This window comes from Salvelinus alpinus, chromosome 8 (assembly GCF_045679555.1).
Source record: "Salvelinus alpinus chromosome 8, SLU_Salpinus.1, whole genome shotgun sequence".
Taxonomy (NCBI): Eukaryota; Metazoa; Chordata; class Actinopteri; order Salmoniformes; family Salmonidae; genus Salvelinus; species Salvelinus alpinus.
In genome coordinates, this window is record NC_092093.1 from 28,125,729 (window position 1) to 28,186,676 (window position 60,948).

Consider the following 60,948-nt stretch of genomic DNA (forward strand, 5'->3'; position numbering starts at 1 on the left):
AGCAAAGCACTTATGCAGATGCATGTGATGCAAGTCTTAAAAGCATTGTTTGCTGTTGATTAAGGCTGAGACATCACTGTGCAGGTGTTGTTTTGTATTGACTTCCTCCTGGTGACTCTGGTAATTGCTGGATCATGGTCTGACTAGCGAGAAGAGGCCCTTGTATCCAACCACAGCTCGTCTGATGTATTTAGATGGGAGGGAGCGCCGCTCATCCCTATAATACCCTAATCAGCATTCACACCTCGCCGGGATGATTCGAGACAATGGCTTTTTATTGTGGAAGTGATCTCATTGCAGAGTGGCAGAATCAGCCTTTTACAGCCCATCTCCTCCAGGCCTCATCCATCACTGGGTGTCCAGGAGACAGAGGTGGCGGACACACACTAACTCACTTAGAGAAAGTGACATATAGGGATGTCACTCACACACTAACTCACTTTGGGAAGGTGACATATTGGGATGTCACACGCCATTACTAACTCACTTAGACGCAGCCAATGTAGCTAATTTTTGGGGGGCTGCCCGACTCCCACGATGCCCCATTTCAGCTTGAATGACTGGTAAGTAAACTGATGGATGCTTTTCTGGGAGATGTCGGCTACACTCATTCTTTCATCCATCCGTCCATTCATCTTGAGTATGCTCTGTGCAATTAGTCTCACAGCTGACACTCTGACCTGGGCCATCCTCTCCTCCTCCCCTTTTCTCTTGTCTCATCCCCTCTTGTCCTCTCTACTCTCCTCTTGAAAATGTGTTTTCTTAACTTTTGTTATAATGAAGAGAGTACTTGACAATTACAATGCACAATTCTGTAGTCACCGTGTCTGAATCCTATTTGTAGATGTAATGAGCGCTCACTGCATTTGTAATAACCAGTAATGATATATTGATATTTAAAGCCATGCAACCGCAGCTAATGCTTCCATTATTGACTCTGAACACAATAGTTGAGCGTGTAATGCAATAGAAATGTTTGCTCCATCCTTCTGTACTCTGAAAATGAAAGACACAATGGTTCATCGTGATTTTAATTCTCCAATTACTTTTTTTCTGTAATGAACGTCTACACTAATCCTTTTGAGTGATGATTTGTAATTCATTTAGTTACATTGTGCTGGATGAAATCATTAACGCGTACTGAGAACGGTTTCACTTGGATTGAATTCGTTTTCCTTTGAAGGAATATAATGTAATAGTGTGACTTGCAACTCAGTCCTAGCATTACATGTAGGTGTCTATCGACAGACCCACGTTCCCATAGGGGTTATTTATAAAAATTCTAATTTATCTCCACCATATAGCAGATATACCCCTCTATACCCATGTTAATGGCAATCGTTCAATCTTATGTTTTGGTACTGAAGCAATTATAAACCAGGTTGATATTTCAATAATTATTTTCTTATTTGTGCCTAGTTTTCCCTGTTAGGTTTGTGCTGTAACATGCAGTCTGTGATTGTCTCTGTGACTGTGTCATAAAAAGCAATAATCCTGGCAGGCTGTCACAATCTTTGACTGAGAGGAAGTCAGGTGCCTGCGTTCATTCATTTGCCTCCTGAAAAACCTTGACACACTGTTCCCAGGGGTGGATTTTAGACTTCATTAAAACAATGTACTTAATTATGGATCCTCTATTATGGGACACTCCCCCTCCTCCCAGCCCAGACACTTCCTACTCACCTGTCCAATTGGCACGCCTCAATCCAACAATCATGGCCACCTTGGGACAGGAGGCGCTGCCATAGACAATGGTTCAAAGTGACAGCAGCCTGTTGTCTGACATAAGTCACTCCGGTAGCCTCTGGGTGTCTATAATTTATACTAAGGTCCCACAGAGTGCCTCCATCTTTCTCTACACCTCTTCTCTTCTCCTCACTGATCACCTCCATTTCTACCCCTCTCCATTCCTTCACTATATCCCTCTTCTCTTCCCTCCTTTCATTTCCCCTCTACTTTATCAGTAGCCCTGTTTATACCTGTTGCTAACATGGGTCCTTTGTCACGATCTTGTCTACATTCTGATTGTACCCATATTTCCAGAAATGTGTCTACACATGGTATTAAAATGTGTCTGTTATCCATCCAATGTGTCTGCATTTTGACCACATTTCCTGGTCGCTTCCTTTATGCAAATATTTCAAAGCTATTCTTTCAAAATATTTTTTATTTATTGTAAGACACATATTGATGTAATCAGTCAATGGTTTCTCTGTCCAGATCTGTCTATACTTGTAAGATGTCCAGACAATGCATGTCTGACTACCTCCAGAGGTGGGCAGGATGATCTGATCACAATCAGATCACAATGTGTCTTTTGATTGTCTACACCTGTCTAAAAATGTGGCACAATCAGAATGTGGACAAGATCAGGACAAAGGACGCAAGTTAGAACCAGGTTTAAACGAGGCTTGTGAGGATCTCCCATCTCCCAAGAGTCTGACAGGGAATTATGATTGTGTCATAAACCTAAAATAGGATGAAGACTCTTTCAAACTTGAAGCATCTTTATTGCCCTAGAATCCTGAGAATGGTAGTAGTAGTAGTGTACATCTCATCTGAACATGGGTTACATCTCTGTTGGCGCTGGACTTTATATAGGCCTACAGAATACATACATTTACATCCCGTCCACACAGTATTGCTGGATCACACTTTATAATATACTTTGTCACAAAAATATACAGATTATTCCATTACCAGTGCACAGATGGAGCAAATAATGGACTTCTGAGATAAATGCATGACAGTTGTCAGTAGTAACATTCCTACCAATTTAGTTTCCCTTCATTTGAACATTTATGATTTTCAGACATTTCTAGTTTCTGAAACAGAAACACACAGAGACACATTTGAAAAACCACCACCAGATTTTCATCATAAGAAAGAAAAGCAGTATTTTGCACAATTTTGTAATCTACAACTCAATGCAAAAAATACAATGTTTCAATGCACTGTACATTATTATATTGCCTTAGATGCTATGTTATAGTACAGGTATCAGTGCCATGAGTTTAGTTGTGAAGCTAGTACAAAATGTTTTATTTACTTATTAAAACAAAAGTACTTAAAAATCTTACGAAAAGGATCTATATTTGTTCCTCTTATTTTCCATTAATGCCACACTGGTAAATAAAAAACAAAACAACAAAATAATTAAGCCAACAATAAATACATCTTATTTTCAATTTCTCCCCTCACCTTCATAATCTGTGGGTCAAATGTACTTCATGTCTTTCCCTGAAAATATTTCAGTAAAATCAAGTGACCCTAACTTCTGCTAGTTAAGTGTCTTACGGGACACCATACTTTATTGTGACCATTTGCCGCATTGTTTAACTGTGTATCCCACACCATTCTTTGGCAAGACTGTCCACAGTTCTTTTTATTTTAAAAAGAAAAGTTATTAAAGCACTACAATGCAAGATGAACAGGCTTAGAGCTGGTTTCACACAAATAATAATCCTAGAGGATCTTCAAGTTTTGTGTCTTTCTTCCTTTTCACTAGCAATGTTTACGTACATATCAATAACTACCATCAAAATCCCTTGGAAGGTAGTTATCCCTGTCACTGAGGTGATGTCAGTCCTTCCTCCTCTCCTCTCCTTTCTTCTCTTCTCTTCTCCTCTCCTCTCCTCCTGAGTTTGTAATGTGAGCAGGGCTGTGTTAGCCTTGTCAAGTACCACTTCCTGCATTAATTTTGACCTTTATGACATCACTACCCTATCCTTCCTTTATGTGATCCTAGTCCCACATGGCTGGTCAGGCCTTGGCTTCCAGCAGTTCCAGGAACAGCTTGTGCATGGGCACACGGCCTTCTTGCTTGATGCTGCAGAAGTGCTGGACGGCCCTGGCAGCCGTCTGCCGGAGCAGGGGCAGGGTCATGATGATCTTGCCTGCCCGCCGAGGGTCCTCTGTATGCTGGGCACTCTCATAGTCCTGCAGGGCCCCATGGAGCACATCCTGGAGCCTCTGGACTGCCTCCACATCCTCTATCTGCATGGAGTCTGTGGAGAGAGGGGGAGAGGGAAGACAGATGGAAATGGAGAGGAAGGGAAACGTTGTAAGATGTTGTTGGCATATACTGTATGCAGAGATTGAACGCAAGAAAAGGCAAATAGTCATTGGAAAAGACATGCCTAACTCAACGTAAATTATACCAACATCAACAGTGAAGTTCCATACCTGAGTTAGCCAGCGCAATGGCCTTGACAATAACAAATTCCTCTTTTTCTATTCTCATGGCTTTGTATTTCTTCACCAGCTGCAGTATGGCATTGTTTAGGTCCAGTACACCTGCCAGTTTGGACTGCTCCTCATCCATGATGTAGTCCTCAGCATACACCAGCTTATCCTCCAAGGCCAGCGAGCGAAACACCACACGCAGGATCAGAATCTCCATCCAACCGCTCTGCAGTAGACTCATCTGGTCTGCCAGCGAGAGTGAGGGGAAACCTGTAGAAAGAGGGATGGAGAAAAGGGAGAAATTGAGAGGTTAGAGCTAGCTAGGTCAAAATAGGGATAAAGAGAGAAAGGGAAATGAAGACAAATCTTCAATGAAAAGATACAAATGAAGAATTTCAAAAACATCTGCACTCGAAAATGTAATTGTGATGGTTTCAGTCAGAATGGCTGGACCTATTGGAGATATTAGACCAAGGTCAACCGAAGGGTTACTGGCCGAGGGGTCAGTTGGGGTAGAGGGACAGAGGGACAGAGGCAGGAGGTGTAGAGCAGTTTAATAGTGAAAGTCTTAAGTTGTCCATCCAATAAAGACACCCCGTTTGAACGACAAATACACCCCCATGTGAGCATGATTAGATCCACACACTCTGTAGTCTCCTCACACAACCCACACAGCATAATTTAAAAAACAGATTGATTACTTGACAGAATGAAGGAGGGGGAGGCTTTCATTTTTGACACCATCAGTGATTCTTATCAGGGTCCGGGCACTTTTACAATCGCCACGGTGACGCCTGTGGCTCCCGCCCCTTTCTTATCTCTCCCAGATTGATTGGAACGCCATCTGTGGACTCTTTCATTGGTCGATAGGGATCTGCTTTCCAGTATGGAACGATTGATCAGTAGAGGAGAGAGAAGCATTGTATAAACCTTTGTCTTTGAGGACACCTCTATATGGTCACACACAATGGGACACACACTGTAAAGGAGCATCAGCAACTTCTTCTGTCCCACAGAGACAAGACAATGTGCCAAACAAAGAGGTCCCGCATTCTCAAAGCTGTAGTAATGGTTGCGAGTATGTGAAGATCTTGGGACAATGATATGCTCACAGGCTTCGATTTGAGAGGGTTATCTGGGCTTGAAGGGTTCAGCTGAGCCCCTACAGACACGCATACATACTTACCTCACAGCCAACTTACGGCAGGCTAAAAAAGGCCAAAGCGTGGAGTGAGAGAGGGTCTTAAGCCAGCTCATCTTCTCCCAGCCTGGCCCTCAGACAGAATCAATGTCAGTCTTCATGACAGGACCAGACAGGGGAGGGGGGGGACTCACCTCCCCCTGGGCAGTAGCAAATACAGCCTGGGCCCCTCTGCCAGGACACTGGTTCCTCCAGCCATGGGCTGTAGCCTGCCACTCACACAGAGCTGATGTGACACCACCATTACGGTGCTACAATTGGTGTAGAGCTGAGAGTACTTTCCCTCCTCTCTTTGTCCTTTTCTACTGTATCTCTCTCTCCCCCTCTCACAAGATCTATCTGACTATCTCTATCGCAATCTCTCTCTCTCTCAATCACTATCACCCCACTCTCTCATTCTCTCTCAGTTTCTCTTTCAGTCTCTCTCTTTCTCTGTCACCACCTGAGGTGGGTCCCTGGTGTGTCTGTGCTCTGGTTGTTTCTCATGACTGCTCCACTTCCCCAGACAGACAAACACTCCACTGGCAAACAAATACATACAAACATATGACTGACTGTGTTTGACTCCCACTCTGACAGTAAACACTGGTGACAAGCAGAGAAGAAGAGTTCCAAGGCAGCTAGTAGGGGAACGCTTTGTTGCTCTTCCTCCTTTCTTTGAGAACAATGAAAGTGCTGATCAGGAAAGTCTGCACACACACACCTGCTTAGGTAGCTTGTTGTGTAAGCATTACTGGACAAAAATCAACAAAAATACAGGTGTTTCCCTAGTGATGTTTTGGGTGTGAACAGGACATTAACTGCTGATAGAGGAGAGAGACGTTCATCTGAGTGAGAGAGAGAAAGCTTGGGGAAAGAGAGAGGTGAAAAAGATACTGGATATATGGTCATATCTACCTTCACTGCTATCTACTTGGCTGCCATCTTTTTGTGGAAAGCCATTAGATTTCTTAAGGTTTGTGTATCCTGACAAATTATGTAACATCACTTATGTAAGGAAATTCAACAGGAAATATAAAATACAGTTAAAGTTTATTAAACGAAATCTCACGTTGTTTGGTTAAACGAGGCAGGACAATTATACAGTTAGACAGATATCTAATCCTGTCTGTCACAATGGGTGAAGTTGTGGGAGGGACTAGTTTTCCCAGTTAGCCCAGATCAACACACTTCCCAGAGAGAGAGTGACTGAGAGACAGGGCTGTCACAAGCTCAACCATGTATCCACAACAGGTTGGAATGCAAACTCAACAGAGGGGGGCGAAGAAAGATGGCGTCTTCCTCTTTATCGCCACCATTAGCGTGTGTCCGATGATCCATATGTGTTGTCACTACACAACTAAACCCTGGCTTGCTTAAACAGGCTTAAACAGCTTATTTAGCCTCCTATGCCCTCCATCCAGGAGAGTACTAATTAGGAGGAGTTCTCCCTACACACTCCTCTTAGTAGCAGGGAGGAAGGAGGGAAACATTTAGACTACTAATACTTTCAGGTGGTACTAGGCTCTGGCACATGGTCAAGTGACCAATGGCGTAGAAAATACCCCCGCCTCAAAATAAAAACAATATTATTATATTGTCGGGCTCCCCAGATAGCATATGAACTCGTCATTACACTGAACAAAAATATAAATGCAACATGCAACAATTTCAAATATTTTACTGTGTTACAGTTCATATCAGTCCATTGAAATAAATGTATTAGGCCCTAATCTATGGATTCCACATGACTGGGAGTACAGATATGCATCTGTTTGTCACAGATACCTTGTATCAGACAACCAGTCAATATCTGGTGTGACCACCATTTGCCTCATGCAAGCACGACACATCTCCTTTATATAGAGTTGATCAGGCTGTTGATTGTGGCCTGTGGAATGTTGTCCCACTCCTCTTCAATGGCTATGCGAAGTTGCTGGATATTGGCGGGAACTGGAAGACGCTGTACACATCGATCCGGAGCATTCCAAACCATGCTCAATGGGTGACATGTCTGATGAGGCCATGGAAGAACTGGGACATTTTTTGCTTGTGTAGAGATCCTTGCGACATGGGGCCATACATTATCATGCTGAAACATGAGGTGATGGCAGTGGATGAATGGCATCTCTGTGCATGCAAATTGCCATCGATAAAATGCTATTGTGTTTGTGGTCCGTAGCTTATGCCTGCCCATACCATAACCTCACCATGGGACACTCTGTTCACAACGTTGACATCAGCAAACCGCTCGCCCACGCGACTGTACAGTTGAAACAGGGATTCATCCGTGAAAAGCACACTTCTCCAGCATGCCAGTGGCCATCGAAGGTGAGCATTTGCCCACTGAAGTTGGTTATGACACCAAACTGCAGTCAGGTGAAGACCCTGGTGAGGCCAACGAGCACGCAGATGAGCTGCCTTGAGAGGGTTTCTGACAGTTTGTGCAGAAAGTCTTCACCTGACCGGGTTTGGAGGTCCTGTGCTGGCATGTGAAGCCGGATGTGGAGATCCTGGGCTGGCATGGTTGCACATGGTCTGCGATTGTGAAATGACGTTGGAGGCGGCTTATGGTAGAGACATTGAATTCTCTGGCAACAGCTCTGGTTGACATTCCTGCAGTCAGCATGCCAATTGCAAGCTCCCTCAAAACTTGAGACATCTGTGGGATTGTGTTGTGAACCTTGTCCCCAGCACAAGGTGCACCTGTGTAATGAGCATGCTGTTTAAACAGCTTCTTGATATGCCACACCTGTCAGGTGGATGGATTATCTTGGCGAAGGAGAATTGCTCACTAACAGGGATGTAAACACATTTGTGCATAACATTTAAGGGAAATACGCTTTTTGTGCATATAGAACATTTCTGGGATCTTTTATTTCAATTTATGAGACATGGGACCAACACTTTATATGTTGTGTTATATTTTTGTTTCTCTCAGTCTAATGGCAAAATGTGTAGAATAGCAGGAAATTAGCTCAGGGATTATTTGAGATTAACATTTATATTTAGGGGAAATTTATAAGGGAAAGATTTATATTGTTAATTTCCATGTGAGCTCTATGCCTGGAAATGCCATTGTCCAGAGCAAAGGATGCCAACTTCAAACTCTCCAAAAAAGGGTTTACAATTTAACTGAATGTATGTAGTTTCTTTCTGTGACTTTAAATAATATTTATTTTAAAACTGTGATTCCTAAAATATGTGGTCAACTCCGTCAGATTTGTCTAAAATCCTAAATGAATCAGAAATGAGCAGGGTCAGCTATACCCTTAAGGACCCCTTATTCATGTCCTCATTACATGTAGTGCAACAGAACCACTCATGGTCTGTAAAGTTCTCTACTTTTGATAGATTTAAACAAACAATATTTGAATCACCATGGTCACAACTATAAACAGTCAACTCCATCTGCCTGAAAGATTAAAATAGAATAGGAATTTTGGTTCAAATATGTTCAATTTAATTAGGTTTTAGAGTCATAAAGCAACTGAGGAAAAACGCAATTGCTGCTGTATATACCATTTGAATGAAAAATAAAAATAATATTTTTGTCAACACCATAACACATGAACTCTGCCAGATTTTTGTCTAACATCAACTTCAGAGTGCTGAAAGTTCTGATAGAATGGTTATTTTTGCATTGGGGATTTTCAAATTCAAATCCCTTTAAGAGTGTGCTCCTAATCTCAGCTCGTTACCTGTATGAAAGACACCTGGGTGCCAGAAATCTTTCTGATTGAGAGGGGGTCAAATACTTATTTCCCTCATTAAAATGCAAATCAATTTATAACATTTGTGACATGTGTTTTTCTGGATTTTTTTGTTGATATTCTGTCTCTCACTGTTCAAATAAACCTACCATTAAAATTACAGACTGATAATTTCTTTGTCAGTGGGCAAACGTACAAAATCAGCAGGGGATCAAATACTTTTTTCCCTCACTGTACATACATATAGATTCACACTGTTTTCTGTGTCTGGACTAAAGTCTTAATCCAACTCAGGGGGCAACAATCTCCACTCTGAGCTGATAAGAGTTTTATTGACTATGATGTGTGTGACTATGATGTGTGTTTATGCCCCTGTGTGTGTGTGTGTCTGTGTGCATGTGTGTGTGTATGTGCAGTATACCCATGTATTCCTGTATCTGTATGTTTTCCTACCAGGGATGTGTTTGGCCCAGCCGATGTTGACCACCAGTTCGCGGTCGGCAAGGTCACACAGTATGGTCAGGGCTTTGATGTCACTGTCGGGGACGGTGGGGTCTGGCATGGCAAAGATACTCTCTGGTTCAGCCACCAGCAGGAGAGAGACCACCTTATTCTCTACCAGACCACCTAGAGGAACTGAGAGAGAGAGAGAGAATGAGAGAGAGAGAGAGAGAGAGAGAACGAGAGATGTTCATTTAAAATAACCTTTATTAATATCTAAATGCACAAATCTGAGCCTGTCGTGAGAGAGAGAAAAAAAGAAAAAGGGAGAGAGTTTTTTTGTATTCTTACATGTTCTCTTCTGTGGCAGGCCGTGTTGAGGGTTGAGGTAGGGGCTGTTCTCAGAGTCTATCCTTCTCTTGTACTTCTGTCTGCCCCCACGCACCCGGTCCAGACGCACACCTGGGGGACACACACACGCACTCAACTTTAGGTACATTAAACACTTGCATGTGTACACAAAAACACTGTGTTCCTGTTTAACACACTACCACAATTTCAAAACCAGGAGAGTGATGCACTCTTCAAGTTCATTTGATTGACATTTGTGACATCTTTAAGATTATAGGGAGCCTTAGAGATGTCACAACCCTGTAACACAGTAAGAAACAACACATAGGCACACGATGACAACTGCTCATCTTAACAAGCTCAGCGGTAACCATCAACATGGAGATAAGGAGCTAACAGCAAGATTAGGGGGGTAAAAAGGGGCACGTGGTGGGGGTAGAATTTGGGGTGATATTTCACAGCCACAGCACACAAACACACACGGACATGCGCGCACGCACATTGGCACACTCCACCATCCAGTGACACCCTATCCCCCTCCAAAGAGAATGCATCTGTCATACTAATGTGACCTAGAGAGCTTTTATTAGAGGTCAGAACAAAGGCTGCTGCCGAAACAAGTCCGTTTGTTCTGACCTCTGCTGCTAGAAAAAATACATGGCAACGTAAAGACAATTTCAGTGAGTGCAGTTTTTTTTCCTTTCTTCAAATATATGCCTTTTGAACCCAACACCCGAAGACCTTTCTTTCGTCACTACAAAATTTGAGCTGAGCATGCCAATTTCTCTTTATATGAGATGCTTAACTCCCTGATGACACATCACTAGTCCCTGAATAGTAAGATAAGAGCTGTGTAGACTCCTGTCACATGACTTTGACTCAAGTCTGACTGAAGTCACAAATTTAATGACTTGAGGCTCGATTTGATAGAAAATAAAATAGCTTGAGACTTGACTTGGACTTGTAACCTCAAGACTGGGGACTAGACTTTGACTTGAGACTGAAGCCTTGAAATGATCTGGGCAGGTTTTGTAAAGTTTTGTCACTCATTTTGTGGCACAGAGTCTCCATGGATTACACTGCACGCAGCCAGAGACAGTAGTCGCAGCAACGCACTTGCAAAAAAACGTGCAACAGATTGGCTAGTGAAACGCACAGTCGGCTCTCTGATTGGACCAGCAAACTGTCAATCAACGCAAGTCGGGTGAGCTAGCTAACAGATTGTTGATTTGCTGTACAGCTATAGGATCGGATGCAGCGCAAACTTCAAATTGTAGGAGAGGATTGCCATAAATAAATATGCAGCTCCAAAAATTGTTAGGTGACCAAGAATATGAACTGTTTACTTTGCAAGCTCACCAGCAAGGGAGCATCAAGCAACAATTACTAACACAGAGCTACTTGTCTTTTGGTATGTCAAAATGGCTTGAAATTTACTTATGAAGCTTGCATTTGGATTTAAATTTTTTAAATAATTATTACATAACCAAATGTGTTGCAGACAAAATAATCAAAAGGGCTGTCTGGTAGCCTCAATAAATAGACAAAGATTTGTATTTAAATAAGGAATTGCATGTTTTTTTTGTTTGTTTTTTACTTGACTTGAGACTCCACTCGATTTGACTTGGTCTTAGAATACACGACTTGGACTTGACTCGAGACTCTACCCGTTCTACTTGGTGCTCGACTTGAGACTTACTTTTGACTTGAATAATAGTGACTTGGTCCCCCCTCTGGCCGGAGGAGATGAGAGGGGTATTAATGAGTGAACAGGCGGGTAAGCTAAGACCCCTGGAGCTTTAGTGATGTTGGTCCTTCCACTGTGGTTGGAAACACGGTCTGGATTAGTCTAGCGGTTGGCAGGTGCTACAGTTTGACGTTTGGGACGGGTGATGATGAAGGATGAGGATGTGTGTACTGGGAGGGATTTCACTGTGTTGACACACACACTATTGCCCCTTTGCTTTCACATAATCCAGTGTATGTGTCAACACAGTGAAATCCCTCTCCCTACACACACATCCTCATCCCTCATCACCCGTCCCAAACCTCAAACTGTAGAAACTGCCAACTGCTAGACTAATCCAGACCATATTTCCGACCACAGTGGAAGGACTGACATTGTAGGTTGACGTTTATTATAATGAATTTTGCCCTGAGCGATTTCTGCTAGATGGGCCACCTGCAAAGTCAAAATTGGCTAGCTATTTTGTAAAAATTAATGAAAACAACAATTCGATTTTTGGTCTTAATTTAAGGCTAGGGTTAGGCATTCGGATTAGCAGTGTGGTTAAGGTTAGGGTTAGGTTCAAAATCAGATTTTATGACTTTGTGGCTGTGCCAGCTAGTAGTAACTGCAGTGCTGCATCCAGAACAAGATTCATTACGAAAAATGCTTACCTGCGTTAGAGGTGGTGAGGTTTGGTGTGAACATGTAATCTGATTACAAAAAAATTGTAACCATAATCAGTTACGTTACCAGCAAAGATATTGTAATCAGATTACAGATACTTTTGAAAAACCAGATTACTTATCAATTCAGAAATTACCTTTAAATGACTTTAATATGTAAATGTTTGTGAGAAAAAAAAATATTATGACACCTTTATGTTTTCTCAATGGCATTCAATTCAGCATTGAAAAAAGGCGCAAGTTTTAGTTCGTTCCACCTGAGCGAGTCTGACCACAAGTCAGAGACCACTATGATGACACACCAAATGCTTTGATGGATCATTTTTGTCTTCTAATGCCTCTTACGGGGAAAGTACTCAGAAAGTAACTGAAAGTAATCAGATTACGTTAATGAATTTGGGTAACCCAAAAGTTACGTTACTGATTTCAATTTTGGACAGGTAACTACTAGCCCAGTGGGTAGTAGTTACCTGCCCTCCAGGACACCTACACCACCCGATGTCACAGGAAGGCCAAAAAGATCATCAAGGACAACAACCACCCGAGCCACTGCCTGTTCACCCCGCTATCATCCAGAAGGCGAGGTCAGTACAGGTGCATCAAAGCTGGGACTGAGAGACTGAAAAACAGCTTGTATCTCAAGGCCATCAGACTGTTAAACAGCCATCACTAACATTGAGTGGCTTCTGCCAACATACAGACTCAAATCTATAGCCACTTTAATAATTAATAATTGGATGTAATAAATGTATCACTAGACACTTAAACAATGCCACTTTATGTAATGTTTACATAGCCTACATTACTCATCTCAAATGTATATACTGTACTCTATACCATCTACTACATCTTGCCTATGCCGTTCGGCCATCGCTCATCCATATATTTATATGTACATATTCTTAATCATTCCTTTACGCTTGTGTGTATATGGTAGTTGTTGTGAAATTGTTAGATTACTTGTTAGATATTACTGCACGGTCGGAACTAGAAGCACAAGCATTTCACTACATTAACATTAACATCTGCTAACCATGTGTATGCGACCAATAAAATTTGATATGATTTGATTTAGTAACTGTAATGGATTACATTTAAAAAGTAACATACCCAACCCTTTGTGTATGTGTTCTTGTGTGTGTGTGTGTGTGTGTGTGTGTTTGTTTGTCTGTGTGTGTATGTGTGTGTGTGTGTATGTGTATGTGTATGTGCCTCTGCGAGGCAATTAGCAATCAGTGCTGGAAGGTGTCTTTCACCTCTGCTAGGCAATTAGTACTTTGTACTTCAGTTTCCCCTGTTTCTTCAGTGGCAGCTGTAAGCAGTGGTATTATCAAGCGGCAGTATTGTCGCCGAAACAAAGACTATCTGCCGAGTTGTTTTGACGAAGGAAAGAGAGAAAGTCTCCACACCACTCTTTCACTTGAGTTATCTTACCTAGTTCTTTTCTAATGATCTAATTTTGTGCAACCCTTCTAATTTAGTTTACACTGCGCGCACAACACGTGAAATTCCTAGTCTCGGCAGCATTTGGAACTGCCGATCTGCGGTCAATAGATATTGCCCTTCAGTTCCTACATTTTAGGCCCTGACAGAGACATGGATTACCCCAAAGAACACTGCTTCTACAGCTGCTCTCTCATCATCTGAGTATGTGTTCTCTCATAGTCCGATAGCATCTGGTCGTCATGGTTGTGTGACAGGGCTACTCATTTCTCCTAAGTGGAGATTTTTACTTTTCCCCCTCTCTGACCTGTCTATCTCCTCATTTGAATTTCATGCAGTCACTGTCACTTGTCCACTCCAGCTTAACATTGTTGTCATCTAACACCAGCCAGGTGCCCTTGGAGATTTCCTCAATGAGCTTGACACCTTGATAAGCTCATTTCCTGACGATGGCTCACCACTCATTGTTTTGGGCGACTTTAACCTCCCGACGCCTGACTTTAATTCAATTCTTTGCTCTTCTTCCTTTCCACTTTTGACCTCACCCTTTCCCATTCACCTCCCATATTCACTAGAGGCTGTTTGCCTACTAATCTCACTGCAACCCCCCACCATGTTTCACTACTTTGTTTAATTTTCTCTCCATCTCTCCTCCAACCCTACCCCTCCAACCCTGCCTGGAAGCCTAGTGGTTAGAGTGTTGGGCCAGTAAACGAACGGTTGCTGGATCAAATCTCCGAGCTGACAAGGTAAAAATCTGTCGTTCTGCACCTGAGCAAGGCAGTTAACCCACTGTTCCCCGGGCGTCGAAGACGTGGATGTCGATTATGGCAGCCCCCCACAACTCTCTGATTCAGAGGGGTTGGGTTAAATGCGGAAGACACATTTCAGTTGAATGCATTCAGTTGTACAACTGACAAGGTATCCCCCTTTCCCTACCCAGATGGTCATGCATCGCAGCAATCTTCACTATCTCTCTCAAACTACTCTCTCCTCTTCTATTCTATCATCTCTCCCTTCTGCTAAATCCTTCTCCCTCCTAACTCTGCCTCTTCGACCCTACTCTCCTCCCTTTCTGCATCCTTTGACTCTCACTGTCTATCTTTCCTCCCGGATGGCTCGACCTTCCCCTTCCGCTCCGTGGCTGAGTGACTCACTGCGCACTGACAGAACAGAGCTGCGGGCAGCTGAGTGGAAATGGAGGAAAACTAAACTTCCAGAGGATCTATCATCCTTCCACTCCCTTCTCTATCTTCTCTTCCTCTGTATCCACTGCTAAAGCTGCTTTCTATCACTCTACATTTCAAGCTTCTGCCTTCAACCCTGGGAAACTCTTCTCCACTTTCTTAGTCCTTCCATAGTCCTCTACCTCCTCCCCCTCCCTCCTCCTACTCTGCAGACTACTTCGTCAACCACTTTGAAAAAAATGACATCCGCTCCTCATTCATTCAGCCGACTAAGCCCACTGATCCCACTTACACAGAATTGCCCTATGCCTTGACCTCTTTCTCCCCTCTCTCTCCAGATGAAATCCTGCGACTAGTGATGTCCGGCCGCCAACAACATGCTCACCTGACCCCATCCCCTTCTCCAGACCATCTCTGGAGACCTTCTCCCATTCCTCACTTCCCTCACCAACTCATCCCTGACCACTGGCTGCGTCCCCTCTGACTTCAAGATGGCCAGAGCTGCTCCCCTCCTAAAGAAACCAACACTCGACCCCTCTGACGTCAAAAACTACCAGGCAGTAACCCTTCTTTCATTTCTTTCCAAAACACTTGAGCTTGCTGTCTCTGACCAACTCTCTCGTTATCTCTCTCAGAATATTATTTTTTACCCTAACCAGTCAGGCTTCAAGGCAACTCACTCAGCTGAGACCACTGAGGAAGCTGACTCTCTCTCCTCTGTTCTCATCCTCCTAGATCTATCCGCTGCCTTCGACACAGTGAACCATCAGATCCTCCTCTCCACCCTCTCAAGATTGGCCATCTCAGGCACTTCATAATCGGCCTGCCCGCTCCAAGACCTCTCCATCACGGTTGAGAACTCCACAGATTCCCCCTCCAAGAGTGGTGTGACCATGGACAACACCCTGTCATTCTCTGCAAACAATAAAGCAGTGACTTGCTCCTGCAGGTTCATGCTCTACAACCCTCAAACTCAACTCTGGACCTCGAAGCCAGTTCCACTGCATTTTTTCCTTGTTCCCCTCTAATCAGGGACTGATTTAGACCTGTGACACCAGGCGTGTTCCAGTCATTATCAGGTAAAACAGAAAACCAGCAGGCTGCGGACCTTGTAGTGTAAGAGTTGAATACCCCGGCTCTACAACATCTGTAGAGTACGACCTTTCCTCACACAGGAAGTGGCGCAGGTCCTAATCCAGGCACTTGTCATATCCCATCTAGACTATTGCAACCCTCTGTTGGCTGGGCTCCCAGCTTGTGCCATCATATCCCTGCAAGTTATCCAGAATACCGCAACCCGCCTGGTGTTCAACCTTCCTAAGTTCTCCCATGTCACCCCGCTCCTCCATACACTCCACTGGCTTGCAGTCAAAGCTCGCATCATCTTCAAGATCCTGGTGCTTGCCTACAGAGCAGCAAGGGGAACCAGGGGCGGATTGGGCATCTGGCAATTTTGGCAAATGCCAGATGGGCTCGACCATTCTTTTATTGGGAGGGCTGGTCAAAATTGACACCCTCAAAAATGTATATAAAAATAAAACAATGAAAAAGGTGACATGGCCGGCATCCCATGGGTCTCTTAAGAATCTGAGCTGAGGTCACGCAAACTCACATTCAAACCCTGTCATCAGTTAGACACCCAACATCATGGATCATAAAAAAATGGAAAGGGTGCCTATAAACATAGAAAACGTACATTCTACATTGTCATCTCACTCAAAACTTCCTATTTTTGGGGAGGCTAAAACCATGATTTTTTCAAACAGTAAAGCGCATTATCTTCATGATTCCTGTAATGAATGGATAAAATGCCAGGGCCAAAATATTGTCCCAGTCCACCCCTGAGGGAAACTGACCCTCCTTACCTTCAGGCTATGCTCAAACCCTACATCCCAAGCCAAGCATTCGGTTCGCCACCTCTGGTCTCTTGGCCTTCCCTACCTCTTTGAAGAGTATCTTAAATAAGTCTCACGGTGCACCCACAAAACAAAAACAAAAACACCTGTCTTTTTTTACTAGCACTGAGTTTGCTGATAAATACTTTGTTGAGGGAAAATGTAATTAATACGATTGTGATGTGTTTTTGTCTCACCTAACTATCTTAAGATGAATGCACTAATTATAAGTCACTCTGGATAAAAGTGCCTGCTAAATGACTCAAATGTCAAATGTAATGTAAATGTGTGTGCGTGTGTACTCTGTTATCCTGATTATCCTCCACTGCTATTTTTGTCCCTTTCGTTGTCAGCACATTCCGCTCTGAAGAGTTACACTTAGCTCTGATGTGTATGAGTAACTCTCAGACCATGCTCTTAGACACACACACACGCACACACATTCTACACTGTTGGATTGATCTGAGGGGTCCGATAAGGAGGCAGTTGTTGAGTCACTGCCCCTCCCCTCTGCCCTCACCCCTGTTTGATGTCCCCCTGCACCCCTCGAAGGGGGTGGGATCAAGAGCACGATATCCACTGAGCAGGAAACGGACCAGGGCAACATTCTACATGGCATCATGCTGTGCAACCTGGAATTTTAATTCGGGAGCACCACTGCAATTTTTTTTTACAAATAAAACTTATTTTTGAGTGCCCTAGAGGAAAAAGTTAACCCATACTACAGAGAAAACGGCTTGTTTCTAGCCTAAACAGTTCAAAACGCAACGTTTTTCTTAAAGAGACATTGTACAATTTTCAATGCAATGCATCTCAAATGGTAAAATTGTTTTTATACAACCTAATATTCCACAAATTACTTTTTAATTTCAATGACAGGTATTTGTATAAACATTTAGCTTTTTATAATAAACTAAATGTATTTACAGGGTTACATATTAGTTTCTAGGGCACAACATGTTTAAGTTTGGAGCACCAATGAAACATTTGCAGTCAGCATGTACACTACCGGTCAAAAGTTTTAGAACACCTACTCATTCAAGTGTTATTCTTTATTTTTACTATTTTCTACATTGTAGAATAATAGCGAAGACATCAAAACTATGAAAAAAAGCACATGGAATCATGTAGTAACCCAAAAAAGTTTTCAAATAGCCACCCTTTGCCTTGATGACAGTTTTGCAAACTCTTGGCATTCTCTTAACCAGCTTCATGAGGTAGTCACCTGGAATGCATTTCAATTAACAGATGTGCCTTCTTAAAAAAGTTAACTTGTGGAATTTCTTTCCTTCTTAATGCATTTGGGCCAATCAGTTGTGACAAGGTAGGGGAGGTGGGTATACAGAAGATAGCCCTATTTGGTAAAAGACCAAGTCCATATTATGGCAAGAACAGCTCAAATAAGCAAAGAGAAATGACAGTCTGAGAAATGACAGTCCATCATTACTTTAAGACATGAAGGTCAGTCAATACGGAACATTTCAATACGGAAATTTCTTCAAGTGCAGTCGCAAAAACCATCAAGCGCTATGATGAAACTGGCTCTCATGAGGACGTCCACAGGAATGGAAGACCCAGAGTTACCTCTGCTGCAGAAGATAAGTTCATTAGAGTTACCAGCTTCAGAAATTACAGCCAAAATAAATTCTTCACAGGGTTCAAGTAACAGACACATCTCAACATCAACTGTTCAGAGGAAGTTGTGTGAATCAGGCCTTCATGGTTAAATTGCTGCAAAGAATCCACTACTAAAGGATGCCAATAAGAAGAAAAGACTTGCTTGGGCCAAGAAACACGAGCAATGGACATTAGACCGGTGAAAATGTGTCCTTTGATCTGGAGTCCAAATTCAAGATTTTTGGTTCCAACCGCAGTCTTTGTGAGACGCAGTGTGGGTGAACGGATGATCTCCACATGTGTATTGGAGGAAAAGCATGGAGGAAGAGGTGTTATGGTGTGAGGGTGCTTTGCTGGTGCCACTGTCTGTAATTTATTTAACCAGCATGGCTACCACAGCATTCTGCAGCGATACGCCATCCCATCTGATTTGGGCTTAGTGGAACTATCATTTGTTTTTCAACAGGACAATGACCCAACACATCTCCAGGATGTGTACGGGCTATTTTACCAAGAAGGGGAGCAATGGAGTGCTGCATCAGATGACCTGGCCTCCAGAATCCCCTGACCTCAACCAAAATGAGATGGTTTGGGATGAGTCGGACCGCAGAGTGAAGGAAAAGCAGCCAAGTTCTCAGCATATGTGGGAACTCCTTCAAGACTGTTGGAAAAGCATTCCAGGTGAAGCTGGTTGAGAGAATGCCAAGAGTGTGCAAAGCTGTCATCAAGGCAAAGGGTGGCTATTTGAAGAATCTCAAATAGAAAATATATTTTGATATGCTTAACACTTTTTTGGTTACTACATGATTCCATATGTGTTATTTCATAGTTTTGATGTCTTCACTATTATTCTGCAATGTAGAAAATAGTAAAAGTAAAGAAAAACCCTTGAATGAGTAGGTGTGCTAAAACTTTTGACCGGTAGTGTATGTGTAGCAGCAAAGCCACTGAGGGAGGAACTATGTAAAGCTGCCTGGATAATGATCTGATGTTAACGAATACCCTTCCTTATTAGCTTACTGCACATCTGTCAAACTAATTTCACGGAGGGCCGAGTGTGTGCAGGTTTTCGCTCCTCCCTTGTACTTGATTGATGAATTAAGGTCACCAATTAGTAAAGAATTCCCCTCACCTGGGTGTCTAGGTCTTAATAGAAAGGAAAAAACAAACATCCGCAGACACTAGGCCCTCCATGGAATGAGTCAGACACCCCTGGTCTACTGGAAGCTTGTTAGTCATGCACTGGGTCATGAAAGGATGTGAAAAACTCTGATTCTTTGAAGAGATAAACAAATTAAGGAATAAAGCTATTATTATGTATGTAATATGGCCAAGCCTTAGCCATATAATTCAAATTCTACTCATTCTATTTCAACTGTGTGCCCAGAATTTACATTTAAAAAGTATTCCATGTGATTAGACCTATGTGATATGATTTACTGTCATATACTCGACACACAAGGACAAACCTGATAGATAAACAATGATCAGGGGAGAGAGAATGCATAAAGCCCTTCTTCTGGTTTAACCCTATGAGGTAAGACCAGTGTTCCAAGTAGTGGAACAATTAGAATGTTTGTTAGTCCACTGCCCTACTGAATTCTAAAATCGAACAGTGGTTCCATGCTTAATCAATTTCTAATCAGGTCTCTATTCTAGACCGGGGATCTCTATCCTCTTGTGTTTACATGGACCTCTCTCGCCTGTTAAAAGGCACACCCCCGGTCTCTACCTTTACTGCTGCCCCCCAGAGGAAGAGGGGCATTACGTGGCACAATGGGGTGCATTACAAGGACCACTACCAGGGGGTTTACGATGGGAGTTACGAGGGGCGGTTCACATTTCATGGAGGTCCAGGAATCCCACAAGGCATCTGGAGGAATTTACGAGGGGGGGGGGGGGGCAAGGCTATAGGAACCAGAGCTGGGTGCGGGAGATGCCCTTCCCCTATTAAAAGGAGCTAATTAAAAAGGGAGACGCACACGCTCGCACACGCACATGCTCGCACACAAAACACACACACACAGGGTGACAGAAAACAGATGCTGAATCCTTCTCACCCTGGTTGACGGATGATTAAATCAAAGCTGATGAGCTGAAGGGGGAGGGAGCAGGTGGCAGTAAACTCTCTCTCTCTATTAACAGCTGTCGATTGCTCACATGCAGCCTTCAATAAGTGGCTCATACAGTGAAGCTTTGCCTTTTGGGTCACTTCTTTATCTAGCCAACAATATGTCACCAGTCACACACTCCAGTCCTGACCACAAGACCATGAGAGCGCTGGCCCAGACACTCACTGTAAAACTCTCCTGAGTGTTTGGGGGCCATGTAGAATGTACGATATGTGTGTTGTTCTGGATAATCTATTTCTATTCTGTGTGTGAAAGTAGTGAGTCAGAAGGAGATCCACTGTATGTGGCAGACAGCCATGGTCTATTTTGGAGGTACAGTAGCATCCTATGAAGATACACCATACATGAACACTGAGCAGTGAGCAGGCAAAGTAGCAAACACCAAGGGGCTGGACCTGTTTAACAGGCAAAGGAATTACATTTCACACTGAAATGAATACACATCTATTAGTTGAGAGGAAGTTTATATCCACAAAAATATCCAAGATCTTGATTTGTATTATTTTTTTCTATTCATTGTATTATAACACTGTTATACGACTTAATGGATAAAGTTATATTGGGATACAGAAAAGTATATATTGGCATATATGGAGGAGTATATATATTTCAAGGAAAATAGAGGAGTACATGTATTTGGCATTGAGGAGTAGAGAGGTTCCTTCCTCACCTTCTCTCATCATGCCGACATTGAGACACTTCATGAAGCGACAGGCTTGACACGACTTCCTCCTCCGCTTGGTGATCTCACACTCACTGGTGGCAGGGCAGCTATACTCGATGTTACCTGTGGGTTGGAGAGAAAGGAGAAGGGGTGTAGATAGAGAGAAAGATGGAAAGACAGAGAGGAGAGAGGGAGAGAGGGGAGAGGGGAGGACAGATGTAGAGACAAAAAGCCAGTCAAGAAAAGGAGGCAATTTTTTCGATCACTTACAAAACCTTTCATTCAACCACTTCAAAACAAACAACATGCTGAAAAGAGACAGGGAACTCTAAGAAACAATGACGAAGAACCAGGATAATGTTCTGGAAGTCAGTCAATCAGCAGCACTCTAAGCTGACACGTCCTATTACATCCAGGAAGCATCTGATCACCTGATCTACTGTAAGCATTTCATCTGACAGCCATCCAGGTATGAACCATGACCCTTGTCATGCCCATCTGTGTGCGGTGGTGGCTAAACTAGCCTAAAGCGGGTCTTAGCCTACGAGGGCCATGACCCATTCACAGACAATCACATTAAAACAACACCACAACATGCTGCAAACATATGGATGAGCCACACCCACAAACACACACAGGGCCAGCACATTCCCACACTTTCCTCTTGTGTAAACAGTCCTCAGCTTAAACAACAGATGCTGTGGGGCAGGTTAAAACACTGTTGGCAACACATGCTGTCGTGATCACCACCGTGTTAGCATATACACAGTGTACCATATGTGTACATACACATGCACTTTTACACTCATCATATGCTGCTGCTACTCTGTTCTTTATTTTACCCTTATTATTATCTATCCTGATACCTAGTCACTTTACTCTGCCTTCATGTACATATCTACCTCAAATACCTCGTACCTCTGCACATTGACCTGGTACTGGTACTCCCTGTATGTAGCTCCATTCTGTATATTTATTCCTCGTGTTACTATTTTTTTGATACTCTGCATCATTAGGAAGGGCACGTAAGCAAGCATTTCATGGTAAAGAAAACACCCGTTGTATTCAGCGCATTTGATTTGGATTTGATTTGAACACAACCACTAAGGCCTTTACTGTATAGGCGGAGAAGGCATGGGAACCTGTAAGCTTGCATCCTTAGAGTTGATCAGGTGTTGATACTAAAACAGGCTGTAGGAACACATCGGCCTACTGCAGGTTTATCTGTTTAAAGCCATACACCGCTGCCCTTTGACCATATACTTTTTACACACGTGGGCACTTCAGCTGAGCTCTTAACCTCAATGCTTATGTGAGTTGGCCTTACCCTGAATGGTCCTCTTGAAGAAGGCCTTGCAGGCCTCACAGGAGGCCACTCCGTAGTGGTACCCAGACCCCACGTCTCCACACACCAGACACAGCCTCTTAGCCACAGAACCCAGCATGAACTCACACTTCACTTGGCCATCCTCACCACACAACCGCCTGGAGAGAGAGAGCGGGAGAGAGGTTACACTCACATATATGGTACATGCACCCAAGCATAAACCCATACATACACAAATGGGTACATACACACAGAGACAGACAAAAAGACACACAAACACCCGCCTGTTGGCTGTGCCGTTGTTCCCCATGCCCGCTTTGTGTCCATAGAGCCCTGGTGAGTCCAAGCCGTTGGTGCGGTTGTGGCCCTTGCCCAGGGGGCCGTAGCTGGAGTTGTTGTCCGAGGAGGATCCCCCGGGACTGGGTTGGGCTGGGCTGTCCCCCTGGGAGCTGGGGCTGGAGGGCTCATGCTTTATGGAAGGGGGACAGGGGGGGTCCAAGCCCCTCACTGACATCCTGCCAAGGAGTCTGGGGGGGGAACAATAGGATACATTTATGGTAACATCTGGTAACATGGCATGATGGATTTAACATGCCCTTTCTGTCTAGATCTATCAGTCAGTTACAACACTTGACCTCAATGTAGACCTACACAAATACACCCACCCATGCATTCCCATACAACCTCATACCTGTCCTGACCACGTACACACTGACCAACCATCTTCCAGCACCCTTTTTCACTAAACTTCCTTTATCCTTTCCCTTACTCCATCTATCACAGGGACAGACAGAAAAAGGGTAGGAACCGTCTCCCCCTCTCTCCATTCCCTGTCACTCTCTTTCCCTATTCCTCTGTGCCTCGTACCCCTATCCCTCTCTCCTGATCCCTTTATCTCTCTCTGTCTATCTAGCCATCTCCACGCTCACCCACCCAGCCGTTTGCAATTTCCCACATATGCAAAGCTGAGGTCCATTACACACACAGGAGATTGCTTAACATATGGAAATCCAAACAAAGATCCTGGACCAGATAGTTTTTTTCTTCCAGACCTCTTGGGGAAGGTATGCCGTAGTCAGGGGCACAACTTTCACTGGGGATGGGGGGATTTGTCCCCCCCCCCCCCACATTCTGAAATTGCATTTTTGTCCACCCCAGTTTTATCTTTGGAATGTGATACAAAACGAGCCAATGGTGTGCTTTAGGACCAAGCGGATGCCTTCGGCTGTAGTAGATATTACCAATTGTGTTCAGTTACCTAAACAAAGTCTATAGATTTGATTTTTAACTCTGTCTAGTTGAGCGTTGTAGAGGTATTCATTTTGGGAATGTGTTGTGTTTCTATGCTAGTACAAACAGTGTGCTTTCACATTCTACTGTATGGAGGTATGTTCATCCCCCTAAAGTGGGCTACAATGCACATGACAGTATTCTAAAATAATGCTCACACACACACACAAGTACATGCTGATCCATGTGACCATAGGCTCCTACCACCTACACATACTGTACACACGTCACGCTTCATTCACACTTCATTCTCAGACATGCTTTCAAATGTGGTCATGTGTCATCGTAAACACTTGAACAAAAACACACACATGCTTGCATGCCATCGTGTGTCACCATACCCCCTCCCAGCTCATGGCAGGAACCCAAGCTCTGTTCCTGCCATGTAAATCCACACGGTCATGACCACCACTCATTTGACAGGCAAACTATCTGGCTGCCCTAAACACCACCAGAGTCAACCATGACCACGCTCTATCGCCCCTCGAAATCCACAGAGAGAGAGAGATTGAAAGAGCGAGAGAGGGGGGGGGGGGGGGGTAGAGACTCAGAGAGAGAGAGTCATTCAAACTTCAACCTCATTCTACTTCAGTTTTATATTAAAATAGATAAACTGATATATTGTTCACTCCGAAGTGGTCCAATAAAGCTGGCAGAGGACAAGGGAGTGTGAGGAGACCATTTTGTTCTCTCATCAGCTATCCATCACAAAGGTAGATATTGCTGTGTCAGCTCCACCTAGACCTGAATTGAGGCATTCTCCCATTACTTAGTGGCAGTAGATTTTTCTCTCATAATGCAATAGCATTAGAGTGGAATGGTAAGACGTGGTGTGATATCTAACCTGACAGATCTATAATCTACAGCTCTTCATAAAAGCTAATCAAAGCCCTGTCAGTGCAGTTCCCATAGACGCTGGGTGTAAATCACAGACTCAGAGGTACATTATCAAACAACAGTGTGTGTGTGTGTGTGTGTGTGTGTGTGTGTGTGTGTGTGTGTGTGTGTGTGTGTGTGTGTGTGTGTGTGTGTGTGTGTGTGTGTGTGTGTGTGTGTGTGTGTGTGTGTGTGTGTGTGTGTGTGTGTGTGTGTGTGTGTGTGTGTGTGTGTGTGTGTGTGTGTGTGTGTGTGTGTGTGTGTGTGTGTGTGTGTGTGTGTTTGTGTGTGTGTGTAACACTCTCTGTCTGCCCATATCCAAAACAACTCTAATTGACAGAGAGAGAGAGAGGGGGATAAACATGGAAGCTGAGAGAGAGAAAGGGGTCTATCGCTGGGCCATTAACCCGGGGTGTGTAGAAAGAAAGGAGAGGAGGCAACACTCACTCTCAAATGAGCAGTCACAATACAGCTAATGACCAACCAGACAAGAGCCGGATGCACACGCGCGCGCGCACACGCACACGCACACGCACACACACACACACACACACACACACACACACACACACACACACACACACACACACACACACACACACACACACCGCAAAGCAAAACGAGAGGTAGAGGGAGAGAGGGAATGTCTCAATAAATGGATTATTTGGGTTCATTTTGTTTTAGTCTAATAGTCAATTCTGAAAAAATATTTTACAAACATTACAAAATGTATCTAAGATGTTAGGTATAGGTTCATGTGGATGTAGGTTACTCTAGCTATGCACCCTTTTTTAGGCCCTATTCCCACTATGAGATACGATGGAGAGTCTGAGGAGCAGGATGATGAAAGACAATTCTACTTTTCAATTCACATTACAACCCTGCCTTACCTGTCGTTGTGGCTGGCAACTCGACATTCTTGGTCCGCACCTCAAATTGACCGTAAATATTACAGTAGCCACTAGCGAGTAAGAACAAACTATTCATCAATGACATAAACTTTTCTTTTAAAACATATTACACATATTACATTGAATAATAATGATTAACCCTCTCATGTGATAATAAAAGTACAGCAGGTCTACCGTACAACATGACAACAAACCAGGCTTCATTTTTATCAATATCATGCAAATCATGGTAAAAGCAAATTGCGATTGAAAATGTGGGTATAAGTGAATTCACCACAATGAGCTGTTTTATATGGAAACCCACCTATAAAAGAAAATGCCTCATGATTTGTCAACGAGCACAATTAGTCTGTGCTTCAGTTTGATCAACTATAGCCTACTGATAACAACCACAGCCGCAGGTAGCCTAGAGAAGCCTATGGGATCGCATCATGGCCTGGCCAGGGGAAATGTAACGTCTTGTTTTTATAGCCTAAAATAGGCCCATTTAATTGTGTTCTGAAAATGTTTAAATGGGATCAAATTTAGGCCTTTTTTAATCCAAAATGATTGACTGGAATTAATTAATCAATCAACACAATAGTGATGACATACTGTGTGAGTAACTTTTTAATTACAGATGCAAAGACCCAAATGATACAACCCTGCAGACAGCGAGCTCAGCCCTGTTACTTTTTGTCCAATCACAGTTATTTTCACTTTGTTGTCTCACCACACAATAATATATATATTTTTTTAAACATATCCTATTTGTATGATCTACATTTTACATGCTTTTGGTGGTGGGAATGGGCTCCCATCATTTTACGTGACTCGGTGCAGCAGGCAGCTACTGCGAAAATGAAAGAATGTAACAGGCTGTTACTGTAATTTCAGTTGAAAACTCAATAAAAGACGTAGCAAGTACGCAAGTTTACATTGGAGTAATATGTGTAGCCGATAATATTTTTACAAAACGTGTAGTAAGTGTGAAGAGGCTCTAAGAGACACATATTACTCAAATGTAAATTACTTCTTCAATTACCCCTAACCCCTATCCCTAATCCATAACCCCCTGGTCAGTGGTTTGGGTCAGAGGAGATTCGTGTACAGTGATTCCTAATGTGCCAATAGGAGATGAGGAGGTATCAGTCCTGAGCTGAAAAACCAGCACCACCGATAAGAGTCTTAATTTAAGTGTCTCAATGGGCTTGGGTCAAACCAGTTTGATAAGTCTCTCTTTATCTCTTTTGCTCTCTTGCTCTCACCCTATCTTTGTTTCCCTCACTTCCTGTCTCCCCTCTCTACTCCATCTTTCTCTATCCCTCTCCATTTCTTACTTGCTGTTAAATTCAATTCAATTTCGATTCAAAAAGCTTTATTGGCATAACAAAGCAATTCATTTAAAAAAAGTATCTGACGCTAATGTAATAACAGGTGACAATAATCGCTCTTCATATTTTTGCTACCAAACATGGTAAGACTTTTCTTATAACTGTATATTAACACTGTATATTAACACAACATACAGTTACACAAAAACATAAACACATGCTCTGTCTCCACATCCTCTACAGTCACTCTCCCTCTCTGTCTCCACATCCTCTACAGTCACTCTCCCTCTCTGTCTCCACATCCTCTACAGTCACTCTCCCTCTCTGTCTCCACATCCTCTACAGTCACTCTCCCTCTCTGTCTCCACATCCTCTACAGTCACTCTCCCTCTCTGTCTCCACATCCTCTACAGTCACTCTCCCTCTCTGTCTAATCTCCTGCTATCCTCTGGTTAGGGTCTTATCTGAGCTGTTGTCTAATATTATCACAGGGTTAAAACCTCTTAGATGTTAAGTCCCCTATTTACTTTGAGAGGTTCTGAAGCAGTTCCGACTGATATTTTGGTGTACAGAGCACTCTGTGAATGTCGCAGGGTCCAGTGCCTTATAGTGCCAGAAAACCTCATCTGTCTGTTTTTCTGATTCCACTCTGTGTCAGGTTTCACACCCTACATTTGAATAGGTAGTGACGTATCACATTTTCTGGCCTATCCAGACAAAGTATCGATTTCCTCTGCTGAAGTAACGAGACTGCAAACATTCTAATGGTGTCTCTGCATCACTCAGAGGACGCTTGGCTGAAAAGAATGTTGTCAGTTACATGAAATGGTGCCAATATTGTTCAATTTGTGTCCTCAAAAGTGAGTACACCTCAGCAATTAATATCGATTTTGACCAGAAAGGTGAGTTCCAGACCAATCTAGAACTATGCAGCATTACTAGTATTGTTAATGGCCATCTGATGTATTTTTAGGAGAAAATCTACATTTTTACATTGTGTTCAAGACAGGGTTTGCTTTGCAGAGGTGCAACAAATAGCTAAAAACACCAACAAATAGCTAATAACACCAGTGACATAGAGAAGCTCACCTCTCTCTAAAGTATAGTTTTTCTCTCTCACTCTTCCAACTCTACCTTTCATTCCCTCACATTATCACTCTCTCTTCCTCCCCTCCCTCACTTTCAGACCTACTCCCTTAGCTCTGCATACACAATGCAGGTATGGGTCTCATCCGTCAAAGTCCTCATCCTCTCATTCAGACACTCTCTTTTTCAGCAAAAATCCAAGAGGTACACTTGCTCCCACTACCTCTGTTTTACACAGAGGTGCTTATGCTGACATAGAAGCCGCCATCACACCAAATAGCAAATAAAAACTCCAAAACTATGATCTTAATTTGAGAACGAGACTGCAAACAGTAGTGCACTGCACATGTACATAGTTCAACGCTTACCATTGCCTAGATAACATTACTGTGCTATTACACTTTCTTTACACTCTACAGACAGATAATATACATACAGAAGATGGATCAGAATAGTGCATGTACTTACTCAGTGTCAGAGTGATAGGTGAAACACTCAGGGAGGTACAGCTCTACTAAATCCATGTGCTCTTTGCCACCATACTCTGAGGAGAAAACCTGCTCACTAGCAAAGATCCCTTTGAGCTTTCTCTCTCTCTTTCTTTAGTTGGTCTGTCTCCTTTTCTTTCTCAATCTCTGTTTTCCTCTCTGACACACTTTCACTGGAGCAACAGTGTCTCCCTCTCTCTCTAGCTCTCCCTGTCACTCTCTGTGTGTCTGTCTTTGTTTCTGTGTGTCTCGGTCTCTATCTGTGTGTCTCTCTCATGCTCTTGCTGACTTTCCCTCTAACAGCAGTGTTGAGACTCCAGCCAGTGAGGTCTTAACTGTTGTGGCTCAGTCTATGATAGAGCACTCAAAGCTACAGCTGGTCCTCATGAATATCCAGGAACCATTTTATATGCCCCTCCCTCTGGACCACAATGCCAGCATTTGACTGGCCACCGTCTACTCCAATGAGAGCCGGCCAATAACTGTGGGTACATAGAGACAGGACAGGTGGCAGTAGTGAGATGAAAAAAAGTAGAGGGAGAGAGTGATAGTATAAGAAAGAGAAGGATGAATGAACAAGAAAGAATGTGGTTGTGGGGCAAGGGGCAGTGCCGTTTCTAGACATAAGCGACATAAGCTTATAATTTTTAGGGGGAAGTCAGCCGGGGTCTCAACTATCTAGGATAGTAGAATACCCAACGTGCAATTTCGGAATTTGGTTCTGCATCAGCAGTTTTCCTCTTGTTGTCAGTCACTGAAAGTCACTTAATTAACCCATGTCAGCTAACATTATATAGATTGCTAGGTAAGTTAGTCTATCCAACTATTTTGTTAGTCATTCGCACTCAGATATCATATCAATATGGCATAAGTCATGGCAAAATGTGTAAAATTGCAGGAAATTAGCTTTAAAACTGCAACATATTATTTACACCCCATGTAAGGTGACCACATTTTTTTTTTTAAATGCCGGACAACAGGATGATTTTGCTGGACATTCGCGGGACAGTGCAAAATGTTGCCAGCATCACATGCCAATCATTTGATCTCAATCAGTTTCATGGGAATATAAATTTAGAATTTCTTCAATAACTTTTTTGGTAGCAAATTAGAGCAGGTGGTGTTCACAAACTATTAGCCTTCCTGTATTTTGTTTAAATCGAAGCAAATTCTGGCTAGTGGCGCGTGCTGTTGAGTTTTGTCCGCATGATAATTATTTTTGGACTATTCAGCTAACCATGCTAAAATCTCATAAGAAATGGCTAAGTGTTTTTGGTATAACAGTAACATTATACTATGCTATTATATTTAGTTATGTTATGTAGAATACCAATTAATCATGTGATCTTCCAAGACATTGATTCAGCTTTGATCTAACTTTACTAAAAGAGCACCATTGTGGGGAGCGAAAAATGGCGTACTGACGCTCTGGTGTGCTCTGGCAGCACTGCACCCCTGCTCCCACTTCACCAAACAAGCTAATTGAAGCAACTTATAGCCTATTCTTCTGCGTCATGCAAAATGTAGTGACCCATGAAACGAAAGACCACATGTGTGGCTGTTTTATGAAAATCTGGGAATATTTGGCCAAGGAAACATTTTCTGGTTGGTCTCAGGGAATGTAAAACAATCCAGTATTAAACAGGATTGAGTGAAGTTGCAGCAAATAAGTTGAATAAGCAACTAATGAGCATGGAGCGCCTCACAAGTGACAAAATCACATATCTTTTCAGTCTAATATGACTATTTACTTACTTTTGTAGCTCTTCATCAGAAGCAGCTTTTTAGAAGTAGTTACGCCTAACTGTCCTCTCCAATTGAGCTGGAATTCAGTCCGAAATATCAAAATATCAGATCACAACAAGGATTTGAGAAGTGTTTAACCAGTACAACATCCTTATGATGTATATATTTTCAGAAGCACAACGTGACTGCAAGAGACAGGTTGGAATGTCTGACTGAAATACGGGACAAATCAACCTTTTTTCTTTCGAAATTAGTGGTGTTTGAACTTGATGATAAAATCCAGGACATGATTGTTTGGTTGCAAAACAAAACGCCAAAATGCAGGACTGTCCAACACAATCCGGGACATTTGGTCACCCTAACCCAAAAATGTGTAGAATTGAAGGACAAGCTGCACTGTTTTGACCGCGAGTTGGGTGATATTGGGGCCGCCAACCAAATCTTGCTTAGGGCCCCCAAAACGCTAGAAACGGCCCTGGCAAGGGGCACAGGTTGACAGTGAAAGCAGTCACCTTTCTAAATCAGAGCATATTCATTCAAGTCTGACCTTTCTAGTAAGAATACCTCTCGTTGTCCTAATAAAAACATTCTCCACTAATAAATTGCAGCCAGGGAGGCTGACAATTTAAAGTAGTTGTTGCATTTGAATATAGTTGCTGTGTGGGTGTGGGTGTATTTACAGTTGAAGTCGGAAGTTTACATACACTTAGGTTGGAGTCATTAAAACTTGTTTTTCAACCACTCCGCAAATTTCTTGATAACAAACTATAGTTTTGGCAAGTCGGTTAGGACATCTACTTTGTGCATGACACAAGTAATTTTTCCAACAATTGTTTACAGACAGATTATTTCACTTATAATTCACTGTATCACAATTCCAGTGGGTCAGAAGTTTACATACACTAAGTTGACTGTGCCTTTAAACAGCTTGGAATATTCCAGAAAATGATGTCATGGCTTTAGAAGCTTCTGATAGGCTAATTGACATCATTTGAGTCAATTGGAGGTGTACCTGTGGATGTATTTCAAGGCCTACCTTCAAACTCAGTGCCTCTTTGCTTGACATCATGGGAAAATCAAAAGAAATCAGCCAAGACCTCAGAAAATAAATTGTAGACCTCCACAAGTCTGGTTCATCCTTGGGATCAATTTCCAAACGCCTGAAGGTACCATGTTCATCTGTACAAACAATAGTACGCAAGTATAAACACCATGGGACCACGCAGCAGACTCAGGAAGGACACATGTTCTGTCTCTTAGAGATGAACGTACTTTGGTGTAAAAAGTGCAAATCAATCTCAGAACAACAGCAAAGGACCTTGTGAAGATGCTGGAGGAAATGTGTACAAAATTCTCTATATCCACAGTAAAACGAGTCCTATAATGACAACCTGAAAGGCCCCTCCGCAAGGAAGAAGCCACTGCTCCAAAACCGCCATAAAAAAGCCAGACTATGGTTTGCAACTGCACATGGGGACAAAGATCGTACTTTTTGGAGAAATGTCATCTGGTCTGATGAAACAAAAATAGAACTGTTTGGCCATAATGACCATCGTTATGTTTGGAAGAAAAAGGGGGATGCTTGCAAGCCGAAGAACACCATCCCAACCCTGAAGCACGGGGGTGGCAGCCTCATGTTGTGGGGGTGCTTTACTGCAGAAGGGACTGGTGCACTTCACAAAATAGATGGCATCATGAGGCAGGAAAATTATGTGGAAATATTGAAGCAACATCTCAAGACATCAGTCAAGAAGCTTGCTCGCAAATGGGTCTTCCAAATGGACAATGACCCCAAGCATACTTCCAAAGTTGTGGCAAAATGGCTGAAGGACAACAAAGTCAAGATATTGGAGTGGCCATCACAAAGCCCTGACCTCAATCCTATAGACAATTTGTGGGCAGAACTGAAAAAGCGTGTGCGAGCAAGGAGGCCTACAAACCTGACTCAGTTACACCAGCTCTGTTAGGAGGAATGGGACAAAATTCACCCAACTTATTGTGGGAAGCTTGTGGAAGGCTACCTGAAATGTTTGACCCAAGTTAAACAATTTAAAGGCAATGCTACCAAATACTAATTGAGTGTATGTAAACTTCTGACCCACTGGGAATGTGATGAAAGAAATAAAAGCTGAAATAAATTATTCTGATATTTCACATTCTTAAAATAAAGTGGTGATCATAACTGGCCTAAGACAGGGAATTTTTACTTGGATTAAATGTCAGGAATTGTTCAAAACTGAGTATAAATGTATTTGGCTACGGTGTATGTAAACTTCCGACTTCAACTGTCTCTCTCTCTCTCTGTGTGTGTGTGTGTGTGTGTGTGTGTGTGTGTGTGTGTGTGTGTGTGTGTGTGTGTGTGTGTGTGTGTGTGTGTGTGTGTGTGTGTGGCAGACATATTGCACAGTATTCCATTTTTTTTAAATTATTCCAAGAATTTCTTTTTGCATTTGTGTGTGTGTGTGTGTGTGTGTGTGTGTGTGTGGTAAGAGGGCAGTGGGTTCTGAAGGCTTTTGTCCTACTCTGATGATACATGATCCTAAAGGACATACATACCTCTAGGTTGTGTGTATATTTTGTGTGGAGTGTGTGTGTGCATGCATGTGTGTGTCACTAAGTGTCCGTGTCCTACTATACAACAGGTGCCACAGCACTCCCCTAACCCCCCCCCCCCCCCCCAATTATTATTATTACATAAATACGCAAACACATACAAACACGTGCTCGTCGACTTCCTTAATTAAAGCCCTGACTAACGGAAGTTTAGTAACTCAGTGATGCAAGCCTCTCTAGTTGTCTAACTCAAAGATACCCTGGCAGTAAACCTGGATCTGATCATCTGTCAGTAACATGTCCCTAATGTGACGCTCTGACCTCTCTCTGACTGACTGACTGACACACACACACACACACACACACACACACACACACACACACACACACACACACACACACACACACACACACACACACACACACACACACACACACACACACACACACACACACACACACACACACACACACAGACTCTAGGCAGATAACACATTTATATCAGAGTCACTTGTTTTCAACTGTATAAAAGCTGAGAGACCATTATGAAAAGGGGGTGTTAGAATTGGAGCACATTAACTTGATATGAAATATAAGACCATCATCAACACATTTCTATGCCTACATGCTTACACCATACTTCGAAGAACTCCACTAGTGTCTTCTCTACAAGGCACGCAACTTCCTTTTCTTACTTTAGAACTCCAGCACCATCCTCAGCCCGCAGCAACAGTTCCAGGCTGAGTCTTACATACAGTAATCTCTGATCACTGGATGGTGATCCACTTAACGGATTCTGCCTGCGATCAGTCGGTGGCTCACTCCACAAAGCCACTCAACTGGATTCATGTATTAGGCAAGCCAAGAGGTAAGAACTCACCCCACAAAGCCACTCAACTGGATTCATGTATTAGGCAAGCCAAGACGTAAGAGTAGATAGAGGTATACAAAAACAAAAACACAAACAAACACATGTGCATGCGCACAGATAGACACACAGCCAGAAACACAGAAAGAGAGAGAAGGTAAGAGAGAAAGAAAGAAAGGAAAGAAAGAGAAAAAGTAATAAAACATTACCCACTAGTGATGTTCCCTCTTATTTTGTCATACATGGTGATCAATGTGGGAGTAAAGGAACACTGAGGAGGTTGTTTCATCCAATGCCTGAGGCTGATGATAGGTGCTTGTACGAGTGTACACATGCATATATACAAACTCACATTCAAAACGCACACATGTGCGGACACACACATACATACACACATTTCCCCAGGCCTGGAGGGAAGCAAAAGTAATTACGCTACCCAAGAATAGTAAAGCCCCCTTTACTGGCTCAAATTGTGTTTGACCAGATACAATGCTATTTTATTGTAAACAAATTTACAAAATACTTTCAGCACGCTTGTAGGGAAGGACATTCAACAAGCACAGCACTTACACAAATTACTGATGATTGACTGAGAGAAATTGATGATAAAAAGTTTTTGGGAGCTGTTTTGTTAGACTTCAATGCGGCTTTAGACATCATTGATCATAGTCTGCTGATGGAAAGACGTATGCGTTATGGTTTTACACCCCCTGCTATATTGTGGATAAAGAGTTACCTGTCTAACAGAACACAGAGGGTGTTCTTTAATGGACGCCTCTCCAACATAAACCAGGTAGAATCAGGAATTCCCCAGGGCAGCTGTCTAGGCCCCTTACTTTTTTCAATCTTTACTAATGACATGCCACTGGCTAAAAGTCAGTGTGGCTATGTATGCGGATGACTCAACACTATACACGTCAGCTACTACAGCGAGTGAAATAACTGCAAAACTTAACAAAGAGCTGCAGCTAGTTTCAGAATGGGTGGCAAGGAATAAATTAGTCCTAAATATTTCAAAAACTAAGAGCATTGTATTTGGGACAAATCGTTCACTAAACCCTAAACCTCATCTGAATCTTATAATAATGTGGAAATTGAGCAAGTTTACATTTACATTTAAGTCATTTAGCAGACGCTCTTATCCAGAGCGACTTACAAATTGGTGCATTCACCTCATGATATCCAGTGGAACAACTACTTTACAATAGTGCATCTAACTCTTTTAAGGGGGGGGGGGTTAGAAGGATTACTTTATCCTATCCTAGGTATTCCTTAAAGAGGTGGGGTTTCAGGTGTCTCCGGAAGGTGGTGATTGACTCCGCTGACATGGCGTCGTGAGGGAGTTTGTTCCACCATTGGGGTGCCAGAGCAGCGAACAGTTTTGACTGGGCTGAGCGGGAACTGTACTTCCTCAGAGGTAGGGAGGCGAGCAGGCCAGAGGTGGATGAACGCAGTAGACATCCATGGTGACTAAACTTCTTGGAGTAACCCTGGATTGCAAACTGTCATGGTCAAAACATGTTGATGCAACAGTAGCTAAGCTGGGGAGAAGTCTGTCCATAATAAAGTGATGCTATGCCTTTTTAACAACACTATCAACAAGGCAGGTCCTACAGGCTCTAGTTTTGTCGCTCCTGGACAGCCGTGTGGTCACTTGCCACAAAGAGGGACCTCAGAAAATTACAATTGGCTCAGAACAGGGCAGCACGGCTGGCCCTTAAATGTTCACGGAGAGCTAACATTAATAATATGCATGTAAGTCTCTCATGGCTCAAAGTGAAGGAGAGATTGACTTCATCACTACTTGTTTTTGTAAGAAGTGTTGACATGCTGAATGCACCGAGGTGTCTGTTTAGACTAATAGCAAACAGCTCGGACATGCATGCATACCCCACAAGACATGCCACCAAAGGTCTCTTAACAATCTCCAAGTCAAGAACAGACTATGGGAGGCACACAGTACTACATAGAGCTATGGCTACATGGAACTCTATTCCACATAGAGTTCCAAGCACATAATAAGACACGCAGTCTACACACACGTACACATGGATGTTGTATTGTAAATATGTGATATTGGAGTAGAGGCCTGAGGGAACACACTAAATGTATTGGGTAAAGTGTTCTGAAATGTAATGTCATGTAGTATCTTAAACTGTATATAACTGTCTTAATTTTGCTGGACCCCAGGAAGAATATGGGGATCCATAATAAATACAAATGTAAATGGTCTCGGATGGTTGAGGGGCAGCTCTCAGGGAACTGTGGGGGGATCTTGGAGGGTTGGTGGCCTAGCGGTTGGGAGCTTGGGCCGGTGGCTGATAGGTCACTGGTTCGGGTCCCCATTTTGACTGTGTGGGAGATCTGTCGACGTGCCCCTGAGCAGGGCGTTTATCCTGGCTGCGTCTGTGGGTCGCTCTGGATTGGAGTCTGTTAGATGACTGAATGTAATGGAAATGTTGAGTGGCTTCACCGCACGTAGATTGTATGTTTTAATATTCAATAATAAAAAATACAAAAATTGCTGGGGAGGTCCACATACTCCTTACTTTTTTGACGTCTAGATTAGAATAACTGTATCCAATTATATTTTCTAATTTCATTAATTGCACTAACACAAAGGAAGGTGATGCAGGGGTGAACAACACAATATGTGTGTCTGTCTGTGGTTTAGCTATCAAAGCGGTGGAAATGGACACTTCAGATTCAAATCTAAGTAGTCTGAGTAGTGTTCTGAAGCAAACCCTCACCCCCTCTGACACTGTCTTTCATACGCACAACACACAGTATCATGTTTAGAAGCGACCCCTGCCAAACCAAACTGTAGCATGGAGAAAATCGCTTTGCTAATCTGCTGTTTGATAAGCCCTAGACACAAGACTCCATGGAGTGGTTCTTATCACACGGGTAATGTGCCGCACGCGCATAACATTAAACACCTCACACACACATACAGTATGAGGAATAAAACACCTCACTCACACACACATGTCGAATGAGGCCTAAAACACCTCACGAACATACACACATACAATTCTCTCTCTCTCTCTCTCTCTCTCTCTCTCTCTCTCTCTCTCTCTCTAGAGAGAGAGAGAGAGAGAGAGAGAGAGAGAGAGAGAGATAAACAGCTATCGTAAAATAACAGAAAGGCAAAGGCTCTGCATTTGTATTCAGTGCTGCTATCCTATACAATCATAACCTAATCACAAACGTAAATGTAACATGAAAATAATCTTCACAGGGAAATTATCTTAAATAAACCATTTAGGAAGAATAATGTTTACATTGGAAGAAGTGTTTCTTGGCTATCGCCCCAACGGCTTAGCTGTAGCTGTTATTATCAATGAATTCTTTATACCCTGAGCCAAGTTATTGTGCTGTTTTGTTCGGTCGTAGACATTGGCTACTTCAAGTACAAAGCCATAAGCAATTGTAATAAGGAGGGGAGAGCTAAGATTAATTATTTTATCAGTTGAGTCGTTGTTTGAGCTAGATTGACATTTTCCCTGGCACAAAGCAGTCGTCTTGGGATGGAATACAACAATAGTTAGACACACAAGAGCAGGGCCACAGTGGCGTCTAGCTAGCCACTTAAGTTTAAGATCACAAGAAATGACTTTGTTCGCTTGCTCTAATGATAATAGCCTACCTACATAACTATACGTGACTGTTCCATTTTACTTAGTGATATCAAGTTGCCCACGCATGTATTTTCATTTAATTTCGGAATAAAAACATATGAAACAAACCTGGCTACTGTTTTGTATTTGGTGCCCTAAGTTTCATGTAGTTTTCATAGATCTTCACAAAAATGCATGTCAAGCATATTGAATACCTTGGCTTTTTCAAGGAAGATTAACTTAAAATAAAGATCAAATTTTCTCATGCTCGATAAGCTCTCTACTTAGTGGTCAATGCTATGTAGCCTACATTCCCAAAGCTTTGAACAATCTCAAGTGATACTGGATACTGAAATTCTACATCTTTTCACAAAGGACAGACCTGTAACACAACACAAAGCAGTCAGTGTTGACCATGGTATGGATTACTTCTGTTTTTCTCAAATGTGAGTGTGGGGGAAGCAACCCCCAGACCGCACCCCAACAACCAAGCACCCCATACCCCTCCCCCTCCATAGTGACAGCTGTCAGACTGAGTTTCAAACCAAAAGCGTCACTCTCTGGTGTCCCCAACCCCCTACTGTCTCTCCTGACATCATCACTGCGAGACGCGCTGAGCATAATCAACTCAGCTATCGTCTAACTCGGTGCAATCCATCAATTACAGAGACACAATGTGGGCTAACACTATTCTCACTGCACATATATTGTACAGACCATCTGACACAAGTTGTTTAAAGATGTTGAGATTAAGGGAGAGAACGAAGAGGTGTGGAGGAAGGGAGGAAGAGTAGGAGAAGAGAGCTGGAGGGAGAAACTATATGGATGTGTCTTTGGATAGATAGACTGATAGATTGATAGATGAATGTCTGGGTGAGCAGATTGCTCCAAATATTGATCAGTCACACATTGAATATTGATCAGGAAACAGGATGTATCAGCTATCAGAGCCTTGTTGCCGGTGGCTGATCCCTCCCTGTGTGGGAAACTGTAGTAGAACCTGACCATAGAACCTCCACTTAGTGTACTGGGTCAACCAACTATTCAATGGTTTTAAATGGTTTCCACTGCTCACATGACCATGTATGGTCTTGTTTGGAATACAGAAGGAAAAAACACTGTTGGGTGGCTGCTGGAGCATAGCCAGCCCATTGCAGCTGTCCCTAAATATACTGAACAAAAATATTAACGCAACATGTAAAGTGTTGGTCCAATGTTTCATGAGCTAAAATAAAAGATCCCAGAATTGTTCCATACTCACAAAAAGCTTATTTCTCTCAAATGTTGTGCACGATTTTGTTTACATCTCTGTTAGTGAGCATTTCTCCTTTGCTAAGATAATCCATCCACCTGACAGGTGTGGCATATCTAGAAGCTGATTAAACAGCATGATCATTACACAGGTGCACCTTGTGCTGGGGACAATAAAAGGCCGCTAAAATGTGCAGTTTTGTCACACAACACAATGCCACAGATGTCTCAAGTTTTGAGGGAGCATGCAATTGGCATGCTGACTGCAGGAATGTCCACCAGAGCTGTTGCCAGAAAATGTAATGTTAATTTCTCTACCATAAGCCGCCTCAATGTTGTTTTAGAGAATTTGGCAGTACGTCCAACCCGCCTCACAACCGCAGACCACGTGTAACCACGCCAGCCCAGGACCTCCACATCCGGCTTCTTCACCTGCGGGATCATCTGAGACCAGCCACCTGGACAGCTGAAGAATTTCTGCACTAACTGTCAGAAACCGTCTCAGGGAAGCTCATCTACGTGCTCGTTGTCCTCACCAGGGTCTTGACCTGAATTCGGCGTTGCAACCAAATTCAGTGGGCGAATGCACACCTTCGATGGCCACTGGCATGCTGGAGAAGTGTGCTCTTCACGGATGAATCCCGGTTTCAACTGAACAGGCCAAATGGTATAGCGTCGTGTGGGTGAGCAGTTTGTCCCATGGTGGCAGTGGGGTTATGGTATGGCCAGGCATAAGCTACGGACAACAAACACAATTGCATTTTATCGATGGAAATTTGAATGGACATAGATACCATGATGAGATCCTGGAGGCCCATTGTCGTGCCATTCATCCACCACCATCACCTCATGATTCAGCATGATAATGCACGGCCCCATTTCACAAGGATCTCTACACAATTCCTGGAAGCTGAAAAGGTCCCAGTTGTTCCATGGCCTGCATACTCACCAGACATGTTACTGATTGAGCATGTTTGGGATGCTCTGGATTGACGTGTACAACAGCGCGTTCCAGTTCCCACCAATATCCAGCAACTTCGCACAGCCATTGAAGAGGAGTGGGACAACATTCCACAGGCCACAATCAACAGCCCGATCAACTCTATGCGAAGGAGATGTGTCGCACTGCATGAGGCAAATGGGGGTCACACCAGATACTGACTGGTTTTCTGATTTTTAAAGGTATCTGTGATCAACAGGATGCATAACTGTATTCCTAGTCATGTGAAATCCATAGATTTGGGCTTAATTGACTGATTTCCTTATATGAACTGTAACTCAGTAAAATCTTTGAAATTGTTGCATATTGTGTTGTTTATATTTTTGTTCAGTGTATTTTTGGCTTGATTGCCCCCTAGTGGAGTCCTAAAAAGCCATCTTAAATAGTTTGTTGCTCCTTCCATTGGAGTAATCACTGATCTGAAGCTTTCACCTCTCTCTCTCTTCCTCCCTCTCCTTCCCTCTGTCAGTGTGTTTGGCAGGTAAGCCACCCACCTTTATTTTCAGGTGGTTATGTAACCAGACTTTACCACTGGAGAAGATTACAGAAACAATGTCCTCTTAGCAAGGAGTTTAGGATTGACAAGTTCACTTCTCGCTCTTTATCTCTGTCTGCCTTTCTCTCACTCCTTCCTGATTCTTCCCTTTCTCTTTGTATCTCTCTGTTTTGTTCTGCTCACCTCTCTACTCAAAAATAATAAACAGAGATATAGAGATATAGAGAAAAGAGGGAGGGAGAAGATTCCCAAGGTTCCCACAGCTCCCCACACCTTATCTCACTTTTCTTCCTTCTCTCATCCTCTTCTCTGGCATACACACTTGTTTCCCAAGCCTATCACAGGGCCCATCTCAGGAGTGAAGCTGCCAGGGTAGTGCTTACACAGGTGGAATACCTTTAGTTAGCACCTGACCCTCTCAGCATGATGTCTCAGATTCAGGCACCTGGTGACAACAGGAACCTTTCTTCCAACTCACACACACAGGCAGGCAGACATAGACAGACACACACACACAGTGATGTAGTGGTACACAAAAAAGTTGGGTAAACTGTTGAGCCAAAAGTGGGTAAACTCTGTTTACTTGCGTTTACCCTTCACTACACCACTGCACACACACACACACACACACACACACACACACACACACACACACACACACACACACACACACACACACACACACACACACACACACACACACACACACACACACACACACACACACACACACACACACACACACACACACACTAAAGGTCAGATTACCTGACCTATCACCCCACAGTTAAGGTCTCTCTCCACAGGTGGTAAAGCTAACTGTCTGGCTGGTGTAATACTGGTGTATAGGAGTCAATTTCCTAATACTTCCTCCCACCTCGCTCCTGTTCCTCCGCTCTCTCTAGCCGCTACCCACTCTCCTTTTTCCACTTTCTTTCCCTCATTCTCTTTCTCTCTATCCCATGTTCTCCATCTGCCTCCTTCTCGCTCTCCAATAACTCTCCATCTGTCTCTTTTATCTCCCCTCTCCTGTCCCTCCTCCTTCTCCTCCCTCTCACATACCTGTCCCTCTCCATCTCTATGACCTCTACCTCTCCCTCCCTCCCCTCCTCCCGCTACCTCTCCCCCTCCCTCCCCTCCTCTCTCTACCTCTCCTCCTCCCTCTACGCCACCTCCCTCCTCTCCTCGTCCTCCCTCTACCTCTCCCCCTCTCCCACCCCCTCTACCCCTCCCCCTCTCATATAAAGGTGGATAGATTGAGCAGAAGCCAGTTAGCCAGGCTAACACAGACCAGTGAGTCTCAGCTACGCCAGGAACACCAATCCAAATGTAATTTTCTGCAAGATTACACACGATAATGACTGGCTTTGGAGGACCGCCATAACTGATGGGTTCCAATTATAGATGTATAACTATCGATCTGTCAACACCAGAGAGAGGGAGGGAGTAGAGAGGGAGGGAGGGAGGGAGTAAAGCTCTGTAAAGAAATGTTTACTTTGCGAGATGGGAAAAATTATAAAAATGTATTGGAAAAATTATATCACTGACAAAATTGACCTTAGAATGCAGGCGGAAGATTGAGGAATGTTCTAATAGCTATTCTCAAAACGAAATGTGTGTAGCGACACACTGTTTTGAGAGAGGAGAGCAGAAAGCTGATAAAAAAAAACAGAGTACGGTGGGTATACCGGAGTACAGGACAGATCTCTACCACCTGGACAAAGGTAACACACACACACATGTATATAGAGCCCAAATGCCCTCTAGCCAACTGCCTTGGTCAAAATACCACACTGTAGATACACACATCCAAATACCCTCTAAATGCCCCCAGTCTAAATATCCCACAACAACCCCCCCATGTCCTAAAAACCCATCTAGCCCCTGCACCTGCTCAGTACTTACTCACTGGTTCCTCCAGAGTCCTGCAGCCAGCTGCAGTCAGTCAGTCAGTCTCAAGGACAAATGCCTCAGCTCTACCCAGCTCTCTTCCTTCCTCTCCTCTCTGTGCCTCAGCTCTACCCAGCTCTCTTCCTTCCTCTCCTCTCTGTGCCTCAGCTCTACCCAGCTCTCTTCCTTCCTCTCCTCTCTGTGCCTCAGCTCTACCCAGCTCTCTTCCTTCCTCTCCTCTCTGTGCCTCAGCTCTACCCAGCTCTCTTCCTTCCTCTCCTCTCTGTGCCTCAGCTCTACCCAGCTCTCTTCCTTCCTCTCCTCTCTGTGGCTCAGCTCTACCCAGCTCTCTTCCTTCCTCTCCTCTCTGTGCCTCAGCGATGCAGCAGCAGCACAGACCTTTCTCTCCTCTACTCCGGACCAGGCAGCACCGAGTTCACTTACCCCACTCACAGGGGAGTCCGGAGTGTGTGTGATAGGGGGAGAGGATAGAGAGGAAGTAGAGGACACAGCTCTCCTGCATTCCCATAGATACAGGAATTGCTATAGCAGCCTTGCAGAGAGGGGGAGAGAGGGAGGGAAAGAGAGGCAATGGCATCACGTTTCAGTGAGGTTCTGTGTCAGCATGTGTTTGATGCAAGTGTAGATGTCAATAGAGATATGCAATTTATGAAGCTGTTTTTGGAAAACTGGTATTTTGACGTTTTCTGATACTTTTTTTTTTTGCTTGAGGTGTGTGTAAACAATAACAAACTTGAATATTACTTCTAAACAGTGTTTATTGTTTCAGAGTATCACCACATGTACTTTGTTCCTTCCTGATTGAACTGACATGTAAAACAGTTTTGCACAGTTCTGCTAATAATTGTTAAAGACCAGACCGTGGTAAGAGAAATTGATCTCACATCTGCTCATAATACAAGGGGATTATTTCACACATTACATTGGCAATGGTAACACTTTATTTTACAATCGTATTTCAGTTGGTATTTACCATGTAAATGGAAGAGACTGTAAAATAACTACAGGACTGTAAAGTAGTTCCCTTCGCTTTATAAAACGTCATTGCCTGTGTCCGAATACCTGTAATAGTTCAAAATAGTAGGCATTTGGGGTATGCGAAAAAAAATCGTTTTATAGTGTGTGATTTTGTATTTATTTAGTATGCTTTAAATGCCATGATGTCATACTCATTTCGTATTTTCATCTAGTAGAATTTGCTGCACATGAGGAAGAGAATCGTCTTGCTAGACAAGAGCTGATAATCAGCTGAGGACGCTTTGTACTAAAATGACCAAACGGCGGGAATCAACGTAATTGCGCATTAGATGGCACATTCTCAGTAGGATGAGACTAGTACAGCTGATATGTTGCTTACTGCATTCGTTTTTAATAAACAGTATGTTCTAAATACTATGTAGTAAAGTGGTATTCAAACTTGGGATATCATTATTTTCTCCAGAATTTCTGGCAACCCCCCTCCCACTCCAAATCTAATGAAACAACCTTAAAATCTGTACATTTCGATTTTTACATCAACAAACAACCTTCAACTCATTACATTTCCATCTTTCTCGTCAAAATGAATAGGAACCAATAAATAAATTTACTCAACATTTTTATATATTGTCACATACAATCATTTCTTGTCCCCCTTCCCCCCAAAGAAAATCTGGGGACTCCATTGCATTGGGGTCACGACCCCGACTTGGAATACCAGATGTAGTACGATTATTACACAGTATGCAATTTAACTAAGTATTGGGCAAGCCAGATTTTGGACACGACCACTGGGAATCATTATTGGAAAGGAGGCATTTCCATGTGATGATTGCTATACATGCATACCAAGCAAGTACAGCGTGATTACTTTTGACTTTTGTTTGGCTTCTTTTTAATAAAATAGACACTATTCTGGAATTGAACATTCTACTTTACAACCATACCATGATTAATTTCCTGAATCATTTACCACACTCTTCCCTCAGGCATACCATCTACACATTGTAACATAACTGACCAATATTCCAAAGAAAGCATGATAGTTTAAATGTAATATATATACCTTACATTAGTGTTATACCAGAGTAACTACAAGTAGTATACATTTAATTACCTTTACCGCATGCACTACTTAGCTACCACTTCAGCCATCACCTTTTTGTACTAACCACAGTAAGTACTAGCTACATAGGTTATACCATTATAGTTACCTTGGAATAATGCCAATGTAATGTGGCATTGCAAAAAATATTTTAAAGCAAATATAACTTCAACCACATGAACACCTAAGAGTGATTTTGATGCTTACAACTATTTTAACCTGAAATATATTTTTGGTCATCCTGTGCAATATCACACAACCATTTGGCTCTGCCATTACTTACAGAAAATGGACCATTGATTGAAGAGAAATTGTATTCTTGTGAAACTGAGCCTTTTAGTGTGTACCGTAGTACACACAATCCAACTATATAGCCTGGCTAGTAGCACACAATCAAACCCAACTACAATGCCTGGTTGTCTTCTCTTCATTCCTTCTCTTTTCCCTGGTATGTTGGACATCAAGTACAAATCTGAGTTTAAAAAAAATATTTTTATTTTATTTAACCTTAATTTAAACAGGCAAGTCGGTTAAGAACAAATTCTTATTTACAATGACTGCCTACCCCGGCCAAACCCGGATGACGCTGGGTCAATTGTGCGCCGCCCTATGGGACTCCCAATCACGGCGGATGTGATACGGAACCAGGAACTGTAGTGACGTCTCTTGCACTGAGATGCAGTGCCTTAGACCGCTGCACCACTCAGGAGCCCTAGTGGGAACCCTAACACTCCATGCACTTCCTCTCTAACCAGGGTTGTGACTTTCCCTATCATAGGATGTTCGTCCTCCTTTAAGTAAAACATTTGCATTTGTTCCTTCTTCCAGCTCTGATGCTCTATCACTCTTTCTTTCCCAGGAAGTGTTGACCACCATCCTCCCTGCTCTCAGTAGGGTCCATCTCCATCGAGGCCTACTGGCCTGGCCTGTTCAGTTTGGGGCCTAAAGCGTGGAGCTCAGTTAAAACCCAGGCCTGCTCCCTTGGGTCTCTGTGTGGCCCGAACAGGCTCAGTGATGCCCCTGCCCTCCGGACCCAGGCCCATGCCAGGGCTCCAGCCCATACTCTGCAGCATCCGGTTCCCCATGTTGGTCTCTGGGATGGGCCCCACACTCTCACCTACCACCCCTAGAGAAGGAGACATAAAAGAACAGGAACACAGAGTTAAAACAGAGAAGAGATGGAGACATAAAAGGAGAGAGCATGTTAGAGGTGGAGGGAGAGATACGTGAAGAGTATTACACTTTACAGACAGACTTTATGGACTTTATAGACCACATACAGAGCCTTCAGAAAGTGTTCATACCCCTTGACTTATTCCACATTTTGTTTTGTTACAGCCTGAATCCAAAATGGGTTAAATTCATGTTCTCTCTCACCCATCTACACACAATACCACATAATAACAAAGTGAAAACATGTTTTTATACATTATTGCAAATGTATTGAAAATTAAATACAGATATATCTCAATACTTTGTAGAACCACCTTTGGCAGCGATTACAGCTGTGAGTCTTTCTGGGTAAGTCTCTGTGAGCTTTCCACACCTGGATTGTGCAACATTTGCCCATTATTCTTTTTTAAATTATTCAAGCGCTGTCAACTTGGTTGTTGATCATTGCTACACAACCATTTTCAGGTTGCGTCATATATATTTTCAAGTAGATTTAAGTTAAAACTGTAACTCGGCCACGGGCTTCTTGGTATCAACTCCAGTGTAGATTCGGCCTTGTGTTTCAGGTTATTCCTTTCCCTGTGTCTGGGGGAAAGCAGACTGAAGTAGGTTTTCCTCTAGGATTTTGCCTGTGCTTAGCTCCATTACGTTTATTTTTATCCTGAAAAACTCCCCAGTTCTTAACGATTACAAGCATACCCATAACATGGGCCACCACTATGCTTGAAAATATGGAGAATGGTACTCAGTAATGTGTTGTATTGGATTTGCCCCAAACATAACACTTTGTATTCAGGGATATTACTTTAGTGCCTTGTTGCAAACAGGATGCATGTTTTGAAATATTTTATTCTGTACAGGCTTCCTTGTTTTTACTCTGTCAATTAGGTTAGTATTGTGGAACAACTACAATGTTGTTGATTAAACCATTAAACTATGTAACTGTTTCAAAGTCACTCTTGGTCTCATGTTGAAATCCCTGAGCGATTTCCTTCCTCTTCGACAACTGAGTTAGGAAGGATGCCTGTATCTTTGTAGTGACTGGGTGTATTGATACACAATCCATAGTGTAATTAATAACTTCACCATTCTCAAAGAGATATTGAATGTCTGCTATTTTTTCTATCTCTGCCAATAGGTGCCCTTCTTAGTGAGGCATTGGAAAACCTCCCTGGTGGTTGAATCTGTGTTTGAAATTCACTGCTCGACTGAGGAACCATACAGATAATTGTATGTGTGGGGCTGTACCTGATGAGGTAGTCATTCAAAAATCATGTTAAACACTTGTTGCAGAGTGAGTCCATAACAAAGGGGTTGAATACTTATTCACTCTAGATATTTCAGCTTTTCATTTGTAATTAGTTTGTTAAAATTTAGGAAACCACAATTCCACTTTGACATTACGGGGTATTTATTGTGTGTGAGCCAGTGACAACAAATTTCAATTGAATCATTTTCCAATTTAGGCTGTAACACAACAAAATTAGGAAAAAGTCAAGGGGTATCTGAAGGCACTGTATATTGTTTGTAAAAAAATTATAATAATCAGGCAATCATACAGTCCCATTTTTACCCCATTGCCGTAATAAGCCTTTTATACCGCCCGTGCACATGTTGGCAAGTTAAGGATTGGGAGTAGGCATGGGCCGATGTGGGTGGAAGTCTATTTTAATAAATCAATTGCACATACAGTGCATTCGCAAAGTATTCAGACCCCTTGACTTTTCCCAAATTGCTACGTTACAGCCTTATTCTAAAAGGGATTAAATATTTTTTTCCCTCACCAATCTACACACACACACACACACACACACACACACACACACACACACACACACACACACACACACACACACACACACACACACACACACACACACACACACACACACACACACACACACACACACACACACACACACACACACACACACACACACACACACACACACACACAATACCCCATAATGACAAAGCAAAAACAGGTTTAGTCATTTTTGGACATTTATAAAAAAATTAAAACTGAAAAACCAACTTTACATAAGTATTCAGTACTTTGTTGAAGCACCTTTGCCCACGATTACAGCCTCAAGTATTTTTGGGTATGATGCTACAAGCTTGGCACACCTGTATTTGGGGAGTTTCTCACAGTCTTCTCTGCAGATCCTCTCAAGCTCAGTCAGGTTGGATGGGGAGAGTCGCTGCACAGCTATTTTCAGGTCTCTCCAAAGATGTTCGATCGGGTTCAAGTCCTGGCTCTGGCTGGGCCACTCAAGGACATTCAGATATTTCTCCCGAAGCCACTCTGTCTTGGCTGTGTGCTTAGGGTCGTTGTCCTGTTGGAAGGTGAACCTTCACCCCAGTCTGAGGTCCTGAGTGCTCTGGGGCAGGTTTTCATCAAGGATCTCTCTGTTCTTTGCTCTGCTCATATTCCCCCTCAATCCTGACTAGTCTCCCAGTCCCTGCCTTTCAAAAACATCCCCACAGCATGATGCTGCCACCACCATGCTTCACCGTAGGGATGGTGCCAGGTTTCCTCCAGACGTGACGCTTGGCATTCAGGCCAAAGAGTTCAATCTTGATTTCATCAGACCAGAGAATCTTGTTTCTCATGGTCTGAGAGTCCTTTAGGTGCCTTTTGGCAAACTCCACGCAGGCTCATGTGCCTTTTACTGGGCAGTGGCTTCTGTCTGGCCACTCTACCATAAAGGCCTGATTGGTGGAGTGCTGCAGAGATTGTTGTCCTTCTGTAAGGTTCGTCCATCTCCGCAGAGGAACCCTGGAGCTCTGTCAGAGTGACCTTAGGGTTCTTGGTCACCTCCCTGACCAAGGCCCTTCTCCCCCAACTGCTCAGTTTGGCCGGGCGGCCAGCTCTAGGAAGTCTTGGTGGTTCCAGACTTCTTCCATTTAAGAATGATGGAGGCCACTGTGTTCTTGGGGACCTTCAATGCTGCAGAAATGTTTTGCTACACATCCCCAGATCTGTGCCTCGATACAATCCTGTCTCAGGGCCCTTTGGACAATTCCTTCAACCTCATGGCTTGGTTTTTGCTCTGACATGCACTGTCACCTGTGTGACCTCATATAGACAGGTGTGTGCCTTTCCAAATCATGTCCAATCAATTGAGTTTACCACAGGTGGACTCCAATCAAGTTGTTGAAACATCTCAAGGATGATAAATGGAAACAGGATGCACCTGAGCTCAATTTAAAGTCTCATAGCAAAGGGTCTGAATAGTTATGTAAATAAGGTATTTTTGTTTAATAAATGTGCAAACATTTCTAAAAACCTGATATTTTGAAACAGAGCCCAAGCCCATGCTTTTTTTAAATCCACGTTTCATCTCTTTCCTACCCTCACTCCACTTCGTTATGGAACAGGTGTAGGGTCTTACATTGAGAATATTCAACAGGATAACGATAGAAAATAATAGCATATCTATATTTTTTTAAGAATGCGAGTCTTGTGTACATATTTCACAACCTCCACGGGCTTTTGGAGTTGCCTTTACGCAATTAACCCAAATAATAGGCCTACATTTGAATTAGGCTACATTATTACATGCTAAATGTTTTCTGTCCAATATGATAGATGAGTAAACGAATAGACGAGCTGCCACCTCCACTTATTTGCCCAGCCAGTGAATAAACCAAATATACAGACGGAGATTCACTGAAACAAAATCACATTGATGGATTAAGACAAGTCACCGGCTTTTGGTCAGGAGTATATGGGATCAATATCATGCCAAATGTATTCACAAATGTAAATCCCCAATCCACAAATGTAAATCACTGTAAGGTTCTGTATTTATTTTCTAAACCTTGTATTCTTGAACGTAGCCCTGTTTGTGTTCTTGAACGTAGCCGTGTTTCTTTGTGTTCTTGAACGTAGCCCTGTCTTTCATTTTTGTTCATTGATTTCACCTGTGTTAGTTACTCACCTGGTCTCATCAGCTCCTTATTTAGTTCAGTTCATTCTGTTTGTGCCTTTGTGAGGTATTGTTCGTTTTGACTTTACTAAGCCTTTTCTTAGCTTGTTTGTGAGAACCAGTTATAGCCTTCTGTCCTAGTTTTGAGTCACCTGCCTGTTTGCCTACCTGTGTATGACCATTGCCTGCCTGTGACCACGATTCCTGCCTTCAGCGAAGGTGAAATAAACACCTGCCGCGCTCTGCGCGTGAATCTACACCTTTTTCTCCCCGAGTATTCACTACAATCACCAATCCACAAATGCAATTCACTATCCACAAACAAACATATTTTGATTTCTATTTGTAAATCAATATATTGCATTATATTGGAAATGACCTGCATATTTGCAGTTGTAAAAAAAATCTAATGCAATACATCGATTTACAAATACACATCAAAAGGTGTTTGTTTGTGGATAGCGATTTACATTTGTGGATATCGATTTACATTTGTGGAAAGTGATTTACATTTGTGGATTGGTGATTTATATTTGTGAATACATTCAGCATGACATTGATCCCATAGGAGTAGGCCTAGGCTACTGAACGATTGCGAGTGAAAAGCTAAATAATCCACTTGTTAAACTACATAACATGCAGGCAAATTGTTCTGATTAGTGCTAATAAATGAGTCAATTAGACAAGATGATCCCGAGCAGCACTCATCTCAACATAGATAACACTTCCACAGCCTCACTGTAACCTAACCAATATCCAAATGGCGATTCAGTGTAAATAAAATCTGACATTGATTGATTTATCAAGACCCCTCGCTTGTCTCAAAGCAGTGCGAAACGGTGCTGAAATAGTTGACCAAACGCAGTTAGGCTATTATAACAATAGGATGACTTTGGGAGTTTCAATAAGCAACAATTCTTTGCCTTCAAATACATTAGCCTACTTTATTCAATATTCCATCCAGTTGTGGTTAAGAAAACAGTGCTAAAGGCTATGTGAAGAGATGGCTGAAGTGACATTCCTCGCAATGTTTAGAGCTGCCAGAAGGATGGTAACAGCCTAGTAGTAACTGGTGCTGCCTAGTAGCCATCAAGAGCTTAAGAGCGTAGTGCGTGCCAATGCCGCCTCAGCATTACGGCTACATTTCATACTAAGCCGTTGGGCAGAACTTTACCGCAATCATGACTAGATTGGTTCGTGGAAATAAACATTTAGGCTTTGGCGGAAAAAAGTCGGCGGGATGCTAAAGTATGTTAGAGGGAGACATAAGAGGAGAGGGAAAGAGAGAACAGGAAGGAGACCGGAAGAACAAGAGAAGAGTAGAGCAGATGATCTTGATGAAGGCTTATTGATTAGGCTCAATGGGCTGAAAAAGCTACAGTAATTAACCCCTGAACTCTACCTCTAACCCAATGAATCAGCTGAGGCCTGCTCTACAATGATTGGGTCACAAAACACATCTTGTCTCGCTTCTTTTTCCTTGACCTTTACGCACAGTGCCTTCAGAAAGTACTAATTACACATTTTGTTGTGTTATAGCCTGAATTCAAATTGGATCAAATAAATAAAACATCTCACCAACTACACACAATACCCCATAATGACAAAGTGAGAACAAGTTTTAAGAAATGTTTGCTAATTTATTGAAAATGAAATACAGAAATATCTCATTAACACAAATATTCACACCCCTTTGCTATGACACTCCAAATTGAGTTCAGGTGCATCAAATTTCTTTTGATAATCCTTGAAATGTCACTGCAACTTGATTGGAGTCCACCTGTGGCCAATTCAATTGTTTGGACATGATTTAGAAAGAAACACACCTGTCTATTTAAGGTTCCACAGTTGACAGTGCATGTCAGAGGGAATTGTGGAGACGAAGACGGCAGAAGAAGTGGATGCTGAGTTGGAATTAAGCAGCGTGTCGAGTAAATCTGGTGAAGACGAATGTTCTGAATGGACAACAGTAGTATTGAAAACTGGAACAAAAAGGAAATTGTCTGAAATTGGAGTAGAGGACACGTGTGTAAATGAATCGCTTCTTGTTGGAATGCGTTTGTTGAGTAAGGATGTGTTTGTTGAGTAAGGATGTGTTTGTTGAGTAAGGATGTGTTTGTTGAGTAAGGATGCGTATGTGGGAAACCCGATTGAGGTGTCAAATGGTGAGTATGTCAGAGTGACCAGGAGTGGTCTTATTTTGATTAATAGTTTTTCTGAAGAGCAGAAGAAGATTGCAGTGGGCTTCAAAAGAATCCAGACAACAGAAGTTGTGTGTTTTGAACTTCGGAGTAGAGCACCAGTCAAAGGAGTCATCTCAGGGGTGACGACAGATGTTAAAGTTGAATACCTGAAGAGAATTCCTAGTGTGGTTGGTGCCCAGCGTCTGATCCGCTGGGTGAATGGAGAGAAAAAAGTCTGTCGGTCCTGTTGTTTACCTACGCATGTGAAACTTGGTTATTGAAGCTATGCCGTAAGAGCTTTCGTCGCCAAACCACTGTAGTGTAAGAATTGTAAAGGATTGGGCCATGTTTCAAGTGTGTGCAGACGAACAGAGTATAGTGAAGAAAGGTGTGTAGAAGGATAACGGTGATGCAATTGTGGTGGGGATCATGATCCTGAGTTCCTGGAGTGCCCTGTAAGGGTGAAGGAAATTGAGGTGGCTAAAGTTAGAGGTCAATTGACTCTACTATGCGGAGGCGATTAAAATAATTGAGAAAACAAGTGGTGCTTGTGAAGAGATGGTAGTGGATACAACACAGCCTGTAGTAAATGTTTACTGCCAGACATAATATACCCTGTGTGTTAAAGGTGGATTTTGTTGCATTCACTGCCACAGTCAAACTATACAGCACAAGCCTCAAAGTCAATGAAACTAGACATTATTGTGCCTGTAGCAGAAACGTTTTTGGGACTCAAGGATTTTACATCGAAAGACTTGCAAGGGGTACTGGTGTTGGAAGACCCGCCTTCCCAGGTTCCCCTTGAGCCTGTGTCGGGATCAAATCTGTTTTATTTATTTATTTTTAACAGAGAAGTTGTTTTATTTTTTGGGGGGTTGTTTTTTGGGAGGAATCCTGTTTCCATCCCGCATAGTAGGTAGCGGGATGCACATTAAATTGTGTGATCGCCAATATACCATAGAAGAAGTGCATGTCAGAGCAGAAACTATAACATGAAGTCCAAGGAACTGTCCATAGATCTCCAAGATAGAATTGTGATGAGGCATATATCTGGGGAAGGCTATACAATAATTTATAGAGTGTTGAAAGTCTCCATCATTGGGAAATTGAAATAATATGGAACTACCCAGACTCTGGCTAGAGCTGGCCGTCCGACCAAACTGAGCAATCGGGCAACAAGGACCGTGGTCAGGAAGGTGACCAAGAACCTAACGACCACCAAAACTACAGAGTTCCTTAGCTGAGATGGGAGAACCTGCCAGGACAACAGTCTCTACAGCACCTTCACCAATCTGGGCTTTATGGGAGAGTGGCTAGACAGAAGTCACGCCTAAGAAAAAGGCACATGAAAGCACACCTGGAGTGTGCAAAAAGGCACATGAAAGACTCTGAGATCATAACGCAAAATATTCTGTAGTCTGATGAGACAAATTAGATTCTTTGTCCTGAATGGAGAAAGACAGGTGATGAGCTGTGCCTGGTTAACGCCATCCCTACCGTGAAGCATGGTGGTGGCAGCATCATGCTATGGGGATACTTTTCAGTGGTAGGGACTGGGAGACTGGTAAGGATAGAGGGAACAATGAATGCAGCCAAATACAGGCAAATCCTTGATGAGAATCTGATTCAGAACGCAAACGACAGACTGGGGCGAAGATTTATGTTTCGACAGGACAATGACCCCAAGCATACAGCCAAAGCAACACTGGAATGGCTTCAGAACAAGAATGTGAAAGTCGTTGAGAGGCCCAGTCAAAGCCCAGAGTTGAATCCCATTGAAACTCTGTAGAAAGACTTAAAGATTGCTGTTCACTGCCGCTCCCCATCTAACTTAACAGAGCTTGAGAAAATCTGTAAGGAAGAATGGGAGAAAATCCCCAAATCCAGATGTCCGAAGCTGATACAGACATACCCAAGACAACTCAAAGCTGCAATCACCGCCAAAGATGCTTCTACAAAGTATCGACTCAGGGGTGTGAATACTTATGTAAATGGGATTTCTGTATTTAATTTTGAATAAATTAGCAACATTTTCTAAAAACATGTTTTGACTTTGTCATTATGGGTTATTGTGTGTAGATTGGTGAGGAAAAAAATCTATGTAATCCATTTTGAATTCCGGCTATAACGCAACAAATGTGGAATAAGTCCAGGGGTACGAATACTTTCTGAAGGCACTGTAACAATGAGAGGTGTGGGCAATAGAGCAGACTCCTGTTGCATGACTTCAAGTTGTAGCCATTGGTATACACTCCTTTATATCCTCTTCCTAGAACCAAGATGGGCACCTGACCAAGACGTATTAACCCTTTATATCCCCAGTCTCATTCCCTTTCCTGGTATTAACATTTTCCACTCCCCTAAAACACACTAACAGAGGTAGAAAGAGGTGAAGGGGAGCAGGAGCGTTCTGTGATACACAGCCGTGATTGGCTTAGGGTTAATCTGGTATCTCTCTGTGACTGCAGAGCCTGCCAGCTGACTGATGTCCAACCTAGGTTAGGGAGGAAGGGTGAAGGGGTCAAGAGCTAAAGCTGGTTAACGACCGGGGATGGAGGGGTTGGGGGGGTGGGTGTGTGTGTGTGTGTGTGTGTGTGTAAGTGCGTGCAGTAGTGTGTGTCAGAAAGAGTTTACCTGTGGGTGGAGGTAAGCCAAGGGGTGCTGCTTTGCGTCTCCTCTTGACTTCCCCCGTACACAGAGACCCCAGGTGACCACTCGTCTGTCTGTAGAACCACAACCAGAAAATAAGAATCATTCATTAGCATCCATGTGTTGGCAACATCCTAGAAACAATGTACTGTTGTGGATGGAACTGTATAATTTGTGAGATAATTTGTTGATTGGATCATTCCTAATGTACCTGCTGGCTGTTTTCACTGAGCAGCTCCTCCGATGCCCTCTGTCTGTCCGTGAGTCCCAGTGCATCTAGAGAGACAGAGAGAATATACTAACAGCTATTAGCAAATGTAAAATACCTCTATCTGGGCATTATCAGCCAAAACTGTTCAACAGTCGGTACTGTTTTGAAAGTGCAGCTAGGCGGTGAACTAACAGAAGCATGTCTTACTTGTCCGTGTTCTCGTCTAGACCCCGGACTAAACCACGGGCTGTGAACGACACATAGGTTTGTTTAGTTTATTTGCACACAGTCAAGTCAAATATAGAAAAAAACTGAATAAGGGAAAAAAGAAACAAAGTGTAGACAAGTATTCTACAAGTCAGGTGACTGTGAGGGTTGTAAGGTAGACTGACTCGTGTGAGTGGGCATGTGAGTGGGGGGGGTCCTGGTGGTGTCGTCCCAGCCGCTCATTGAAGGCCTGTCCTGGGCTGCCCTGGGAATCGTGGCCCTGGTGCACACCATGCAGCCAGCTCAGCCTGGCCTGGAACCCTGCCACAGTAGAGACAGCATAGTGCACACATCATAGACTGGAATAGGAGAAACACTATGGCAGCTGTAGAGGCTACAAGACAAACCCTTTGCAGTAGCTGCCCCCTACTGGCCAAATGACAGGTCACAATAGACTTTGGGTAACTCGTTCTACTATCTTGCAAAGAAAAACAGAGACAAGTGGGGGACTAGTAATCAAAATGGTACTGGGCTCAGAGATACAAACAAACAAACCCAAAGGTCTGGGTCCAGCTACCTCTCTGTGCCCCGGGGCTCATGATGGGGAAGGATCCGGTGAGGATGCTGTTGAAGACAGGGTCAGCCAGGTCCAGTTCCTCCCCTGCCTCTCTCTCCCACCAGGGAATCACCCCCGCCACCCCACATGCTCCCCCCAGGTCCCCCTCATAGAACCAGTCACTCTGCTCATCATCAGCTGGGAGACGGGAAGAGGTTAGAAGTTAACGGTCAGGGTTTGGAAAATAGTTTTCATACAAAACATTTACTCATTTAGATTTTGGACCAATCTTTTTCAAGACACACCTTTTTTATCCTTGTTGATAACACTGCTATAAATGACATGGGACGGCAGGTGTTGAATATTTTGTTAAAGCCTAACTTAGATATGTTTCCGATTATAATTTCTGACTTTTGGAAGGCGATTTGTTAGTCAACTTGTAAATAATTAGATACATGCAGCTTCTCTCATGGCATAACTTGTTGATCTAAAAGAATCGGTACTCACAAGAATAAATGTCATAAATTATAGAATTAATGCATTAATAATCTAGTTGACACATCCATTTCCGATTCTCTCACAGACCAAGATGTTTAGGGATCAGGGAGAAAAGCTCTAACACAAGGTAATGATTCTTCCCACGCAAAAATTTCAAAGGACAGGTTGAAATTAAGGCTGTGAAAATTATCCGGATGTTTCGAATAAGACTTCAGTTCGTCTTGGATGAATAATTTTATGTGATTTAAATACTGTCTGCATTCATAAAAGTGTCAATCACAAAAGATTGCACATTTGCACGCAGCCTCTACCCATCCCACTTGCATTCGCTGAAGAGATGCTGAAAAAAAAAAAACGAACTAACTTCTCCATTCCTGTTCCTGAGACAAAATGTATGCTTGGTTTATCATTGCACTGCAAGAAATACTTCTTCACAAGTACATTTTATATTAGGCTACATGTGACAGGTTATAGGCATGAATTTAACCCATCTCAAGTTCAAAGGTGTGGTAAACCAGGTGGTGTCTTTAGATCCTCGAAAAGTTCTACAGCTGCACCATTGAGAGCATCTTGACTGGCTGCATCATGTCTTAGTATGGAAACTGCAAGGCACCCGACCACAAGGTGCTACAGAGGGTGATGAGTATGGCCCCCTTTTCTATTTCTATCTATCTTTAACTCTACATAGTTAGAAAGGGACACGTAAGTAAGCATTTCACTGTTAGTCTACACCTGTTATTTACAAAGCATGTGACCAATAAAATGTTATTTGATCCAGTTCCTCTATACCAGGCGGTATCAGAGAACAAAGACTACAGCCACCCAAGCCAAAGATTGTTCTCTCTGCTACCACACGGCAAGCAGTACCAGTGTACCAAGTCTGGAACCAACAGGACCCTGAACAGCTTCTACCCCTGATACATAAGACTGCTAAACAAGGCTGATAAATAGCTAATCAAATGGCTACCCAGACTACCTACATTGAACCTTGTTTGCACTAACTCTATGCACATGTAACAGGGTTATATTGGTGCTTCCCATTGCCACTTTATTGTTAAGCCAATGGGTTTTTGGTTTTAGTTTTGTCTTGCCTTCACCTACTCAACATGGCATCTTATTGGCTGGTTTGCGTAGCTTGCTTACGAGGGAGGATGTTTCAGTTAGAATCGTCCCAGTGAACAAGCACCAAACCAGCGGTAAGTTGTTGGTTGCAAAGCATTGTACGTCAAAAGTGATTTTTATACTCCCAAGTGATTATTTAAATGTACAATTTATATCAATTTGTTTGTAAATGTTATTCGAACATCACACATAAGGTGCAGCGTTTTTTGGTGAATATTTGTTGTGCATTTTGTTGTAGAGAATTCCCGCTAATACTAGCTAGCAACTTACTGTCTGGAGGGGGGTTTCGTATATTTTGTACAGTGCGTAAGTGCAGAGTTGGACGGTGAGCCGTGCATTGCATGACGTGCAATTTTGTGCTGTTTCTATCAGGTACATTGTTCAAAATATTATATTGTAATTGTTGTATTATTTTGGTAACTACATTCCCAGTGAACAAGCACCAAACCAGCGTGCGTAAGTGCAGAGTTGGATGGTGAGCCATGCATTGCATGACGTGCAATTTTGTGCTGTTTCTATCAGGTACATTGTTCAAAATATTATATATTGTAATTGTTGTATTATTTTGGTAACTACATTCCCAGTGAACAAGCACCAAACCAGCGTGCGTGAGTACAGAGTTGGATGGTGAGCCGTGCATTGCATGACGTGCAATTTTGTGCTGTTTCTATCAGAATAAAGCTCCATGACTGGTGCTACAAGTTGGAGTTCGTGTCGATGATTGATTGTACACAACACAAGAAGAGTACTGTTACCCACACACACTCACACTGAACCCCCAACACACAATACATACACCCACACACATAACACACATGTATACTACATACTGAGGCCACACTCACACACACTATCACACTCACCACATATACTGCTGCTATTGTCAATTATCTCTCCTGTTGTCTAGTCACTTTACCCCTACCTATATGTACATAGCTACCTCAATTACCTCGTCCCACTGCACATCGACTCGGTACTGCTGGTATATAGGCATGTTATTTTTACTCATTATTGTTATTCACTGTGTAATTATTCCTTGTGTCACTATTTATATTTTTATCTTTAACTCTGCATTGTTGAAAAAGGACCCGTAAGCGTTTCACTTTTAGTCTACACCTGTTTTTTTATGAAGCATGTAACAATAAAAATGATACTCCGCCATTCCTGTAAATAACAAGATTTGGTGGCCAGCAAAATAGATGGTTACCTTGCCTCCCCTCGTCATTGGTGTACAGTCCACCATCGCTACTGTTGCTGACACTGCTGGTCTCACTAACAGAGAGAGACAAAGGAGAAAATATGGGGTGTGAGGAGAGGTGATAGGAAAAGAAGAGAACAATCTGAAATCAATTTCCATTAACCATCATACAAGGAAAACTCAGAAAGATGAAGCTATGGGGAGAATAACCTAGCAAACAAGTCTCCTAAATACTGCTTTCCTACCAGGTGAGCATACCTGTGAACGTATAGGCCTACACCAAGGAGCAGGGAAACACAGCAGACAAGAGAAACACTAACCACCTGTCACTCATGTCCTCGTCTGAGCCCTTCTGCTCCTCAAACTCCATCTTGTCCTTGGGCCCCGCCTGCCCCATAATGGCGTCCTCACTCTCCACCACCACCCCTTCATCAGTCGCCTCCAGCCCCAGCCTGTGGGCAGCCAGTTTCCTCTTCTTTACCCTGCTTTTCCCTCTTCCAACCCCACCACCACCACCAACGACGAGCTCCATCCCCGCCCTGCCTTCAGCCACGCTCACCCCAGGGATCCTGCACCCTGCATGGGGCTTGGGGACGGGTGGGGGCCCTAGCATGGGGGTGTTGCTACTGGAGGTCTCCGGCTCCAGAGGGGGGTCCACGGCCATGCGTTTGACCTTGCGCCGTCGCCTCAAACTACGGGACCCCTCTGCACCCGGCACTCCTCCTAGGTCCTCCTGCCAGATGGGGCGCTTGGCACGCCCTGTGTCGGGGTTCAGGGGGGTACGGCGCTTGGGCCCCAGCTGCTCATCAGAGTCGCTGTTATCACGGGCGTGGCTGTTGCTGCTGGCAATACCGCCTGTGGTGGTGCGGTAGTCCTGAGAGGAAATGAGCGAGGAAGAGAAGGAGAGCGAGGAAGAGAAGGAGAGCAAGAGGAAAGACAAAAACGGTTAGCCAAAGAGACGTTCAGAAAGTCAAACATTTTTACATACACTCTTATCCAGAACGACTTACAGGAGACATTAGGGTTAAGTGCCTTGCTCAAGGGCACATCAACAGATTATTTTCACTTAGTTGGCTCGAGATTTGAACCAGCAACCTTTCATTTACTGGCCCAATGCTCTTAACCACTAGGCTACCTAGCTTAGACAGTAAAACTGACAGTATCTGTTATCTTAAGGAATCTGCTTACTGTACTTTCCTGGGGAAAAAAGCAGTTACCAAAGGAACTATTCCTTTACAATAACAACAAGACCATTTCATTAAGGGCCTACCCAGACCCCCTCCCCACCTTGTGTTCGTCCAGGCTGGACTCAGATCCCTCACTGAGGTGGCCAGTCTCCCAGGGTGGGTGGGGGTTGTCAGATCGTCTCTTCCTCCCACGACGTTTCCGGGCCTGTCTCTTCAGCAGGCAGCCTACAGCCAGCGCGTGGTCCCCCCCATCCCCGAAGCCCCCCCGCGCCGCCTGCTCCGAGCTCTCCTCCAGCGCCGACACCAGGTCATGAACCAGCTCGTCCATCGTCCGGCTAAAGTGCCTGGGGAAGGAGAGAAAGGAGGTATGAATGTGTAACAAACAGTGAAGAATTTAATTTGTGTGTGTGTTGTGAAGGCTCATGTCCTCATCCATAACCTCTTGCCACGCCTTTCCCCCTGGCCACACTCCACCACAACTGTCTCCACTCTGCTCATTAGCACCCGTGTCTATTTAAGCAATAGTGTTCCCTCCAAACTTGCTTATTCCTGTTGGTGACTGTATGAGGTGGCCATCCTATATTTTTTATTTCCATGGTGTGTGTGTGGCTGTACTTTCCATTGTTGGCGCACATTTGTAAATGTTAACATTAAGATCCTTGGAGTTTGTCAAAGTGTATATGCTGCTGCCATACTTAGTACAATTTCCTGCCAGTCCAGTATGTAAGATCCTCAGTTTGTTTGATACACTTCGGTTTATTCTGCTTTTTGCACTTGTCTGTCATGCTTGTATGTTAACGTGTTACCTCCCGCTTGTATTTCCCTAGTAAACTACATTATCCTGCAACCTTTCCCCATGTGCTCCTGCCTGTGTTCAATACAACCCTACTATCTGGATTCTTGCTTAATCTGCATTAAGTTGTCGATGTGGCATTCTGAACTCTAAACCAGTCAACCTCCTTATACAATCCACTTTTTTTTGTGTACAGCCTAGTGTGTATCCTATTAAGTGTCAATGTGAAACTGTCTCATGAGACCAGGGCTGTATTCATTACGCTGATTCTGCTGCACAATCTTTCGTAACGAAAACCTGTTTATATTGGGCAAATTCATGTTGGTACCTCGTTCCGTTTGCTCTGATTCTTAACTTTCGTTACAAGGCATAATTAATACACCCCTGGCATCTTATGATCTGTAACGGAAGGTGTTCCCGTGTGTATGTGCCAGCTAGCTATTAGCTGCAACAAAATGTTGGCTGAACTTGCATGCAAGACTTGTGCTAGACGGCCAGGCACAATCCATGGAGATCTGGCCTCATTTTAAAAGCTAACGCGTTGGCTAAGTCGCAAAAGAAAAGCTAGTTAACTTTGATTAGCTAAATCTAGACCGACAACCCAATTTGGGCAGTCAGACGTTAATGATCCATTTAGCTGACAATGTCAACATCTGATCGTTAGCTAGGTAACGTTAACCGATTAACGTTGGCACTGTCGTTTCATCAAAATACGTTAGGCAGGGGTGCTATGCTAGCCATGATTTGACATCACTTACCAGCTGGTTCCCGCTTTACCGATGGTCTTTAAATTAGCTTCACGGAACATTAAAGCCCCTCAAAGCCGGTTACTTTTAACCAAAAACAAAGGGGACCCGTCTAAAGCTAGCTAATAAAGCTTGCTAGTACATATGCGAAAGCAGTCAACACAATTCATTCTGTGGTGTGGTTGACTAACAAGTATTAACGTTAATTGCACATTACTGCCACCTACTGTACCGGTGTCACTAGCTTTGTGGTAGATTATATGATCCAGAAAATAAACCGCAGTGGGTCAATTTCCGCAACTAAACGCGTGGAAACTCGAGGCTCAACTTCTCTGCTGTTTTGGTGCCCTGGCTACCGTGACGAGAACCCATGCGATGATGCACAGATTTCGAAGTGTTGCATTTTGCTCATATCAACGGGTGCGTTTTGAGTGGTAAAGCTGACGCAACCGAC

General features: G+C 43.1%; 2 protein-coding genes across 6 annotated transcripts; both read right to left on the bottom strand.

The window, feature by feature from the left end:
- Window positions 1-3,629: 3,629 nt before the first annotated feature.
- LOC139582857 (estrogen-related receptor gamma-like) lies at window positions 3,630-42,138 on the bottom strand. 2 transcript variants are annotated; one of them, XM_071413248.1, is made up of 8 exons: window positions 41,951-42,138; window positions 22,832-23,074; window positions 22,548-22,705; window positions 21,227-21,343; window positions 9,871-9,981; window positions 9,532-9,714; window positions 4,186-4,455; window positions 3,630-4,007 (listed from the first exon to the last, which is right to left on the bottom strand). In XM_071413248.1, the coding sequence occupies exons 2-8, from the start codon at window positions 23,059-23,061 to the stop codon at window positions 3,763-3,765; spliced, it is 1,314 nt and encodes a 437-aa protein (XP_071269349.1). In that variant the 5' UTR covers window positions 23,062-23,074; window positions 41,951-42,138; the 3' UTR covers window positions 3,630-3,762. The 2 variants fall into 2 exon arrangements, with proteins under 2 accessions (XP_071269349.1, XP_071269347.1); XM_071413246.1 differs by lacking the exon at window positions 41,951-42,138 and adding an exon at window positions 28,492-28,847.
- A 558-nt stretch (window positions 42,139-42,696) lies between these two features.
- On the bottom strand, window positions 42,697-60,731 carry LOC139582858 (G patch domain-containing protein 2-like). 4 transcript variants are annotated; one of them, XM_071413249.1, is made up of 10 exons: window positions 60,507-60,731; window positions 59,056-59,299; window positions 58,089-58,642; window positions 57,778-57,842; window positions 54,972-55,148; window positions 54,580-54,715; window positions 54,380-54,434; window positions 54,188-54,252; window positions 53,962-54,050; window positions 42,697-45,165 (listed from the first exon to the last, which is right to left on the bottom strand). In XM_071413249.1, the coding sequence occupies exons 1-10, from the start codon at window positions 60,554-60,556 to the stop codon at window positions 44,996-44,998; spliced, it is 1,605 nt and encodes a 534-aa protein (XP_071269350.1). In that variant the 5' UTR covers window positions 60,557-60,731; the 3' UTR covers window positions 42,697-44,995. The 4 variants fall into 4 exon arrangements, with proteins under 4 accessions (XP_071269350.1, XP_071269351.1, XP_071269352.1 ...); XM_071413250.1 differs by having other exon boundaries at window positions 58,092-58,642; window positions 60,507-60,728; XM_071413251.1 differs by having other exon boundaries at window positions 54,395-54,434; window positions 60,507-60,723.
- Window positions 60,732-60,948: the final 217 nt, after the last annotated feature.

Excerpts from the sequence above, each read along its gene's own strand:
- LOC139582857 (XM_071413246.1), bottom strand. The coding sequence starts at position 28,547 with ATGGATTTAGTAGAGCTGTACCTCCCTGAGTGTTTCACCTATCACTCT. Across the intron at positions 23,075-28,491 it reads ACCTATCACTCTGACACTGA|ACTCCTTGGCAGGATGTCAG; the intron begins GTAAGTACATGC and ends TTCCCCCCCCAG. Across the intron at positions 4,008-4,185 it reads CATTGCGCTGGCTAACTCAG|ACTCCATGCAGATAGAGGAT; the intron begins GTATGGAACTTC and ends CTCTCTCCACAG.
- LOC139582858 (XM_071413249.1), bottom strand. The coding sequence starts at position 60,556 with ATGTTCCGTGAAGCTAATTTAAAGACCATCGGTAAAGCGGGAACCAGC. Across the intron at positions 59,300-60,506 it reads GGTAAAGCGGGAACCAGCTG|GCACTTTAGCCGGACGATGG; the intron begins GTAAGTGATGTC and ends CTCCTTCCCCAG. Across the intron at positions 58,643-59,055 it reads CCAGCCTGGACGAACACAAG|GACTACCGCACCACCACAGG; the intron begins GTGGGGAGGGGG and ends ATTTCCTCTCAG.